General features: G+C 37.0%; 1 long non-coding RNA gene across 1 annotated transcript; it reads left to right on the top strand.

Annotated features, from left to right (window-relative positions):
• Positions 1 to 28632: 28632 nt before the first annotated feature.
• LOC112643812 (uncharacterized) lies at positions 28633 to 65318 on the top strand. Its single transcript, XR_003125914.3, has 7 exons — positions 28633 to 28690; positions 33285 to 33382; positions 57240 to 57352; positions 58729 to 58821; positions 61584 to 61710; positions 64505 to 64670; positions 65194 to 65318. It is a non-coding gene; the product is annotated as an uncharacterized LOC112643812 (long non-coding RNA).
• Positions 65319 to 72089: the final 6771 nt, after the last annotated feature.

The following is a 72089-nucleotide window of genomic DNA, read 5'->3' as shown; positions in this document are numbered from 1 at the left end:
ACTGTATCTCCACCACTCTCTCAATTTTTTTCCCAGGCATTCTGCCTTTAAGCCTGCAATTTAAAACCAAAACAAACAAACAAACAAACAAACAAAAACAAACAAAAAAACAAAGAAACAAAAGATTTTGATGACTGGACTAAAAGGCAAAAACAATTTAACTTCACATTTCCTTCAAGTTCATTTAAACAGGGTCCTTAATTTGAAAGTTCTCAGAAGAGTCTATGTAGCCAAATTTTCTATGTAGAGAACTCTGAAGGCAATGTGTCCAGAGAGTGTTCCAGGGTGAGGAGCATCCAAGGCAGCAACCTGAAGCAGGTAATGAGTCTTTCTGAGAATTCTTACAGATTTGGTAGGAAAAAAAAATCTGACTTTAAAATAAGAAGGCTTTAATTTAGAAAACTCAGATCTATTATTTAAATAATCATATGACTCGTTGAGTATCAGGTTTCCCCACTTAAGTCAAGGAAAAGAATATCTACCTCACAGAAAGGTTATGAGCTCAAGTGAGACCATCTGATAGAATGTAAAGTGTGATAAATGTCAGTAGAAGATGATAGATATGAGAGTTTCCACTCAATTGAAAAGTTGCCACTTCAAAGCAATATTGTCAGATCAGTTTTGAGGTTTCTTCCTTTCCTTTATTTTTTTTTTAATTTTTTTTTTTTTTTTCATTTATGATAGTCACAGAGAGAGAGGCGCAGAGACACAGGCAGAGGGAGAAGCAGGCTCCATGCACCGGGAGCCCGACGTGGGATTCGATCCCGGGTCTCCAGGATCGCGCCCTGGGCCAAAGGCAGGCGCTAAACCGCTGCACCACCCAGGCATCCCCTTTTCCTTTATTTTTAATTAAGTAATTCAGTGATTGTATAATAAAATATGAAGGTGGATGCCCTGCAGAGTTTAATAAAGCAACTTGGTTTTTCGTGTCCTTAATTTTTTTCAAATATGATGGAGCTGGTCCTGCAGTTTAAAAACAAAATAAGATGAAGAAACATAAACTTTTTAAAAATATATTATTTATTTATTTAAGAGAGAGAGAGCACAGAGGGAGAAGCAGACTCCTTGTAGAGCAGGGAGCCTGACATGGGGCTCGATCCCAGGACCCTGAGATCATGACCAGAGTTGAAGGGAGATGCTTAACTGACAGAGCCACCCAGGTGCCCTCAACAGTAAACTTTTGTATACTGAAAAGAGAAAATATTTAACATTAAATTTCTAAAATGTTTTCAGTATGAGAAGCTATTGCTATCCTTTAAAGTAAAAAAAACAAAGCAATATACAATCTTTACTGGATGTTTTTTAAACACTCAAAATAATCTTGAGGGGCAAACCTATGTCACTGACTCCTGTGGTTTATATATAATAGATCACGTTTACCATGTGATCCATATAAGCCACTGACTCCTGTGGTTTATATATGATATATCAGATTTATTATAAATGTGTATGCTGCTATGCAAATTAGTACACATCCTAGGCCATTTTAAAACATTAAGGTGATTTACATCATAACAGTCCAATATTTCTGTATGGACTCTTAAAAATTGAGATTTTTAATTTTAAATGATTATAAAATTAAATATGGATTTGGAATTAGCCTTTGTAAAATATTGCTGCTACTGGTTATAATTTAATTGAGATCAATTGTTTATCAGACATGGAAAACAGGATAATAGCCTGTAAAATCTATCTAATTTAAATTTATATTAGGTTTGAGCTACTTTCCACTCATGCACTGTGGAGTGTGTGTGTGTGTGTGTGTGTGTTTTGGCAAATGTAGGAGTGTTCTGTGAGAATATTTTTGTCTTCTTCAGCTTAGGCTGCTATAACGAAATACTAAAGACTCTGTGGCATTTATTGCTCACAGTTCTGAAGGGTAGGAAATCCAAGATCGAGGTGCTAGCAGATCAAATTCTTGTCCCGGTCTGTAGGTAGCCACCTTGCCACATCCTCACAAGGCAGAGAATTCTGGCTCAGGTGTTTCCTTATGCAAATACTCTACCCTCATGACCTAAGTATCTCCCCTAAGGCTCCATCTCCATACACCGTCATGTCACGGGGGCAAAATTTCAATATGTGGATTTAGGGGGGACACAATTCAGTCCACAACAATATATTCATTTACTATTTGAAAAAAAACAAAAAAACCCAGGTAAGTGAATGATCATCACTGATTCTGTCTAAATGTATTATTTACAATTCCACATAAGGGTCAGGTGATATGAAATATTACCGTAAAATATATTTGAATTAGGAATTTTTTTAACTGAAAAGCTGTTAGGGTCATATTAATAATGTTTATAACAGATTGAACATTGGGACTATGAATGTGTCTGTTACTTGAATATAAAAATGTGTTTTTGTACTCAGTATTTTTCAAAAGAGAAATAGGTGCTTACTTTTTCAGAAAGCAATAGGTCTCTTGTATATTTTCTTTTTATTAAATTATATATTTAATTTTAGCCAAAATCTGTGCTATGCTAGCATTTTCCAGAAAGGTAATACTTTTCTGTTGAAATTTTTTAGGTCTATAGTAATATATTATACTTTCCCTGCAAAGTCCTGAATGCTTTGAGTATTTTTACTTTCCTAATTTTCAAAATGAAAAATGATTTCAAAATTGATTCCCCATGAAAAAAAAATATTTTCCTTTCTCAGTATGACTTATTTCATTTAGCATAATATCCTCTAGGTCTGTCTTTACATTCTCAAATGGGAAGATGTCTTTTTATGGCTGTGTAATATTCCACTGTGCCTGTTTCTCTCTCCTTCCCCCCTCCCTCTCTACCTATGTTTGCGTGTGTGTGTTTTGTGTGTGTGCATGCCTGTGGCCACATCTTCTTTATCCATTCATCTCTTGACGGACACTTCAGCTGTTGTAAATAACGCTGCTATAAATATAAGGGTGCATATTTCTTTTTGAAGAATTGTTTTAGTTTTCTTTGGATAAATACCAATAGCAGAATTATTGGATCATATGGTAATTCTATTTTTAGTTTTTTAAGGACTCTACATACTTTTTTCCACAATGGCTATACCAATTGATATTCCCACCAACAGTGCATGAGGGTTCCTTTTTTTCTACATTCTTGTCAAAGCCTGTTTGCTCTTATGTTTTTGATTTTAGTCATTCTTACAAAAGTAAAATGATATCTCATTGTGATTTTGGTTTGCATTTCCTGATGGCTTGTGACATATAGTCATCTGTTGGCCATCTTATGTTTTTCCTATGTTTATTTTACAAAAATGTCCTCTTCCCATTTATTTATTTATTTATTTATTATTTATTTATGATAGTCACAGAGAGAGAGAGAGGCAGAGACACAGGCAGAGGGAGAAGCAGGCTCCATGCACCGGGAGCCCGATGTGGGATTCGATCCCGGGTCTCCAGGATCGCGCCCTGGGCCAAAGGCAGGCACCAAACCGCTGCGCCACCCAGGGATCCCTCCTCTGCCCATTTTTAATTAGATTACTTTTCGGCGTTGAGTTGTAGAAGTTTCGTATACATGTCAGGTATTAACCCTTTAGTGGATACATCATTTGCAAAGATTTTTCTTCCATTCAGTAAGTTGCTTTCTTAATGAGTCAGAGTGAGAAAGAGAAATACCATATGATTTCACTTGTATGTTGAATCTAAAAAACAAAATAAATGGATAAACAAACAGCAGAATCATATTTATAAGTACAGAGAACAAACTGATGGTTGCCAGAGAGGAGGTGATTAGAGGATGGGCAAAATGAGTGAAAGAGGAGTAGGAGATACAGATTTTCACTATAGAATGAGTAAGTCACAGGGAAAAGAGGCACTGCAGAAAAAATACAGTCAGTGATAGCCATGTAGTAACAATTTAACAAGGCAGTGTAACAGGGCTACACTTGTGAACATAGCATCCTGTATAAACTTGGCAAATCACTAAGTTTTACCCTTGAAACTAATGTAACATTGTGTGTCAACTATAATAAAAATTAGTTAAAAACTTTTTTAAAACTGAAGAAATTCAAAATCATTTTCCAAGGCCTTTCATACATTTAGTGAAATTCTCATACATACTCCACTTTTCTCTTTCATTTTCACTATTTATTTACTTTCTTTTAAAGATGTTATTTGTTTTTGTGACACAGAGAGAGAGCACAAGCAGGAAGAGCTGCAGAGCCAGAGGGACAGGCTGACTCCCCGCTGAGCAGGGAGCTTTTCAGGGCTGGATCCCAGGACCCCAGGATCATGTCCTGAGCTGAAGGCAGACACTTAACCGACTGACCCACCTGGACGCCTCTCATTCTTATAATTTAGGTTTAAATTTGTATCAAAGTAATATATGTATATAATACTAAAAGTCAAATAGTACTGTAAGTCTCACACAGAAAAAAAAGATAGTAGTCTCACCTATGCCCTTCTTCCTCTATTACTGACTCAAAAAAGCATTTATAGAAAAAGTCTAATCATAAGAAACACTATCATAAAATATTATTTGACACTCTCTAGAATTTTATATTTTTTCTTTTTTTGTCAAAGTATTTGTTTGACATTCTCATTAATATTCACATTAAGTCAGTCTTATTTTTCCTATCAATGCTAGAATCATAAATAAAACTTAGAATCTGCACTTTTTTATTTAAGCATAATTGACACACAATGTTACATTTATTTCACATGCGCGACTTAGTGATTTGCCAAGTTTATACATGATGTATGGTCACCACAAGTGTAGCTATCATCCGCCCTGCAATACATCACTATTACAATATCATTGACTGTATTCTTTATGCAGTGCCTCTTATTCATGTGACTTATTCATTCCATAACTGGAAACCTCCATCTCCCAGTCCCCTTTCACTCACTTTGCCTAGCCCTGACCACTGCAGGCAACCATCAGTTTGTTCTCTGTATTTATAAGTCTGATTCTGTTTTTTAATTTTAAGTTCCTAATTAAAATCACATATTCTAAGATCACTTTCTTAAAATAAGAGCTACTTTGTGATAAGGAACTCCTTTTGTTACTTAAACTAAAAAAACTCAAGTAATGCTATCTATGTCTTTTATCAATGTTGTTAATCCATAAAATGTATGTCTATCTTATCATTTTATTTCTTTGTTTACCTGGGAAATTACAAAGCAAAGTATAAATGGTCAAATCAGCAACTTAACTATTTTGAAATCATTATTACATAAGACATTTGAAGGATGCATTCTAAATAAAAATTCCACCCCTGAAGTTGAAGAAAAGCCTAAACGTAACACCTAAATAGTTTATGAACAAGTTCTGCCAAATGTTCAAAGAACAGATAATTCCCATCTTATACAAAGTATTCAAGAGCAAACAATGGAAAAATACCCAAATCATTTCCTGAGACCTAAATAACCATGGTATTGTGCCAGAAAATGAGAGCAAAAGAAAAAAAAAAAAAAAAACCCTACAATTCAATATTAGCAATAAGCATAGATGTACACTCATATTTTACCAAAATTTATAAAAAATATACTAAAAAGAAAACACTCCATGATCAAGTAGGATTTAGCTCTGTAATCCAAGATAGTTCAAATCAGACAAACATAGTATTGTAATTTTCTACATTAATAACAGAAAAAAAATGATCATTTTAGGTACAACAAACAAATAACACATTCAAAAATAATATATTTCACATCTAAGGATTATTTAGGCAGCATGGCAAAATAAGAAATTTTAAAATTGAATGAAAGAATAAAAGTTTGTGAATATTTGAATAGGACAAGAGATGAAGTTAAGTTTTTCCAAACACTAAAAAATATGTATACTTGAATCTATATGAATTAAATACTAATTGAATTGTTGTGGTGTTGACATAGAAATAAACAACAATAGAAAGGTATATAGGCTAAAAACTGAATTATGAGAATATGTTGGAATCATTAAAATTGCATTTGGTTGCATTTGACAGAAAACTCAGCTAACGCAAGATTAAATGGATTATGGTTAATATTTCAGCACTGAAAGCAGTGATTTAGTGATGCCATCAGAGACTTGCCTCTTTTAATTCTTCTGTTCCACCATTCTTCCTTGTACATCTTTGTCACGCATCGCTTCGAGATGTTTCACCTTTAAATTTACATTCCTATTCTAAGCAGGAAGATCATGGCAGGGCAAAAGCCAAAGGGGGCCTGGCTAGTTTGATCCAGAGTTAAACCTTTTGTGGAAACCCCCTTTCAGTAACTTCTGCAAACATCTTCCTGGCAAGAACTGAATCATGTGACCGTCTAGCAGCAGAGGAATCCAGGGAAGTAAATGGATAAGCCTTCCAACATCTACAGAAAATGAAGCAAAGTGCAAAAGAGATTATAGTCAGCTTTTGTGTGGCCAACCATCTGGCAAAGTTGGTAAAGTTTGGCCTTCAAATTAATGGGAGAATACTAAAAATGTGGCATTTATATAATCATCTATTCATATGTAAACATAAGGTTACAGTCACTCATCACTCCATTTAAAAATATTCCAGATGGATTTAAAGGTTCACAAAATGAAAGTATGAAAATTTAGGAGGAAAATATTGGTGTGTTTATAAGTTTAGGCTAAACAGATCTTCTAAAACAAAACATAAAATCCGTAAAAGATAAAAAATAATAGTTTATTGCTTCAAATTTTAAAGTTGCTCTATAAAAATATATTATAAATAAATTTTAAAGTAAAATGACAGATTAGGAGAAATTATTTACACATATATATCAAAGAATTTGTATGCAAAATACTTTCCAAACCCTGTCTATCTTTATGCAAAAACAATGTACTAAAGAAATAGGCTAAAGAATTGAATAATTGATTCACTAACGCATTGCTAAGAAACCCAGAAAAAGATACTCAATCTCAGCAATAATCAATAAAATGCAAAATAAATAATAGGACATATTTTTTTCTCAGCTTCCAGATTGGGTATACTAAGAAGCTTGAAGATCAGAATTTGTTATGAAGATGTGGTAAATGCTGATAAAATTCTTAAATGTTACATATTACATATATTTTAATGGGAAATTTATCCTAGCCTAGTAAAGGTTTCCTAAACAAAACATTCACATATCACACAAAGATCCAAAAATTGCAAAATACTGTATTCATTTAGGAAAAAAATGCTTGCACAGACACAAAAGATGTTTACAATGATGTACATTGCATGATTGTTTAAGGCAGCAAAAGTTGTGAATTACCTGAATTTCTACCAAGAGGGGGGTAGACATATCTAAAATATATGAAATTCTATGTGTGGAAATAGGAAAGATCTCTACCAAATGATATTTGTTGAGTGAAAATAAGCAAGAAGCAATACAATACCACTTCTATTTAAAAATTAAAATATGTCAAATCACATAGGTAGATAGGTGATTGATAGATACAGAAATATCTGTCATTGTGTCTGCATGTGTTTGCAAAGATTTGGAAAGTTATAATTCAACATGTTAAGAGTGGCTCTTTCCAGGGCAAACACTGAGATTGGGGTAGGTGATCATGTCTCATCTCAATCACTGAATTTTTGTTCAATGAAAATATCTCTACTTGCATAAAGGAGCAGATTAGAAGACACATAAAAGAAGCTGGTATGATCACAACGTAATTTTTAAGTCAGTACTTCTTCTGGCACTTTAATTTTGATAGAGAGAAAGGTGAATACCATTTCCAATGTACATTTCCACATTTGGAGACTCACCACTGCAGAGCTAGGAGATCAAAGTCCCAGCACATGAGCAGAAAGGCAAACGTGCTGCAGATATTAAACAAAATGACTTTGTTCTTAATACAAGGCTACCTCAAAACCAGAGAAGCAAGGAGATTTCTACTTGTATAACAAAAAATAAGAACTCTTCATCTTCGCATCACAAATGTTCATATGCAATGAGAATGAAAAACATAAGGGCCCATGACTTGGATCGTGGACCTACAGAATCAAGGCTATTCTAAAAATGAGGTCACTGTACAAAGCTGTTGTAACATATGTTTTACTGAACTGACATGGACACATGGAAATTGTAATATTACCCAAGGGCAACTTCAGTTGGTGTATCTCAGTGCATCTAGGAACAAGGAAAGAAAATCATGTGCGAAGGTTTCCTAGAATTGTTAAAAGGGTGGAAACAATTTTTAAAATCCTGTTAAATTCCACCTGACATTGTGAATGTGGGAATAGCAAGGAAAATGCATAACTGCCAGCACTGAATAAAATTTAAATGTCGTTACCGTACATTTGAGTGCTGTTAGTGTATAATTCTGAAAGCAGAATTTTGTAGCACTTCCTTAATTGCTCTAAGTTGATGTTAGGAAGGTTAATTTTTTTTCAAACTTATCCACAACACAAGCAAAACTAGAGAATAGTTAAAACTGCTTGAAGCTTCAGAACAGTTCATAAAATTATGAAAAATTTGAAGAGATGTCTACAAATGTTTAAAAGATCTGTTCCTAGGGTCAAAGTTGGACAAGTCCACAACACCTTCTGGAGGTGTAGTATTTGTGTGGTATTTGATAGCATTTTGTTGATTGATTGACTGGAGTATAAAGATTGGCTTTATTTCTGCCATCTTGTAGCCATAATTGACCCAAATAAGTAGTTATTTAGAAAGAAGAAAAGCCACAAAGGTTGTAAACATAGGAAAAGATGTATCACAGTATATTGGTGCACAAGAATTTCCCAGTAGCTCTTGCAGTTCTATAGAGGTGGACTAGGATTTCATGTCTGGCTGAGCAGTCATTCTCAAAAGTTAGCTTCCTCATCTTGCATTCTCCGGCTGCCTCCAGCCAAATCATTTTACACAATTTGCTGTGTCGTTCTGTAGAGAATGTTTTTTGTTCAGCCATCTTGGGATTGCTCGAAGGAATCGGCCGGGGAGCCTTTGAACACCTTCCAAATGTAACGAGACATCATAGTTCTTCACAGTGAATTCACATAAGGGAATTAACTACTTTTTGAAATTTTTAAAATCTGTGTGCAGCTTAATCACCTGTAGACATTCGAATAATCATCAAGAAATGTGTCCGTGATGTAGTCTCAAGTGTAACTAAAACATTTTCTATAGAGTGGAGAATTTGTTCTCTGAGGCAGTAGTTGGTATCATAGGCTGCATGTACAGTGTAATTAGGACCTATTTCCAATCTTGGCAGTGATGTCTCTCTCAATGGCATTTGGCCCCATTTCCTCATGAGATTATTCACTGGTTCTACCAGAAGGCTAGAAGGCCAAAGCTCCCATCTCAATATTTATTCATACTAAGTTCATATTGGTTTTGTTTTTCCTTCATCCTCTCTTCTAGAACTTTGTACTGCCAAGGTTAAGGTAATGAGTATGCTGGAAAATATGTCACTCTTGAAATTACAATGTATGAAGTCTATACTGGTTGGAGAATAAACCTATCCTTCCTTCCTTCCTTCCTTCCTTCCTTCCTTCCTTCCTTCCTTCCTTCCTTCCTTCCTTTCTTCCCTCCTTCCCTCCCTCCTTCCCTCCTTCCTTCCTTCCTTTCTTCCTTCCTCACTTCCTCTCTTTCTTCCTCCCTCCCTTATTTCCTGTTCATCTCAAGCACGAATGTTGTTCCTAATGGGCCTCCTGAAAGACGTGGTGGTTGTCATTGTCAATGCACATGATAATGACCATCTTTAATATTTTCTTTGTATGGTTCATTTCAAACTGCTTAGACAAAGATGTATCCTAAAAAAAAGGTGGGGGCTTAAGTAGCTTATATAAACTAGAATGTTTATTACTGTGCTTTTTAATAATATGACAGATATAAGAACAAATCCATAAGTGAGGAAGAACAAAGACTGCTTAGCCAAAAGAAAAAAAAATCAGTGAATATACAACTAGATATAGCATTGACTTTGTCTTGGGGTACTATTAGCAATGAAGGCAATAATTAAAGTGCGATTTGTTTATATAAAAAAAAAACTACTACTTTTCTTACATGGAATTTGGTAGGAATTTAATCAAAGCTGTACAAATATATATCCTACCTGAAAGAAAAAATCGTCTGATATTAGTCACACTTATGATGATGAGAATAATGAGAACCAAACAGGGTACACACATGGAATAGGTGCATTGTCAACACAGTCTGCTTCTTAACTAATTAGCAAATCAGCCCAAAGTGGCACATCAGCTTCAAATGAGTCTCATAGCTATTTCTCTTGGCCTTCCTGCATAATTAATCAAATTCATGATACTAGGAAAATATTAGAACATTAATCTATATAGAAAAATAATTTGGTGCTGGCTTTTCCTATTTTTATGTTGTGCCATAGTGTTGAAAGCAAAGATTCTGTAACTTGAAAAAACACGCTTGGCATGTGGGAAGACTGAGAGTCACATTTGATGTTTATATTCCTGTCGTACATAAGACTGAGGCTCACACTGAAGAAGTGAGTGGACTGGACATGCAGAGCTTGCTCTGTCACAGGCACTGAGCAGGCCATTTTGGCAAATATACTCATGAGCATGTAGGCTTCCAACACATTTCATGTGTCAAAGTGAGGCTACTGAATACACTTGGGAAGCTACAAAAATTGTTTCTGTTCAAATTTCATCAAGCATTCAAATTATATCTCTTTTTAAGTCACTGAAATATCAAAAATAGGAAATGAAAATGGTGTTAGTTATCTACTGACCTTTAAATACAGAGCAAAGAAAAACTGTCAGATAAATAATATCTCTTCTCTCACAAAAAGTAATAATAACATTCCATCTTTATTCTGGTTTAACTCTATGTGCCTATGTTTGCATTAACAAAACATATGGCAGGGGTTCCTTAATCTATAGAGAAAAGAAGAAAAAGAAAGTACAAAGGTTCCTTCTACATTTCCTTTTCTCTCATTTTCTCGGACTTACTCCGAAGTCCTTTCTACTTTCATTTAATCATGGCATAGTCATTCATTGAATCCCTGCCAGTGAGAAATGTCTTGAATAGACCCTGAGTAGACAAAGCTTTAGGAGGCACGGCATATCTTTATTCAGATCAAATCAAGCTGTCTGAGTCAACCCTGCAAATCTCTAAGCACTTCTTAGAACTGAATACATAGCAATTGTCCATTGCCTATCTAAGTTGTTTTTGGAGCCTATAATTTCAAATGGCATTCAGAAAATATCACCAGGTAAGCTGGCAAAGCAGTTTTATTGGATATGGAAATCAATACCTTCTTGTTTCACTCTTTCTGACCCAGAACAGTACCTGTTACTTGTGCAGCAGCACATCTTGGGGCAGGCCAGATTACAGTAAAACAGCAAATGATCCACATATGTGTTTTGGAAATCATTCATTTGCATGCAGCAGAAAAGCCAAAGAAAACTCATTTAAAACCTAAAGATCATTTATTCTATCTCATAACTGGAAAGATGACCACGTTCTTAACCACAATTCGGTCCAGGATTTAGACATTCTCAGAACCCATGTCATGAATTAGTTTTCTCATGCATGATTTACCCTGGACATTTAAATGGCCTTCACTGCCCTAGACTTTTCCTGAAGGGTGCATACTCTTTGAAGATTCACAATGTACTTAATGACAAGACCACTGCAGAACTAATTGCAGTCCAATGACAACAAGATACTCACATTCTTTTGAGTCAGAATAATCCCAAATGACATGAACAGATGTGGGAGGTTGGTCCCCAAAGGAAATTAGGAGTTGTGTCACCAAGAAAGATGAGAAGTGGATTTTGAGTAGCCATCAATACATGTCTCTATCAAAAAGGGATACGTGTTAGTTCTTTTACTTGAACGCACTGCACACTGTCATCTATTTATCTGGTTGTATATCCTTCCTGGTAGTTACAGGATATCCTAGAATGCAATCTGTTTGAGGGCAGAGATCATGTTTCAACTGTATCTCTCTCTTCTTTGACCATGGTGCTTGATCATGAGTGAGAGGGAAATGGTTATTTATTAAATGAACAGGTGGATGGGTGAAAAAATGAATGAATGAACAAGAATACATAAACAGAGCTTAGACAGGGATTCTGTAATAAATAGGGAACCATGGGAGGATTAAACCTGCATTTATGAAAATAGTACAACCCATCCAGTAGGGCTTTGCTTAGGCCAACTATGTTCCTCCAAACACATCCTCCAAAGGCAGCAAAAACTCTTAAGGATCTCAGACCAATTGCTCTCTAGCAATGGCCCTAGTGTTTTAGGGAAATATAAGGGAAAATTGAAATTGTTTAGTCATAGAATATTTGTAGAGTTTATTGACCTTATGACACATCCTGTGGCACTGGAGTCAGTTAAATACTGGACTAAATCTCTCTGAGAGATATTAGCTGTCACAAAAAGTAATAAAATCTCAAATTCTTATAATTTCCCCAATAATTCCCCATTGTAACACCTTCCATTATCTCTGCATAAAGACATACCTCCGATGGTGTGTTAGAGGTGGAAGGGATGGGAGCTAATGAGAAAAACATAGAAGACTACCTTCTTCTCAATTTTCACCTTTTTCCCTGAGGTAATTCTATTCTTATTTCTCTGATGATTGCCTTCTCGTTTTTTATATCCCAGTTTAGCCATTTCCAGACTCCTTGGCAGCTGATGACAAACCCCTGAAATCCTACCTAATCCTACCTAACTTAGGTATGTACCATATTGAGAGAAATATATACTCTTCCTTTCTCACATCTATAACCTTGTTAAAACCTTGTTGACAGGGATTCTGTAACCTGGCTGTAATAAAAAATTTTTAAAAAGAAAGAAACATGGCTATTCTAAACAATTAGCTGGCAATTAAAAAAAGAAAAACTATTTTAGAACTGTCAAAAACGTCTCTCTTTTTATCAGAAAATTGAGTTTGAGTAATTTTTCTGGAGTTCTTAGAATTGTTTGTAATTATTTTCAGCCCTATGTGCAATTATTTATAACAGAACTCAATGTACAAACTTAGCAATGCTCCTTAACACCCAGGGACTCAGTAACTATTTTGAATTTTTAGATATGTAGCAAGAGCTTTGTCATAGATCACCTCCTTCTTTGATGAATATAAATATGATCATATGTTCCTATCTCTATTGGGAAGTATACAGCATTTTCCTTTATATTGTATCCCAACCCTAGCTCTTTGCCCTATGTCCAGGCACCCAAATGGATCATGAGAAAGGACTCTAAGATGTTTTTTAAAATACTTATTTATTTATTTATTTATTTATTTATTGAGAGAGAGAGAGAGAGAGAGCACAAGGGGGGAGGGGCAGAGGAAGAGGGACAAGCAGACTCCCCAGTGAGCAGGAAGCCTGATGTGAAACTCCATACCAGGACCCCAGGATCATGTTCTGATTGAAGGCAGACCCTCAACCACTGAGCCACCCAGGTGGCCCTCTGAGATGTCTTTTTTTTTTTTTTTAATTAATTTATTTATTTATGATAGACAGAGAGAGAGAGGCAGAGACAAAGGAGGAGGGAGAAGCAGGCTCCATGCCAGGAGCCCGACGTGGGACTCGATCCCGGGACTCCAGGATCGCGCCCTGGGCCAAAGGCAGGCGCCAAACCGCTGAGCCACCCAGGGATCCCCTGAGATGTCTTTTATTTTTTTATTTTTTTATTTATGATAGTCACAGAGAGAGAGAGAGAGAGAGAGGCAGAGACATAGGCAGAGAGAGAAGCAGGCTCCATGCACCGGGAGCCCAACGTGGGATTCGATCCCCGGTCTCCAGGATCGCGCCCCGGGCCAAAGACAGGCGCCAAACTGCTGCACCACCCAGGGATCCCCCCCGAGATGTCTTTTAAATCACAGTTGCTGGCCAAGAACTTGCTGTAGCCTACTTAGGAAGTCCAAGATCTTTGTAGCTTATAAATTGCTAATATTTTACCTGTATTTTTTATATTAACATATCTAAGATTGCCATATTTCTGAAATTTTGTTTCAGAATTGCAATTTTAGAAAATAGCAGTGATTGTAGAAAAATCTGTATAGCCAGTTAACAATTGATTTGACAAAACAACTTTGTTTACATTTCAAGGATCAACTCTCAATTTCATGCTTAAAATCAGGCAATTTCTAATCATACTGTGATATCTAGATAAATCATTTATTCAAGTTTATGATAGCCTCTGTAATCATTTTTCCTTCAGAACATTCACATCAAATTGCTTTGCTGACACAGCATTTTCCAAAGTCAACACTAGTGCTAAATGTTCTTATTTGCCCATATTTGAAAGTCAATGTGTGTGCATTATTTTTAACAATCTCTATAGCCCATTTTTGAATCAAAATTGATCTGACAGTATTGTTGATAGCAAAAGAGAACAGTCAAGCAGATGAGGAGGGTTCCGCTGTTTATATTGCCAATAAGCTGTCATTCATTTTTCACTTGTACTAGGTTAGCAGAAAGAACTGAGAGGTACCATATTTCCTCTCATTTGTTACATCTAGCATAATGCCAAGTAAATTGTGATATTCAATAGATGTCCATAGGATACACGAAAAAGGTCTGAATGAAAGAAACATGTAGTTTATAAACCTTCATGATGTTCCTACTCTACAGATACGAGAAGTTCTCACAACATTATTCTCAATCCTTAGTTTGCATCTCGAAATTCTGAAGCTGAAGTTTGTGAGGAATCCTGTAGTTTTCATTTGAAGGACTTCAGTTCCTGTAGTTTGCATTTGAATGGTGTCAGTTTATGTCCACTTTTCAATTAGACCTAAGGAAGCACTACTAGGTTTTGAGTGTGCCTAAGTGTTTGAGAAGCCTGAAGTCATTAAGATAAAACCTAACATCAAAAAATCAGAAGCCAAGTAACTTGTGCAGAAGGAGTACACAGAAAACTTGGGGTGGTTTGGTTAGAGTATAATTAGGGGAGGGTGTGCATAAGGTAGATTTTTCTGGTTTTCAGAAATTGTAATTTTTTTGATGTGCTATTTCAATTTTTAGTAGCAAATGTGTATGTAGAGGATCTTATTAAAATTGAGACTTATTTGAAAAAAAAAATGATCAGTGTTTTCCACAAAAACTCCAGGAGATGCACTTTGAGAAACAATGACCTATAAACAAAATTATATGGTTAGAAATATTTAGTGGTCTAGAAATCTTCACATGCCACGTGAGTTACAATCAGACTGGATTGCTTTAGATCAAGATCCTAGCTCATTAATTCTGGGAACAAATGTTGACATCCATTGTAGATTAGCGGCCCCCCATGACTGGTTACTACAGTTAATGACCCCTTTTATAGAAATAAACCTAGTAATATAGAATGACCACCATAGAGGACAACCATATGCAGCTTTTTAGAGGTTGAATCAAAATTATACATGGAATAATCCAAAAAGAGGACTTAGTGTTACTTTGACTCAATACCCATCCCCCCTCTTAACTCAGAAATTGATGAGACTATTTGCCAGACAAAAACAAATGAGAAGTCTCTGAGCTGAGCTGTTTGAAGACAGCCTCTTCTTTATAACATTACGATCCCTTTTCAGTGCCTGATGCTATTTGTGTCATGCACCATCTGTATTGAATTGATCTTTTTCACATATCAGGACTGTTGGCATGAATTGCACAAAATTCTGAGTTTCTTCATTATTATTCAAATTTCATACTTTTAAGTTCAAAGTCTCGCTGACTTGTGTTTTTAATGTTCTACTTTCCCATTTGCACAGATATGGTCAATTTTCTTCTTTAGTGCCTTCTTGGTTTTGTTATAACATGCACTGGCAAAGTGCCAACGCTTCTAATTCAGTCATTCCACTCTGACTGCAGCATCTCCAAGTGTTCTGTCTCCCCAGGGTTGACAACAACAGAAATGGTTGTGGGTACCCTGGCTCTGGTGGGAAGGAATAACTAACAGCTTGAGTATGATTTAGACAAAGGTCCTTCTCACGTAGAAATACAGAAATCTGGGGCATCTCCTAAGTCAAATATCATCATTCATACTTACTGAATTTAGCAGTTTTACCATTATATTATGTTTTGCTCCAGCTTGACAAAAATACTTTTCCAACTTAAAAAGGCTCTAATGAGAAAACAGAATCCACGGTTGAATTCATTTTCACCACAAAGCCAAAGTCTGGAGTGATGTATAAGCTTATTATAAATAAATTTTATTTATCTAGAAAATTAAAAGAAACAACCATCCGAGGTGACTTCTTTTGACAAGATTGGAGGTGTGTCTGTGCGTGTATGTGTGCATCTGTGTAATTGGATTTATGCTAGGAGGCTGAAGAAAGATTGAGGCTTTAAAGAAATTATTAAAAATGAGAAAAGAAAAATGTGGTTTTTTTCTTCCTAAACATATTGGTTATCTTGAGCATTATGATCACTACAGTGTATACACTATTTTAATTAAATGTTTGCATTTATCAGTTGGATGATAAATAATCCTTTGAATGGAGTTTTAGTGATGAAGGAAATGTTGAGAGTGAACTAAGTCTGAAAAAGCAAGGAGCCCGAGGATTAAGTTATCTCTTAAATATCACATCTGGGACATCTGGCATGAGAACCCACCTTTTTTAACTTCAAGAATGGTGTCTTTCCTATCTATTTGATTTCTACAATCACAGAGAGACATACATACATGGTTTCATTTTTTCCTTTGAGTAAAAATAAACGTGTAGTAAAATAACATAGTTTTCACAGATGTTACAATACATCTGTGTAAAAAAAAAATTCTCTATGATGAGAGTTATCCAGGTATTAATTAATTCTACCTGGGAAGTTATCCAGGTATTAATTAATTCTACCTGGGAAGTTCAAAGCTACAGTTTTGCATATCAGTATATTGAAACAATCATTAGACCTCACTGAAGAAAGACAAGACAACATTGCAATAGCATGTAGGATGGTTAACTGCATTCCAACAAGCATGGAAGATTAATTCACTCCTGTTCAGTAGCTGAACTCTGAAAAGCCCCTTCAAAGAGTCTCCTTTGGGATCCCTGGGTGGCGCAGCGGTTTGGCGCCTGCCTTTGGCCCAGGGCGCGATCCTGGAGACCCGGGATCGAATCCCACGTCGGGCTCCCGGAGCGTGGAGCCTGCTTCTCCCTCTCCCTATGTCTCTGCCTCTCTCTCTCTCTCTCTCTGTGACTATCATAAAAAAAGAAAACAAAGAGTCTCCCTTTTCACACACTGTGCAGCCCCCCCTCCGCCCATAGAATCTGAGCTTGCATGTTATCTGGGCTAATAAATCAGATTGGAAGAAGTGACATTGTGTCAGTTCTAAACTAACCTTTACCTGGCCTGACCATTTACGCTCCATCCCTCCTGGAACACTGGAGTTTTGGGAGCCATGAACCACCGGGCAAGAAGCCCAGCTGCTCTGCTAGCCAAGCCATGGGGGTGACTAGAGAGAGGAACACTGTAATTTTCCCCTGTAAAACAATCACACAAAACCTCTTTGCTCTAAATAATCTCAGTGAAAAGCAGGGCAACATTTTCCACAAATGGAAGACACACAAGTGAGGAAAATCAGGAATAGAGCAATTTGATAGGTTTTAAAGGAAGTGTGCTTAACATCCTCCACGAGAAACAGAAAAAATAGTGCCTGTAAAACAAGACAACTTATGGTGAGAGTATTTACACCAGACAAATTGACGAGCTACATATAGGAGTTCTGGGGGTTAGGCAGACCTGTTGTTAAACATTTCAACACAGTACTGCTTAAAGGCCATAAATTCTTTTTTTATTTTATTGGAAAATATAGATATATTTGAAGAAATTGAATATTGTATATCATTGTATAGAACTAATTAATTAATACATATTAATAAAATGCTGGTAATTCATTTTTCTTTTTAAATTAAATGTAGAGCTCTTTTTTACTTTTTAGTAAATGTAGAGCTTCTAATAATTAATTTAAATTTAAATTTAAATAATTAATTCCAATGCTAGTGAAGAGAAAGAATGGAGAGCAATTGTATTTCAGAACCTCTCCACAAAGCCCCCCCCCCCTTTTTTTAACAGATAGAGAATCATTTAAAGGCACCATTCTATGAAGGACTGATGCATTCATTTACACATAAGTCATCTCAGTGGGACTGTACATCTCAAAATCACTGGCCAAGATTTCATCTTTCCTGGTAAGTTGTTTTTCCTCCTGAGTGATGCCATCCTTTTCGCAGTGCCCATTTTGGTTTTCTTAGGCTTTTGGGTCAAACTATAGACAAATGTTTCTTCTTTTTGTTAATACTTCCTTTCTTGGGATGACTTTAGATCTCTAGATATTTCCATAACCTAGTAACTGTTCTTTCTTTTAAAGTCATTCTGTATATGTCTGCTTTGATCTCGTTTTGATGAATGAACACTCAGGGGGAAATATAGTTTCCTTCATTTCCAACTGTGCAGAAGAATCTCAACATTTTCCCCTTATGGAATTCATAAAGCTGCAATCATAATCCAGTAATTCACATTAGTCTGTGTCTCCAAAATAAATTTTGGGTTTTGAAAAATGCATGATTTCATGTGTCCAAAAACACAGTACTACACAGAATTTTACTGTCCCAAAACCCCCCAATTCTCTGTTCTTCCCCCACCCATGTCTCCTGCTCCACCACATTCTCTTCAAGCCTCTGGACACTGCTGGCATTTTTAGAGATTTTGCCATTTCCACAAAGTCAGATAATTGGAATCAGACAGTAGGAAGCTCTTTCAAACTGGCTTTTTTTTTTTTTTTTTTTTTTTTTTTGGGAAAGCAGTATGCACTAACCTCTCTCCAGGTGTTTTCTGCCTGTTCGATCTATCAATTACTGAAGAAGAGATGGATGAAATTTCCGACAATATGCGTGGATTTTTTCAATTTATCCTTTCACCTCTCTCTGTTTTTGCCTCACTTACTTTGGCATTCTATTATTAGGTACATTCATATAAAGCAATAGTTTCTTTTCTTGATGTTTTCACCCCTTGCTCATTGTGCAGTGCCTTTCTTTTTCCTTGTTCTTAAATCTGCTTCGTCAGAAATTAATATAGCTTGCCTTCTTCTAATTAATTGCGGCATTGTGATCCATCCCTTTATTTGAATCTGTGTCTTTATGTGTGAAGCAAGTTTCTTGTAGACAACATGGAGTCAAGTATATTTTTAACCATTTGACTGTCTTTGTCATTTAATTGGTGTGTTTAAGCCATTCGTATTTAAAGTGATTATTGATATAGTTGGATTAATATCTACTACTCCTGTAAATGTTCTCTATTTGTTGCAGTTGTTCTTTATTTCTTATTTTCCCCTCTCTTTCTGCCTTTTCTGGTCTTAGTTAACCATTTCACATAATAGTATTTTTCTTTCTTCTCATAGTGTACCAATTATGCTACTTCTTAAAAAAATATTTAGTGATTACACTGGAGTACTCCAAGTAATCTAATCCAGTCTAAATCAACTTTCAAATGATACTTTAGAGGTAGCACAGCTATCTTAGAGTACTTCCAATTCTTCCTCCCATCTCTTACAGCACAGCTGTCATTCATTTCACTTATCCACATAGTGTAAGCACCCAATATATTGTTATTATTATTACTCTGGAAAAGTATTTATTAGATTCATTAAGAACAAGAAAAATAAAATATTTTATTTTACCTTCGTTTATCCCTACTCCAACACTATTCCTTTATGTAGACACAAGTTTCTAACCTATATGACTTTCCTTCAGTGAGAACTTTTAATGTTTCCCAGAGAGCATTTCTGCTGATCATGAATTCCTTCAGCTTACTTTGAGAAAGTCTTTATTTTTTCTTCATTTTGAAGGATAAATTCACTGGATGTAGAATTCTAGGCTGATACTTTTGTTTTCTTTTAACACTTTACATATTTCACTACACTCTCCTTTGGCTTGCATGGTTACTGACAAGAAATATACTGTAATTTTAATCTTGTTCCTCTAAATCCTAAGCTTTCATGGAGCCCACATGACCATTTAAGTTTCTACTATTTTGTTGTTGTTTCCAGTTTTCTTTCGGTGGACTCCTTCTATGGCAAGGAAAATATTCTCCTCATCCTCTGACCCAGAAAAATCTCTTCAGGTGAGAAAATAGTGGTATCAGCTCACTAAAGAAGGACTGCTTACACTTTGGAATTTAAATACATCTTACCTTTGATCAGAGCTTCCCAGTATCTTTAAAAGCTATAAGTTTGATAATTTTCTTTATTTTGTAGGTGCACCAGTAATGACTTGCTGCTACCTGCTACCTACTATATCACATTTAGAATTGGCAGAAGATGCACACACACGTATCTGAAGTTAAATAAAATTATATATCTATATCTGAAGGTGATTTTCCCAGTTACACATTTAATAAATGGAATAGTAAATAATTCAAAAGGCTTTGTGGAGATGACCTTTAGAAATAATACTGCTAACTCTATGCATTCAACTTGGCTTGGGAAGTCCAGCCAACATAATCTATTTAGAATATACAGTCTGCAATCAAATGGACCAGAAGGGCTAAAACTTTTAGTTACTTTGCAAAAAAAGGTATTTGTAGCATGGGGAAGAGGAGGCAGTTGCTCTGCCTCCCTTTACTGCAGTGCATGGTAATGCAACTTCCTGATCTGAGAACATTATTTTTGCCATTTAATGCAAAGGAAAGTTAATTACAAAGAATGACAAACAGCTGGATTCAGTGATGGTCTTTCTACCTTTAAACACACTTAACTTTTAATTAAACTATTTTTAAATTTTTCTTAGTAATGATATTAATACATAATAGCATCCAGGCCTGATTAGTGAAAATATTCCCATCATTTAGGGAGGAGTTGTAATTATGTTCTGGCCTCATGGCTGTCATTTAGAAAATTGCAAACACAGTTCATTAAAGGGCACTTTCATCAAGTGACTTACTTTCCATCCAAGTAGTTATTCACAGCAAAGACAGGTTTCTGATATAAGTTTACAAAGGAAACCAAAATACCCTATTATTGCATGGTCAAGCTACTTTCATATCACATTCTGAGAAGTGGTTCAGAGAATACTAAATTTCTACAATGTGAGATTGCTTCCTGCTTAAATATTAGTCAAGTGTATTTTCAGGTACACATAATTTTAATTATTATCATATTTGTGATTTTTAGAAGGCAACATTACTTCAAATAACTTATCATTTGTTACTAATATTTTCAAGCATTTTGCAAATTATGAGATGTGTATGTATATGTGTATCTCCACATACACATATATACATGCGTACATCTATATAATTGTCATTCAAAAAGGCTCACAAGAGAAAACATAGTGACTTGATAAATTAGGCAAGTATACTAGAGAGGTGAAAAGAGGAAATGACAAATAAATAGTAAGTACACATAAGACAGGAGGGATAGAATATATCAGGACCTTGTAAATAAGAATGGACTAAATGCTATTAAAATGAATTTATAAGAACTGTGCTGAAATATATTTTACAAAGTAGAATATAAGGGAAAGGGCAGGGGCACCTGCATGGCCCAGTTGGTTATATGTCCAACTCTCAAGGTCATGAATACAAGCCCTGGTTCAAGCTCCATGCTCATCAGAGTCTGCTTGAGATTCTCTCCATCTCCCTCTGCCTCTTCCCTCTCTCTCTCTCTCTTTCTCTAAATACATAATTTTTTTTTAAAAAAGGAATAGGTAATTACTTGCTAAAAGAAAAAAGGGGTGATGACTGGCAGAAATGCAAAATGAATATTAGTTCAGGATTAAAAACACTTGAAGACAATGACATTTTAAAAGCAAATTACTAAAAATTCAAAGAAAACTTGAAAAATAAAATTATACTGGGATATTTCAATATATATCAATCCATTCTTTTAGACACAAAAAAGTAAAAAATAAATGAAATTAGCAATCATCCTAATGTGTACATAGGGAATGTTCATTGAAGATAGGGAATATGGTATAACATCCATGGAACAATTAGAACAATTAGAAAAACATTTATATATTTACACACCTTCCCCAAATAACCCCACACTAAAACATAAGAATAGTACTGGCTATCTACTGTATCTTATAACCCTATACATAATAAAAATTAACAATAAAATGTGACAAATATATAAAGATATGTTTAAAAGAATGTTCGTGGCAACATTTTTATAGTGCACTAAACTGAAAACAAATGAATTTTTATCAATGAAGAAATGTTTGAATAAACTAAGCAATAGCCATACCATGAAAAATAAAAAAAAAAATAATCAGCTATAGGAAATAGTACATGAGATGGATTCTAATTGAAAGGATTGCCTTAATTTATTGTTGAGCTAAAAATTAAAGTATGGTATATCCCTAAGTTTTATCTGTGTTGTAGCTTGTGACAGGAATTCCTTACTTTTTAAGGCTTAATAATGTTTCATGTATGTATATACGTTATGTTTATCCATTCATCTGTTGATAAACGCTTGGGTTGCTTCCACCACTTGGCTATTGTGAACGATGCTGCTATGAACGTGGGTGTGCAAATATCTCCTCAAGATTATGCTTTCAATTATTTTTGACATATACCCAGAGGTGGAGTTACTCAATCGTATGGTAATTCTATTTTTGAATTTCTGAGGAAATGCCATATTGTTTTTCATTTCAGTTATACCATTTTACATTCCCACCAACATGGCACAAATGTTCCAATTTATCCAGATCCTCACCGTGGTCTTTTTTTCTAGATAATAGCCATTCTAAAGGGTGTGAGGTGATATTTCAGTGTGATTTTGATGTGCATTTCCTTAATAATTAGTGATGATGGACAACTTTTCATATTATTATTGGCCATCTGTATATCATCTTTGGAGAAATGTCTGTTCAAGTTCTTTGCCCATTTTGTATAAAGTTATTTGCATTTTTTGTTGAGTTGTAATTTTTCATATATTTGAGATATTGACTTCTAATCAGATACATGATTTTCAAATACTTTCTTCATTCTATAGGTTGCCTTTTCATTCTGTTGAGTGTGTCCTTTTGTACACACACAGGAATTTCTTTTTTTAAAGATTTTATTATTATTTATTTATTCATGAGAAACAGAGAGACACAGGCAGAGGGAGAAGCAGGCTCCATGCAGGGAGCCAACGTGGGACTTGATCTTGGGTCTCCAGGATCATGCCCTGGGGCAAAGGTGGCGCTAAATGGTTGAGCTACCCAGGCTGCCCTATATGCAGGAATTTCTAAGTGATGTCCCATTGATCTATTTTTGCTTTTGTTTACTGTGCTTTTGATGTCGTATCCAAGAAATCATTCCCAAACCAATGTCATGAGGCTTTTTCCTGTTTTATTCTAAGAACTTCATGGATTTAGGTCTCATGAGTTAAAATTTTATATGGTATAAGGCTTGGGTACCACTTTATTTGTTTTGCATGAGGGTATCCCGTTTTCTCAAGACCATTTGTTGAAGAGACTGTTCTTTCCCCATTGAATGGCCTTGGCACCCTCATTAAAGATGGTTCAACACTACATGTAAGGATTTAGCTCTTGGCCTTCTATATGATTCCACTACATGAACTCTCTAATGTATTCAAATTTATAGAATCAGAAAGTGAAATGGTGGATGCCAGGGGCTGGACAAAGGAGGAAATGAGGACTTACTATTTAATGAGCAAGCATAGAGTTTTAGTATTGCAAGATGAAAAATCTCTGTTATGTTGCATAACAATGTAATTATACTTAACACTACTGAACTGTACACTTAAAATGGTTAGAATGGTAAATTTTATTATGTGTCTTTGTCACAATTAGAAATAAAAAGAAAACAATAACAAAAATAAAATGCAGAGAAGTACATACAATATGATTTTTTATTTTATAAATGTTAGTAACCTAACATTTACTGTGTGTGCATGCATATATGTGTATTACATGTGGGTAAACTGGAAGTAATAAGAAATAGTTGAGACAGAACTAGAGAAAGAGAGATTAATAAGAGAGAGAGAGAGAATATGAGTTTGAACTTGAATATAAGTATGGAATGCTCTATACCTGATTATTTTTTTAAAGATTTTATTTATTTATTCATGAGAGACACACAGAGAGAGGCAGAGACATAGGAAGAAGGAGAAGCAGGCTCCATGCTGGGAGCCCAATGTGAGCCTCAATCCCGGGACTCCAGGATCTCACCCTGAGCTGAAGGCAGACGCTTAATCGCTGAACCACCCAGGAGTCCCTCTACACCTGATTATTAACACAAGGAAACATACACAAGGATATTCACTACACCATTGTAAGTGGAAAGAGTTCTGGAATCACTTAAACTTTCATTAATAGAGAACAATTATATAAAAATGTGTGCACATTGTAAAAATGAATTCGATCTATAATATGACAACATGATATATCTCAAAAATGTATTGATGAGTGAAAAAGCAAGTTATCAAATAAGAACAATGAATATAGCATAATACCATGTGATCATCTGAATGACTACTCTCTTTTCAAATTTTATCAGATATTTTTACTGTCTTGGTTCCAGTCTTGTTTACGAATTCTTTGGATCATCTTGTAAGATGAGAACGGTACCATGATTGACTTAAGCCAACTGAAAGTCAAGTAATGTCAGGGCATGGTGTGCTGATGCCTATTTCTCTGAGTTCGTGGAGAGATAAGTGGTGGAATTCAGTCATCAACAGGGAACATGGCTGTGTGCCCAGATTCATTTTTTGAAGAGAAAATTTATTACAGCGTCTCTTATATTAAATACATTTTATTAATTTGATTTTTTGGTCTTACTGTTTTTATAAAGGTATCCTGTTTTATAACGGTGTAAGTGTGAGGAGTTTAGTCTCTTTTTATATTAACACATATTTATTTAATACGATAATCAAAAATATTGCTACACTGGATGTCAATGAGGCCATTTCCCTTAACATAGGCACATAGATTATTTGATGACACTAATAAGAAGTTATAAATTTATTACACATTTAACTCAAAGGCAGCCAGTGAATTAAATGCTTGTCAATCACTGACCTCCACCTCTGAAACCAATAATACATTATATGTTCATTAATTGAATTTAAATAAAAGTCAAAAATAAATAAATAAGTGCTTTATTGTCTCATTTAAACTAACCATACCTCTCCGTTTTTCCAGTGGAAGAGCTAAAGCTTGCAGAGGTTGCGTTGGATGGGAGAGAATTGGTCAGAAGACATATTTGCACAAGGTTTGGGACCTGAGATTGCTCCTAAAGTTTACTGTTTATTTTTTTTTAAGTTTACTATTTTTAATATAGTATATTATCTAACTGATGAAAATAGGGATTTTCTACACACAAGGAGGCAGAGGAGATGGAGGAGAGGAAGGGAATGTGTGTGGTTGGTAATTGTGGTTGGTGGTGGTCCTTGAGTTAGCTAAATGAACCTGGGGAAGAGAGAACTCCTATCAGGCCTCTCTTTGTGATATTGACAGTGAGGGCAAACATTATATTATATCCTATATCGGAAAACACATGAAAATGGGAGAGCCCCATTATTTTGCTTTTAATGTTGTGAAGAATTGCCCACTTATTAGTAATCCAGTGTCAGATGCGATCATTGCTGTAATTGAAGAGGAAGTCACAGGGAACTGTAGATAAGAAACACTCAAGGCCCTTTGAGGAAATTGGAGAAAGCTTTTCACAAGGAATTGTGATTGAGACTGTTCTTAAGGATGGGGCTTGCCAGGAGCTGGGGAGTGGGGGAAATGAGATCTCTCTTTGCTTCTGACTCTGTACATAGATATTCTGATATTTATTTCTTGTTATTCAGGTAATGCCCCTGCCTAATTATAGCATCACTCTTTATTCTCCACGTAAATACATTTTGCTACCAATTTAAGCTGAAAAGTATCAGGGATTCAATAAATAGTTGCAAAATATTAGAATATATATATATTCCTTTCATTGGGAGATCATCTGACACTTGAAAAGATAGTAGGACTACTTGCATTTGATGAAAGTGGAATGTAGTCACTTTATTATTTTACAAACCCCCTTAGATGTTGGAGTATCTAGTACCAAGCAAAGTATTTCTTATTTCTCCTTCTGAAAAACACCCTGACTTGTTTGTTCTCCTTTGTCACCTTCCTTCTGATGCCTTTATCTACTTCCTAGCAAAACTATACCTCTCAACTCTAACAAGGCAATGGGATCCCATATTTTAAGAGAGGATTATGGTTTTATGGCTCTAGAATCTTTCTTGCTGTAGTGTGCTACTTACTTTCAGTTTAAATCCCTAACAGAGCCAACTTTGATCAGTGACATTTGTAGGACTGGTGAAGCGTTTAGTTAAAAGAAATTGTTTGCTTTATCAAGTGTTTAAGGACTTCTAATGTCAACATTTTCAGGAATACTAAAAATAACAGAAAGTCATTATTTGGGTTTATCATTCTAATACAAGTCACGGCTATAAAATTATATGACTGCAATTTTAGGAAACAACTTGCATGTACAAATGAGTCTTATTTACCTCTAAGAGGTCACATCAAGAGGATACGTACTTATTCAAACACTCCACAAAACCTTTTCTTAAAACCTTTTGCTTTGGAATTAGTCAACTGAGCCGTCACTGATACTTACCAATCTCTTTAATTATCTTGAGTTGACTCTCTCTCTTATTCTCTCTAGCAGCTGTTCTAAACTCTTTCCATTTTCTCCTGCCTCTCTAAGGCACTTCGCTGGTTCACTTTCAAATGACTTTTCTTCTTATTTAAAAAAAAAAAAAAAACACTTCACGTGCAATTTCTTTTACCCTCTCTCTGCTTCACTAAAATACCTCTAGTAATTCTTAACCTGTTGAGTCATGAGCCACACTGAGACTCTAAGAAAAATCTTTTTAGAAAAATTTTGTGTATAATGTCAATCCATAATGTTAAAGCCAGCTGCTCTAGGATCCCCTCTGTCATGCCCTCCTTCTGTGCTTTCTGAAAGAATTAAATGCTATTGGAATTTTAAAGCCAAATCTTTCTATGCCATTGGACTCAGTCCTTCACCCTTGAAAATCGAGATATCCATACTAAACCCATGATCTTCATACACAAACACACCCCCTTCTGATCCTGCCTTTGTCTTCATTACTGAGATTTTGATGTCCCTGAAATGCTATGCCTCCCTCATTTCCTGAGTTCCTGCACTGCCTTCTACATTTCATTGTTCAATGACAGTACAGCATCTACCAGCTGACCCAAAGTTACAACTTAGGAGACATCCAAACTCCTCCTTTTCCTCCATCTTAAACATCTAGTGAATAACTAAGTCCATTTAACATCATCCAGACATCTTGCCCTTCGCAAACCACATGGCTGTCCCTTCACTGAGGTTCTCACCATTTCTCTTCTGGACTTTGCTGAGAGCTCAATAAGTGGGCTCCATATTTCCATGGAGTTACCTCCTTGAAATGTATAATTTACTGAAGCACAACTCAGCCTCAAATACTCCAGTGTATCTCCATCACCACAAGGACAAAATCTGAACAACCTAGTTGATTCACCCACATATTAAACCACTCAAGATCTGACCCTTGCCAAGTTTTCAGACCACTTTAATATAAACTTTTCTCACTTTTTAGAGATGATATAATTGACATATAATAGAATGCACATTTTTAGAAACATTTTTATGAGTCTTGGCAAATGATGCATTCGTATAACCATCCTAATGAAGAGACAGAATGTTTCCATCATTCCAGAAAGTTCCCTTGTGTCTCTTTCTAATTAATTCCTATCTCACCAGCCAATATCACCCTCACCCCAGGACAACTGTTGTTCTGATTTCTATTACTGCAGATTAGACTTGTTATTTTCTAGAACTTTGTATATTTGTGTCTGGCTTTTTTCCCTGACAAAGTACCAGGAAAGGAGAGACCAGCAGGAACCTAGTGGAGTGATCAACATCTGATCCCTACCTGGGCACAAATAAGCCCCACCAGCCACAGCAGCAGTGGATAGGGACCACCCTACCTAGGTGAGTGGTGGCTTTATCTACAAAGAGTGTCAACCTGGACAGGGATCTATAATCACAGTTCCACATTCAGTGGCATGGGTGGCTTATCTGCTAGCACTCATAGCACCAGCTAGCTTGATATCCCCAGGCCCTACACCCAATAATAAAAAACAATGCAAGACCAGAATCTCCTTGACCTGTCTAGCAACAGAAAGCAAACCAGAATCCCCCCACCCAATGTACCTGGAGAGATTGACATGGGAGCCTCAGAGGCACCAGAGGAATGATGCATAACAGAATAATATTGCAAGGCCTTTGAAAATGAAATCATTACTGGATTCAAACCCTAAAGAGTATGTCAAGACCTATAAGCTAACCCTGAATAGAGGGACTCTTGCTAAAATGACAGATTTAAATAGATCAACAGTCCCCAAGCATCACATTCAGAATGTCCAGAAAACAAGAGAAAAGCAAACGTCATACCCAGAACCAGGAAAAGCACAATGCCAACAAAAAAAGACAACTGATGCCTAAGTCAGAAAGACATCAGATGTTAGAGTCACTGACTGGGTTTTAAAGTAGTCATCATGAAAAGGCTTCAACCAACTATTATGAATTATTTTAAAACAAATGAAGAAGTGGAAAAACCTTCACAGTTAAATAAAGTTACAAAAAAGGCCAAAATTTCTGACCCAATAGCCTCTGAATGTAAAGGTGTCCTCTCATTTATCTGGGGGTGAGAGCTCTGTGACTGAGGGGCTAAGGTTCTGGGCCTTGGGAATCATATCCTCCTTGTGATGCAAGGAGTGTTGGGTAGCAGTGTTGGGTGAGCCACCGGGGTTGTCTCATCAGTGAGTGAGGACTTGTGTCCAGGGGCCAGCTGTCTTTCCAGGTAAGAAGTTGGTACCTTTCAGTCCTTATTGTGTGAACAGTGACCTGATCATTGGGGGAAAAGGCTTGGCCTCCAGTCCTATGCCATCCCCTTTTAACAATGGAAATTTCTTGGACTTTTCCCACATCATGACTCATTGGAGATGAGCACATCAGATCTGAGGGTCTTACCCTGTGGTGAGACAAAGTGTTTGCAGCTGGGCCGAATGACATACAAAAATTGCACTCAAAATGGAAAAGCCTTCAGGAGTGGAGGAAGTCCTGAAGTCCAAATGGCTAAAGGCCAGTGAGATACCAGACAAGTGTCATTGCCAAAGGCTCTAATCAGATTTCAAATTGGTCATAGCCACTTACAGCTCCGCATGAAATCTTAGGAAGATAGAGCTTATTGTGAAGTCATAGGTAGCTTCATTCGGATGTCCAAGCTTTGTGACCTTGTTTTTCTAAGTCTTTAAATGCTCTTTTGTCAAAGTCCTGATATGTTAATAATTTTAGAATGAGCCCTAATATATGTAAATTTATTTTCTTAGAGATCTGCCGACATAACTTCAAGGTATTGGTTAAATTATCGATTGTCACTAATGCTAGTTAATTAATGCATCTAATTTTAAACTAATCTTCCTGAAATCCTGGAATTGTTTTCTTCACCAGGTTCCTAATTTTTAAAGGTGGGATTATTTCAGTTATAATATGAGACAGTGGTAACTACATTTGTTCAGAAAGTACTCTTCTCTGTTTCCATCATTTCTCAGTCCTAATCAAGACAAAAATTAGGGGAAAAAATAGCCTTTGTGTTTTTATTGTATCTCACTTAGTTATAAGTATGACCGAAGTCAGAAATATGAGTCTAACAAAACTTATCGGAATTCCAAATGTCTAACAATAAGTTTCATTATTTTTTTTTACCATCTTACCTCCCTATGTAAAAATCTGCTTGGAAAAACTATTTATAAAATATTTTGTGATTTTTTTCTTCTTAAATTATGAAAACAAATTTTATCTTTATCATTTTCATGAGATTAGACAAGTTTGAGTTTCCTAACTTTAAATAAGTTACATGTCAAAAAGTTTTTTTTCAACTGGGCATTCTAAAATTTAATTAGAGTCCATTTTTCCTTTGAATTATCTTAACTAGATGTCATGTTTAAAAATTCTAATTAAACACCTAAGAAGTTATTTCAGTTACTTAAAACTGCCAGCCCCAAAGTATGACCTTATCTGATATCTAAGAGACCATATTAGGGTTTAAAATAAAATGTATACTGTCCTTGTTGTGCAAATAAAGGTCAGCATTATGAGCATTTATGTTATCTCACCTGTATGAAAGTAAAAAGTACAATCAGGGTAAGTGGTTTCAAAAGCTCAGAAAGCAAAATGATGCTGTTTGTTGCCCAAGTTTACTGGGATTGCATATTCTGTGATGCAATTAAGAGCTATTGCAGAGATTTTGAAAGAAAATGATAGAGGTAACATTTTTAAAACCTCAGTAACATATTAAGCTCTTTGTCGTTTACATCTCTCTGCAATGAATCAAAATATCTCAGAATTAGAATGGAACTTAATGATTTTGTAATCTAGTGGTTCTCAAGATTCACTGTGTGCATATAAATCTCTTCAGTGGTAAAAAAAAAAAAAAAAAAAACACACACACACACATATTGTTGAATCTCACACCTGGGGTTTCTTTATCAGTAGGGCTGGGTTGGGGCCCAAGTTCTGCATTTAACAAGTTTCAGGTGATATTGCTACTGGGTGGCCCAGGAAATACCCTAAGAAGAGTTATTCTTGAGAATTAAGTGTGAAGATATCCATTAGTTCTCAGATAAACACCAGGCTCCTAGAGCCCTCAATAAATTCTATCGAGCTAGTAGAAGTAGTCAAAGTAAAAGTGTAAGAGAAGAAACAGAAGCAGCAGCACGAGAAGGAAGAGCATGAATCCCTTGCCTTGATACTGAAGAAAAAGTAGAACCTCTCTTTTGTACAACTTTTCTCTGAACAAATTGGTTTTGTCATTGGTATTTTCTACAATAAGAGGAATGACTTCTCACTTTCCATGCTATGGCTTCCGAATCTCTCTTAACCATCCACAAAAAAAGGGTTATGGACTAGGAGAAAAGGAAAAATTTGAGTTTCTCATATCTTAATGAATTTTTTTTTAATGTACTAAAAGTAAAGTGGGATAATGAGGAAAATGGGAGGGTGAAGTTGGAGAGCCATATTTTTTAGACCAATATTATGTAACTGGCAGAGGATTGGGTGATGACAAGATCCAGGAAATGAACAGAGCATGAATTCCAGGAAGGCATGAGCTATGTTTTCTTAACTTATTGCTACTTAACAGCATTAGTTCATAGAATGACTGAATTCAGGTAACCAAATTGGATTGGAATTGCTAAACATCGAATTCTGTGGGGTTAAATGGGAGAATATTTGTGTGCTGACTGAGCCAGGTGATTGCCACATGAAGAGAAGTGACCAGAAATATGGTGATTAGACCCTAAAAGACAGGCTAAATGGAAGTGCAACCTGATGATGACATCATGAAATGGGAAGACTAGATGAGCCATGGTCTAAGAGAGAAATCATACAAGTAAATCAATAAGTACAACTGTGAAGTCTCACATTAGATGTAAGAAGACAGTGTTGTGAGATGAAGTGCCACCACCACCACCACATCCAGTGCTTAGAACACTTACACCACCACCAACTCCCCCTTCCCCCGTCCATATTCCTATTTTAGAATTTGTGTTTGACCAGTGACATAACGGAGGATAAGAACTTTTTGGCTGAGACAGGAAAATATTTTCAAACTCAGTTACTTTCTCTCTAGTCACACAGGAAAAGCAACATGAGGAGCAGGATAATGATAATAAATGAGATAAATAGGGGTGCCTGGGTGGCTCAGTGGTTGAGTGTCTGCCTTTGACTCAGGTCCTGATCCCAGAGTCCTGGGATCGAGTGCTGCATTGGACTCTCCCCATGGAGCCTGCCTCTCCCTCTATCTCTGTGTCTTTCAATAAATAAATAAAATCTTAAAAAATAAAATAAAATAAAATAAATGAGATTAGTATTATCTACCAAATGATATATAAATTAAAATGAAAAGAAGACAATTAAATATCCTGCATTGCTGTAGACTGGATATTTGTATCCCCCCAAAATCCATATACCCAAGCCGAATGCCCAGTGTGATGGTATTAGGAGGTAAGGACTTTGAGAAATGATTAGGTCATGACAGAATTAGTGTCCTTTTAAAAGAAACCCCAGAGAGCTCCCTTGCTATGTAAGGTAAGGACACAGAGAAGAGGGTGTCTGTGAACCAGGAATTGGACTTTCACCAGACACCAGATCTGTTGGCTCCTTGGTCTTGGACTGCCAGCCTCCAGAACTGTGAGAAATAAATTTCTGTTGTTTATAAGCCAACTGGCCTATGAACTAAAACAAGCATACTCTTCGAAGTAAAATTCTTTAACATCCTTTAATTCTTTAGCATTTTAAATTTGTTTACCTAAAACATAAAGAGCTGACAGGGCAGTGTTGTAAATCAACCTACATCAATATTTATTGAGTAAATGCTTCACAGAAGGCTCTTTTCTCATTGAGCTGATCAAGAATTAAAATGTATCACATCATAAAAATGAAATAAATTGCTCTAATCTAAAATGTAGCTCTTAAATTTTCCTACCAGCCATTTGAAAAGCTAAACTATCTACTTTGGGAGAGTATGAAGCCAGAATTTTAAGTGTCATCTCATGAACTCAAGTTGGATTTGTAAAGAAATTTTTAAAATCTTTAAAAAAATTTTATTTCATTGATTGTTACTTAAAGAACAATAAAATATCACTGCTTTTCATTGCTAATGTATTTCATTGTGATGCAGGGAGGTCCTCTGCTAGGAAAATCTCAATCTCTTCTTGAGATGGTTGATCAAAGACGTAATTAGCCCTAGATTCAGATGTGCTTTGAGTGAGAAGTAATCAAAAATGACGTGAGAAATTAGGCTAAAATTAACTCAGAAGAAACATAAAATACAAATTGCTGCAAGTCCTCTTTTAAATTTTAATGATATTTCTTCAAAATGGTTCAAATCTTATAAATTCAAGCAAGACCAGTAGGAAAGCCTGACATATGTAGAACTATACTTGAATTTAAATCAGAAAAGGAATCACTAAACTCTAAATGTTGAACAAAACAATGACAAGATGATAGACACTATTGTAGGAGGAGGTGGAAAAGGACAATTCATACTTCTGAGCCCTTGAAATTGCTTTCACAAACAGTATGTCATTTAATATTCACAAAGTATCCTGAGTAGAGAGATAAGGGACAGATAAGGTAAGGGACATATAACAGTTTCTCATTTTATAGATCAAATACATGACTGACTGATTCAGTGATTGGTTGCAGTATTGACAATGCTATTTATTGCCAGAGAAATGACTACATACTCTTCTCATTGTATAATGCTCCTAGGATTTATTTATCTTTGTGACAATAAGGTAACACTGAGCACTTATAATGGGCTAAAACTCTGCTTTAGACACAACACACAGCCAAGTATGAGTGTGATTCCATACTGAGTATTTGTCCACCAGGTTTTACACAAGACCCCAAGGAAGCCAACATAACAAGGAAAATTAGAGATTCTCTTTCATTGGGATTCCAGTCTACTAAGGTGACGGGCATCGAACAAGTAAGTATTCCAATATACTACTTAATATATGTGTGTATTTTTAAATAATGCATATATAACTCTAGACCTGTCTTTCACTAGTAGTGTGCCTGGGCCAAATCTCCAAACCTCTTGTTTTAATGTGCTCACCTGCACAATGGGATTAATAATAATGTCCACAACTGTTGCAAAGATTAAATGGAAAAATCTATTATATTGTTATATATTATCCTGAATACCTAGCAATTTTTCAACAAATGTTGTTACCATTTGATGATAACGATTATTACTCTAGTTATAAAAATAAAATACTGTTCTTGCTTAAATAAGATGAATTTAAAGTTGTACATGCACAGTTGTTACAGATGAAAATACACATTTATTCAAGTGCAAATTAGAGTTTTATATAAATTTCTCTTTGGACTGTGTTTCTTGAATACTGGCGTGTCTCTAAGAATCACCAGCAAACCATTAAATTATATTTAGATGAACTTAAGATATGAAGTAAGTTTATTTGACATATGCAGTTGATTTTCATTAGTCATGAACACTGAATTAGTGAATCTTGAACCATCACTCCCAAGGGAAATGTAAGGTTTCGTTCCTGAGAGCTTCTGCTCATTTTCTCTATAAATCAATATATAAACTTGTTTTATATATGTTCTTGTTTAAAGACACCTTTATAATAGATATTGTTGGTTCATGAAGGTTGAGCTCCTGATAAAAAACACTATAACTCATGCCTGAAGCAAGCTTCTCTGATATGTGCATTTTCTTTACGAGTGACAAGCCAGGCTTCTTAGCTTGGGGACACTAGACGGCACTTCAGCAGAACATTTGGGTGCCATTTTAAGTGCATATCACCAACCAGAAGCACAAAAATGAGAAAAAGTAAAGCTAAATAAACCAAGAAAAGGACATGTGTTTACAGTGTAAGAGCTGAAGCAAGAGGCAGGGTGTAGCTGTGTGCACTCCCTGATATGAAGGTATGTGTTGGGTGACTCAAATTTTTTACCACTCTACACCTGCCCAAAAATGATCATAAAAGCACCACCAGTACTGATTTGGGGGCTACGAATAAATTTTCTCAAGGAAGCAATTTCACAAATACAGAATCTGTGAAATGAGGATCAGCTGTACTTTGTTGGTACCATTTTTTCTCTGAGTGAAGCTTGGAAAAATTTAGAACAGGTTTGAATAACACCCAGTGACACTAAGTGACTGAAGGATTCTTGCTCCCAGAGGGACTGTATAAAAAGTCAATGCTAACAGAAAAATACTATGTACATAAAGAACAGTTTTTATTGTATTTGAACTATGACTCCTTAAACTGGGGTTGATGGCCATAATCACCTGGTTAGCTTCTTAAAAATGATTGTTACAAGTCTCATACCCATTCTGCTGGAGTATATCTTTAAGGACAGTGGGAAAAGAGAAATTTTATTTTTAAAAACACAGGCAGTTGTAGGGATTTGGGGGGGGTCATAATTACAAAAGCATCTCAATAGCTCTAGCTCATAAAACATTATGGTCCTCAATAAATATATTAATTATAATTATATGTGGCCAAACAATGTCTCCCTGGTCTTTTTAGAGTACTGAATTAATTGTTCAGTACTTAATAACAGATCTGAGCCTATTATTGCAGTCCACCATGATAACCCATATTATGTTGTTTTACAGGATTATTTAGAGTTAAAATAATCCTATAGCAGTTCATTCATCTTTAACAAAAAGGAAAACATTTTAACAGAGAGAGCAAAACAAAAGTACTGTTTCTTGAGACTTGATGCTTCCATTTGATCAATTGATGCATCATTGGATATGTATGCATTTCAGAATATCTCTCTGCGGCATATACATATGTTAGCTTAAAAACAAGCCTTATTTAAAACATTGTACTATTCAAACCTGAGTTTTACCTCTTATTTTCTCATTTTACTGTGTAAGCAATTGTTTTTTCTTTTTCTCTCTTCATTCTTTCTTTTCTTTCTTCATTTCTTTTTCTATCTAGGAGATAAATTCTTTGGTGGCAGAATGAATCATTCTGGCATAATGCAGAAAATTAAAATGTGCATGTATGCACGTGTGAGCTTACATATGAGCCTCTGTTTATAATACAAGCAAATATATAACACCACCTTAAAATTTAGTATTGATATGTTTATTAAACTTGATATTAAAGCTTTTTTTTTTTTTTTTTTTGCCTGACGGGACTAATGTGAAATCTTAGAATTGTAGGTCAGATTGGCTTTGTAGGAGTGATTTATAGTCAAGCAAAAATATCTCTGTGGTTACATTCTTTCTGTGTATCAACATTGAATAAGAACGTTCTCACTAAAACTTGCCTCCAAATGCAGTGTGACTAATTTGGCCTCTGTGTGTAGCTTAAAGTAGAATCTACTGTGTTCACTGGCATCTTGTCCCTGGAGGAGATGATAGATAGCATTCTGCCAAAACATTATATTATGACCCCCATGCTTTTGTAAATGTTCCACAGCTGATAGAAAACAGAATCAAGCATCAATGAAGCATTTGCAATGCAATGATTCTCTAAGGTGGTGGTTTTAGCATTCATTTTTGTCCGTGAAATCTGTCCTTTGTTGATATGAAAGGATGTCTATCTTTGAAACTCAGCTTGCATTCAAATAAGAATATAAAAACAATTAAGCACTGGGCTCTATCATCCTGCCACCCGCTTCTCCTGCATGGCTAAAATATTGAACATCTTGAACTGCACGGTGCCTGGAGATGGGCCATGTGGCTTGGATACACTCAGCAAATCTGGGGCCTGCCAATTATTATAACTACTGCATTCTGTCCCAGCAATTCCGATTCCTCCTAGGGAAGGTTATTCTTGCTTAGGACACAATAAGCCATAAACCATAACTGAAAGAATTGAGACTTGCCCCAGAACTCAAAATAAGGTTCACCAACACTCCTGAATGACGCATGGTATCTGTCTCCACAGAGCAAGACACACAAACAGAAATGTGTAAATAACAAAAATATGTGTCATAACTATAATAGTAGCAGGAAGCAGCATTCACCATTCCTAGAATTTGATGATCACTGGCCATATGCCAGGATCATGGGGCAGAGTTTTACTTTTTTTCCCCATTTAATCATCACAGAGCCCCTTTGTGGTAGATACCATTATCTTTGTTTCTATCAAAAGACAGAAGCAATATTTGATGTATGTACAAAGAACTATGAGCACTAAAGAAAGATTGGCTAACAAGAAAGAGGAATTTATCACTCAGAACATTCTCATAAAAATTTCCACTATTTATACAGTGCCTGTACACACACTATCTTAGATTTATTCTCCTGTAGATTATTACTTTTACAGATTAAAAAAAAATGAGGTGCAATGAGGTTAGGTGTTACCCCAAACACATATAATCTACAAGACAGAGTTCAAACCCTGATGTTCTGATGTAGAACCCTCTGCTCTTTCCTTAGTCCCTGGTCTCTCCCAAGTCCCTTCTTTGTAAATCCTCAACCTGTAAAATTTCTTTCAAGGCTGTTTTGCAAAATGAGAGACTATTACTGACTCAGAGAAGTTGACTTGCTTAGTCAGAGCTTTCTAGAAGCATTACCTTGAAGACAAATTGAAGGATCCTTCTATGGCATGATCTTTGAAAATCACCTGCTAACCCCAAAGGTTACTCAATCCCCAACTTTCCTTTTCTCTACCTGTGCAGAAGTATAATTTCCATGAATAGAATAATGGGGTTTACTCCTTGATTATAGGAACATTTGGATCAAACTATAACAATGAATCAGGTGACCATAAAGCTTATAATGGTTAGGCTTGACACATAATGAAAGAAGAAGAAAAAGAGTGGGAGGGGGAAAAGGGATAGGAGAGTCTTGGCCTGAATTGATTTAACTGAAAGTAGGAACTACTACCAGTATTTCTTAGAAAGGAAAAAACTCTAGGTCTTAAGGAAGAAATTTCTTCCAGGAGGAAAATATTTCAAACTCTTTAGAAGTTTCGTAGAGGAAAATATCACTTTCAACGTCTAAATGTCACTTTCAACTTCCAAAGTATGCTACAAGGGGGAAAAAATGGCTTTTGCTTGAATTATCTTTCTATCTTATTCATGTTCGTGTATTCACACTATTATTAGAAGCAACAATTTCTGAAAAATATATTTGTATCCAGTAACCTTTTATTTATACCTTCTCCATTCATTAGTTCCTTGCTTTCTATAATTGAAAATCCAAACCATCTGTCAACACAATTCAACACCTTAACTTTTTGTTGCCACACCCTTACTGACTTCTACGCAGAGTTTGTACATGGGCCAGATGCTATCAGAGTTTCAAATGAGAAACATCAGAGGAAGTGGTATAAGGGCATCATGATCAGTAGCCATTACTTAAATATAAAAAGTGGTGAAAGTATGTTCGCAAAGAGCTCCATCCTACAAGATCATTCTTTGGATGATTAGTGATCGGAGTGAGCAATCAAACACAATCATTAAAACTGTGTTAAAAGAGAAATAGTGAAAACTATTTCTGAGTCTGAGATAAGAAGATAACGTTATACTATGTGATGTTTGTAAGCGTGTTTGTGTGTGTGTGTGTGTGCGCGCGCATAGGTACATATTCCATGCTAGGAGAATGGCCATGAGATCCTCAGCAGCATGGTGTCTATGTGTACTTGAGATAAAAGTCATAGCTACTCAAGAATGTACTCGGTCTTTTAAGAGGAACAAGGTCATAATACATGCAACTTCTCCAAGACAACAAGTGTTTTGATATTAGAAAATTCATCTCTGATATCATTACTACAAAAGCTTAAAAAGTGGTACTACTCCTTTCTCTTCCCTATCATTTGACATGTGGCCTTGTTATAAAGGTCAGCCAATATTTTGCTGCCATTCCGGACTCCATATAGCATGAAAATTTATAAATATTACACGTGTTAGAAAAACATACACAGTCTGCAGGGTGGTAGTTTTCCATATATGTTCATTCAGATGATCAAATTCACTAATTTTATTGTTTCAAATGTCTGTGTTCTCACTGAAAGCTTCTCTCCACTGGTTTTCTCAGTTTGGATGTGTGGTAATATCTCCAACCACAGTTTAAGAGTGGTTTATTTTTCCCTTGTTGTCCTATAAATTTTTACTTTTTATATTTTGAGACTATATGATTAGAAGAATAAGGTATTAAAACTGCTTTATATTTCTGGTGAAGATGTATCTTTTTTCATTACATAGTGACATATTTTTATGTCTCGTAATCTTTTTGCCTTAAAGCCAATTTTATCAGCTAGTGATATATCTACACTAGCTTTCTTGCTTAGCATTTTCTTGGCATGTCTTGTTTTACCACTTTACTTTTAGCCTCTGTGTATCCTTGTGTTTTAGAGAGATCACTTATAAATAATTTATAGCAAGTTTTCTAAAGCCAGTATATGCCACTTGTTTTGTGTATCTTGTCTCTCTCCTTCCTTACCTTCTTTCACATCTTTTAAAAAATTACTATATTTGTACTTATTCACTCTCTTGTTTGAAAGTTATACATGCTTGTTTCTATTACATAAGCTATAGACTGCTATTCGACTTATCAAAATTTAATGTTAACCGATATCTGTACCTTTCCCAAGATAATACAAGAAACTGAAAACACTAATCGATTTATCTCCTTCTAACTTACCTACTACTAGTGCGATGTATTTTATTTTATTTACTTTTTAAAAATCTCATTTATTTATTTATTTACTTAGAGCCCAAACAGGTTGAGGGGCAGAAGGAGAGGGTGAGAGAATCCTAAGCTGAGGGCAGAGCCTGACACACGGCTCCATCCCAGGACCCTGAGATCATGATCTGAGCCAAAATTAAGAGTTGGATGCTCAACAGATTGAGCCACCCAGGCACCCCTGGGGTGTGTATTTTAATTCAATATTTGTTAAATACCACAAAGTGTTATTTCATGCGGTTAAATTACTTTAGACTTATCCATCTGTCACTTTCTTTTTAATTTTTTTGTTTTTTCAGCCAGAGTTATTACCAAATCAAATTTCATCCATCTGAAGTAGACTTTTTAGTATTGGCTTCAGAGCAAAGTTCCCATCTATTCTTATTCACCCTTGGACTTTCATGAAAATAATACTGGATATTCTTTCATCTCTATGTCCCTCATCCCAGCTTCCTTAATTTTTCATTATTTTGTCTTTTCCTTTGTTCCCTGGGAAATTCCTTTTGATCTAGCTTATGTCTCACTAATTCTTTTTTCAGCCATGTTTAATAAGTTTTTAAACTCCTTTATGGAGTTTTCATCAGAAATTTGCATTCCTTCTTCAGTTTTATTTGAAATTTATTTAATCTGCATTGTCTCCTTTTATAATTTTCTACTTATATATATTCAAAATCACATTTAATTTCTCTTAACACACTCTTTGTAAATCTATTTCTTTATTTTTGCTGATCCTCACTCAATGATTCTTATGTGTCTAGTTAGTTTTTCCTGTGTCAGACAAAATTACAAAAGAAATATTTGTGGAAATAATGTGAGGCTCTACTTTGTATTTTGAATTTGCTATTATTGATTCCTTAGGGATATTATTTCAGGACAACTCTAAGCCCTGTTCAAGATTTGAGGTTTTCCAAAGACTTTCCAAGGTGCACAAAACAATGCTCAAAACCCTGTAAAACATTCAACTCCAGTTTGCCCTTACCCAAAGCATGTACCTTGGGGTGTCATATGGAAAGGCGGGAGTGCTGCTTATTAGCTTTTCCACTTGGATGGGACCCAAGATTTCACTCACCATCTTCCCAACTAAACCACCAAACACCTCTACTCACAGGCCAGTGCCCTCAGCAAAGTTGCTTTGAGTTCTCATTTTACCTGTGTGGCTCTCCTCTTCTTGACATCTTTTGGTGCTTCTTCCTCCCTTTCTTATTAGCTTATAGAAACTTTTAGAAGTTTACTGTGTTTCATATAGAGTTGCACCTGTTTTTAGTTTTCCCAGCTCACCATTGGTTGAAGCAGACATTCATTATATTTCTGACACATGACTTTTTTAGGTAAATCTTTTTTTTTTTCTTAAATTTAACAAATACTTTTTAAGAGAAGTATGATCTGCAAACAAACATGACAAGGTTCACCTTTAGGTATTCTGTTTCAAAAGGTTTAGAGTCAAGACTGGACGTTTGCAATTTTAAAAGAAATTCCCAGGTGATTCTGACATGAGCTCCCCGACCCCCAAACCCACCACCAACTGGTAATTTGAGAACCCCTAATTCAAATTATACATTCTTCACAAAGACTTCAATGTTTTCAAATATAATAATACTTGATATATTATTCACACCCCTCATCCACAGCAATGGCTCACAGCTACAAGTACAAATAATAGGAACTTCGGGTAAGTGGATTCATAGTTTGAAAAGGCCCTGAGAAGATTACAATGTCTTCCCCACTCAATCTTTCTTCAAATATAAGCATCATTCATACCTGTCTATTGCTGCAGACTGCTCTTTGTAGGTTGACTATATTTTTAGGAAACAACAAGACAATAATAATGCTATTTCTTGTCTGCAAAGACAACTGGCTGACTTGGCTCTTCAGTATTCTTAGAGTATCATATTTATAACTCTGTCCTTTTTTATTTCAAATGGTGATATGTTCATACAGAAGACAGAGAGGAGATCTTTAAAAGACCTTGTTTCCCCCCAGCCAATTTCATGTTCCACTTGAACACAACTTCACAGAATAAATGGGAAAAGTGGGCAGTTTCTGTGATTTTCTCCTTTTGATGGTTTTAAGCTGGGGTTAGAGGCACACACATCAGACAGTCATTTCACAAAGGAGACACTGAATACCCCCAGATCACATTTAACTAAAGCACGGACATTTATAACAGATCTGCAATCATCTGTCAATAGCAGAACATTATAGCAAAGTGAGCCAAAGACAATGACAGGAAATGATCTTGGGAACATCTCGCTCCTGCACTTTTTCCTTACTCACATAACCATTTCAGGAGAAGAGGTTTTGTTTGGCTGAGCCACATCCTGAAAGACCCTAAGTCTCCTGTAGGAAAGCAAGCTGAAGAGGGAGAAACAGAGATTATATCCCAAAGTAGCAGTGGACAGATGATGAGCTGAAAATTACATTTCTGTCCTCTCCTAGCACTTCTCAGTACCTCATATTATGATGTGTGCACCATCTTTGACAAAGTGTCCCCACTCTGAGGGAAGAACTCACTAATGTTCTTTTCAGCAGTCAGCACCTACACAATAGGACGTTGATTTGGCTAGTCATCATATTCACCCATTCTGTTAAGAACAATATATTACTTACAATAATATTGATAATGGCTCCAAATGTACCTCACTTTTCAGAAATGTGGCAAGACCAAGAGTTTCATATCATTTTCTTCTCAAAGAAGTCAATGTGATAAGATGTACTTAATGTGACATAATTCTCAAAGTTTTGAAATGTATTTTTTCAATTCAGGGAGATGATCTTTAAGAACATCTACAGATATATTTCAAGTTTATGTATCCCTGATACAGGCAAAAACAAAAACTACAACTAAAACAGTTGTACTTGAAGAAGCAGATTAGAAAGACGGTTTTACCAAAACTTCACTAAAGAATTCATTTAAATAGCAACTTCTTTTAGTGTAATTAACATCAGATAGAATGGGGATCCCTGGGTGGCACAGCGGTTTGGTGCCTGCCTTTGGCCCAGGGTGCGATCCTGGAGACCCGGGATCGAATCCCACATCGGGCTCCCGGTGCATGGAGCCTGCTTCTCCCTCTGCCTGTGTCTCTGCGCCTCTCTCTCTCTGTGCCTATCATAAATAAATAAAAATTAAAAAAAATAAAAAAAAAAACATCAGATAGAATGGTGACAAAGACATGGCTTCCTGAAAAAGACAGGATGAGGTTATTATGAGCTGATTTATGGGATTTGCAGGAAGACCATGGGAATCCGTCCATGGGGACCATCAAACTGGATGGTCAACCTGGCAATAAATGATCTTTCGGTGTATTGACTATTAGTCAGGAGAAATTGAGGAGATACTTACAGTTTAAATAGCCCCAAAGGAGTTTAAAAAACTGCTGTCCAACTGATGCGCTGGCTGTTGCTGCCTTACCTCTGGGTGGGAGGACTTTCTAGTTAATCTGGCCAGTAACCTCAGGTTCACCACACTGTAATGATTAGTACTGAATTTTTTTTTCCTGAGTGGGCAGGATATTCCAACTTCTATCAGGCAATAGTCACAGAGATATACACTTACACTGAGCCTTAAAAAGAGGGAAATGCATGGTGGCTATGGACAGACACTGGAAGAGCCATTAGAGCTTTGGCTGGTTTGACTAGAGAATGACATGTTGGGGTACTTAACACCTTTCAAGAAAGAATGGCAATACCCAAGCCATTCTGTAGTTTATCTCAAATCCTAGTGCTCAGTGTGATGGCATTAGGAAATGGGGCCTTTGAGAAGTAATTACCTCATGAAGAAAGTGCCTTCATGAATGGGATTCATGCTGTCTTGCCCCTTCTGCCATATGAGTTTATGTGGAGAAAATGGTTGAACCAGAAAAGACAAAATCAAGAGATTGAAAAATCAAGCCACAGACTGGGAAAAAGTATTTGCGAAAGACACATGTTATTAAGAACTGCTACCCAAAATATACAAAGAATTCTTAAAACTCAACAATAAGAAGATAAATAACCTGACTAAAAAGTGAGCCAAACATAACAGACCCCTCATCAAGGAAGACAGACAGATGGCAAATAGCATATGAAAATATGCTCCACATCATATGTCATCAGGGAAATGCAAATTAAAAGAACAATGAGATAGCACTACACACCTATTAGACGTTCAAAACCCAGAACATTGACAACACCAAATGCTGTTGAGGATGTGGAGCAACAGAAATTCTCATTCGTTGCTGGTGGGGATGCAAAATGGTATAACCATTCTGGAAGAGTTTGATGCTTTCTTACAAAACTGAATATACTCTTATCATATGATCCAACAATAATGCTTCCTGGTATTTACCTAAGGAGCTGAAAATTTGTATCCACATAAAAACCTGCATGTAGATGTTTATAGCAGCTTTATTCATGATTGCCAAAATGTAGAAGCAACAACGATATCCTTCAGTAGATGAATGGATAAATAAATTATCATACATACTGACAATGGAATATTATTCAGTGCTAAACAAATGAGCTAGTAAGCCGTAAGACACATGGAAGTATCTTTAAATGGATATTCCTACATGAAAGGAGCCACTTGAAGAGGCTACATGACATGCCATGACATATGGTACATGTGTATGACATTCTGGAAAATACAAAAGTATGGAGACAGTGAAAAGATCAGTGCTAGCCAAAGGTTGGATATCAAAGAGGGATGAATAGGCAGAGAACAAAGGATTTTTAGGGTGGAAAAAGCACTCTGTATATTATCAGGATATTTATTTACATGTCATTATACATTTTGCCCAAATCCATAGAATATGCAACAGTGAAAGTGAGCCCTAAGGTAAGCTACGGATTCAGGGTGATCATGATTTGGCATTGTAGATTCAGTTGCAGCAAATGTCTTACCTAGTGAATGATGTTGATCACAGGGGAGACTGTGCATGTGTGGAGCAGGAGATACAAGGAAGTCACTGTACTTTCCTCTCAATTTTGCTATGAATTCTGAAACTGCTTTAAAGAAAGAAAGCCTTGTGAAATGAAATCTTTCCATAATTTTGCCCTATTAATCTTTAACATTTTGCAACAAATTTCATATAACCCTACATGAGGGTAAATGTAAGGTAAGAAACACTGTGTCATGTTAATTCTAATGTTCTAACAGAGTAAAAGTCAATATGTGCTTTTCATGTCAGAACTGTCCTTGTGCTGACAAGTTTAACACTGCTTTTTTCATCTTATTTGCTCAGCTACGGTTGCTTTTTCCAAGTGAATACCAACACAGAATTTGAGCAAAGCCAGGAGGCATGAACTTCTCAATTTAAGAAATAAAATTAACTCTTCTGTATACTAAGCACTACTTACTTAATTCACTAGGATAGTTTTATGAATTAAACAAAACATAGGTAAAAATGCATCCAAATGTGCAGCATGATGTCAGTTTCTTGGTTATACTTACAATTTCAAGGCTGGTAAATAAAAACTATTCACACCAGAAGAAAAGTTGAGGACATATTCTTGAGTTTCAATCTATCCAGATTTTAACATGAATCAGGCCCTTAGGGATATCAGCTTGTTGTTGAAAATTACTAATCATGTATCCATTTGCCCTCATGTTCAATAAGGAGAAAAGCATTATAAACCTGATGAAAAATATGTATGATCAAATGTCCTTTTTATTAAATATTCTATCAAGTGTGGTAAAACTGTCAGTAGTAATGGATGGTAAATATACCAACTCACCACAGGCTATATATAGGAGGAGGCCCTGAATTTGGCACCATGGCAGGATGGTTCTTCTCGTGGACAAAGGGAAAGATAGAATCTCTGCTTCAATTTCAGAAAAAACTATAGTAGAAAGATATAATTTCTAGCGTACCTATGGCAGTTGCCCCAAGCAATCCAACATTTTGCAACTAATGTCACGTACCCAACACAAGGGTAAATGTGGAGTAAGAAGCAGTGGGGTTACAGTAGAGGATACCAGAATATGGTGTGCCTCAGTGAAGGTAGCCAGATTTGGCAAATAGAAGCATGTGACATAGAATTTCAGATTAATTTTTGGTATATGTATGTCCAAATATTTCAAGGATAGCCCACCCAGTGTTTGGGTCATAGTTCCACCATATGTAATTCTGAAATTTAAAGTTAACCAGATTTCCTTTATTTTATCTGACCACCCTAAACTCAATGAACTCAGAGTATTAATGTAGCAGAGCCGAGAAGAAAGATAATTCTTTGACGAAAGTTTGGAACATTGGATCAAATGATCACAGGACAACTGAAGCAAAACCATGTATAAAATTAATTATACATTGACACCTATGAGCACAGAATATAATCAAGTTTTAGGAGAGCACATTGCAGTTAAACTTCTGAAGTTTATATTCTATGTTCCACCACTGGATTATTTTTCAATTTCTACAATGTTCTTATGTGACTATCGAGCTTTGTGTATAGACAGCAAAATGACTTGTTAGCATAATTTTATTCTATAAAAGATCTAAGATAACCCATTTGAAGCCAGAAATATACCAAGAGGTCCACTTCTGTCTGGCCCAGGCGAGGGTCTTGAGTTCTGAAGCTACATTAGAGGAGTGATCTTGTGCCATTACATCAATTCTGAAGCAGTCTAAGATTTCATTCAGTTTTATCAGAACTTTACATGATCCTGGGGCTGGGTGTCTAGCAGAGTTTTCAGGATTTGTTATAGATGAGCCTGCTAAGCAGTTCTCATAAACAAGAGAATTGAGGAAAAGATGAAATACTACAAAATAAAGATATGGGTTATAAAATGGATCACCCTTAGTGTTCTTTCTGAAGTGTAAATACAATATTGTGATTCCTTTTTCTTTAAACTTTCAAGTTTCTAAAGTGTGTGTGTGTGTGTGTGTGTATTAATGGAATTTTTGAAGGTAGATGTTCCAAGTAGGAATAAGAGTTACATCTGAAACTTACATTCCTGCAACATCAAAGGATCCCACTCAGACAGCCAAAGCAGCCAGAACTAAGAAAGAAAAGAAAAGCATGTTAATTTTGATTTCCTAAAGCCTGAAGAACCTAACAGAAGAACTTAAAACATGGTGTTTTATAGCTAAGACAATGAGCATAGCTTTTACTTCTTAATCTTTAAGATGTATGAGTTTTTAAAATGTTTTCTAACCAGTGTTCATCTACATATAAATTTGGAGAAAACATACCAATATATGTTTTTTCTATATACAGGTTTTCTTCAGTGTTTTAATAAGGGTAGCATTATTGTTAAAGAATGTGGAAATTAATTGCCATAGATAGAACTGAGGTTGGAAAAAAGTTTAAACAGATATAATTATTTTGTCACAAAGGCATTTCTTAGTTTTTCACCATTGATTGTTAGTGCAACATCTTCTGAGAGGCCCTAACCTATTTTTTAAGGGTTTTTTTTTTAAGATTTTATTTATTTATTTAAGAGAAAGCAAGAGAGAGAGAGAGAGCACAAGTGGGGGTTGGGGGCACAGAGGGAGAGGCAGGCTCCCCAGTGAGCAGGGAGCCCAATGCAGGACTCCATCCCAGGATCCTGGGACCACAACTTGAGCCCAAGGCAGATGCTTAACCAACAGATCCACCCAGGCACCCTAGCCTGAACTATTAAGAGCACTTTTTGAATTGGAAACAAATGTAGTAAGACTTTGATTAAAGAAAAATGAATAGATATTTCACCAAAGAATATATACAAATGGCCAACAGGTATATGAAAAAGTTCTCAACTTCACTAATCATCTGGAAAATACAAATCAAACCAAAGTGAGATATCATCCACACCTGTTAAAATGGCTATTATCAGAAAGACAAAAGATAACATATGTCGGGGTGCCTAGGTGGCTCAGTTAGTTAGGCCTCCAACTCTTGATTTTGGCTCAGGTCATATCTCAGGGTCATGAGATCAAGCCCCAATTTGGGCTCTGTGCTCAGAACAGTTAGCTTGTCCCTCTCCCCTAGCCCCCACTTGCACTCTTTCTCTATCTCAAATAAATAAAATCTTAAAAAAAAAAGATAACAAGTGTCGGTGAGAATATGGAGAAGGAATTCTTGTGCACTGTTGGTGGAAATGTAAATTGGTGCAGCTACTATGGAAAACAGTGTTGCAGTTTCTCAAAAAATTACACATAGAACTACTATATCTTCCTGCAATCCCACTTCTGGGTATATATCCAAAGGGAATGAAACAAAGGAAATGAAATCAAGATCTTTTTTTAAATTTAAATTCAAGTTGTTATCATATAGCATAGTACTTGTTTCAGGACTAGAATTTAGTGATTCATCACTTACATACAATACTGGGTGCTCATCCCAACAAGTACCCTCTTTAATACCCGTCACCCATTTAGCCCATTCCCCCCATCCACCTCTCCTCCAGCAACCCTCAGTTTATTCTAACTATAAAGTCTCTTATAATTTATCTGCAATCAAGATCTTGACAAGCTGTGTTCTATTCATTGCAGTATTATTCACTATAGCCAAAATATGGAAACAACCTAAAAGCCCATCAATAGATGTCTGGATAAGGAATATATATTTATAAATTTAATAAATTTTCATTATATATAGTGGAATATTATTCAACCTTAGAAAAAAAAGAAGGAAATCCTACCATTGGTAATAACATGGATGAAACTGGAAGACAGGATGCCAATTGACAAGCCAGGCACAGAAAGATAAATGATGCATAATCACCCTTGTATGTAGATCTAAAGCATTGAATTGAATTCATAAAAGCAGAGAGTTGAATGGTAGTGGCCTGGAGCAGGGGGTGGGGGAAATGAGGAGATGTTGGTTAAAGGGTACAACATTTTTAGTTATGCAAAATAAATGAATTCTGGAGATGGAAACTCTACCATGGCAACAAGTTAACAATACTGTATCATATACTTGAAACTTGGTTAGATCTGAAGTGTTCTCACCATGGAAGGAAGAAATGGAGGGAAGGAGGGAGGGAGGAAGGAAGGAAGGGAGAAAGGAAGGGAGGAAAGGAGGGTGAAAATAGTAGTGTGAAATGATGGATATGTTAATTAGGTTGGCTAGTGGTGAAAACTTTAGAATGTATACATAGTTCATTCAAAACATTATATTATACAAGTTAAATAGATACAATTTTTATTTGTCAATTACACCTCACTAAAGCTGGGGAAAAGTAAATGTACTGAGTTTTGAAGTGCAATTTGAATTTAAATAAATTCAATAACACTAAATGTTGGGATGACAGCACTTCCTCAGAAATACATTACTAAGCGTGAAACTATATTTTCTTAACTTGATATATATATATATATATATATCTGATATATATATAAAATCTGTTGTCATCTTATCTATTCTAGTTAGACTGTGGAACCAAAGAAGACAGGACATTTCTTGCACCCCTATGTTCACAGTGAGATGTTTATGCGTTATTTTTAATCTTTGGATAATTATTCATTTGACTTTTGAAGTAACAGCTTAGGTAAATTTTTAGTTAACATACAACTTTCATTTTACTGGCAAACAATTATGAATTCTAATCAGGAGTCTCCCTTTAAAATAAATTGTGTCTACAAGATAACTTGAATGCATATTGTATGAGGTAGAAAATACTTAGCAGCATATTTATGGAAAAATACATGTGGCATACATCCAATTAGTTATTCTTTTATTGAAAAGATGTTCTTTATGTCTTAAAAGCAACTAGCTTATGAAAGATGAATATTCTTTGCTAAGAAGTATGATTGTTTTAATCTTAAGTAAATAAAGGTGTCACTTCCTATCTGGTGGGGGAATCAGAATATAGAAATTAAAAGATTTTTGTCCCCTTGCATAAGAAATAGGACAGCTATAAGTTTTCTCTGAAATCACACCTTTCATTCAGAGCATCAATTTCAGAGATATTTGAGCTTTCTGCAAATGAAAATTTGCAGCCGGGCTGGAAAGTGGGTGCTTTTTGATTAACAACAACTCCTGCTGAATTTCCGTCTGTTTCATTTTTTAAGTAGAGTGGTATTGTCTTTTTCCCCCTTTTTCATCCCATTCTGACCCATTTATTACTAGAGTATTTCTGAGAAATTCAATCCCCCCCCCACCATCTTTTTTATCATCTTATAATAATGTTGGTTAGTGGGATTAAATAAAAACTGCCTCTTTTTTATTTTTTCTTATTCCCCCAGTAAAAGTTTCTACTTTAGTAGATTACATGGCAAATGACAACTCATGCCATTGGGAAGGATTTAACTACATCAGGGTAGTATTTTGCAATAAACTTTATAGGAAAAATTGCATTCAGAAGCATAATACAGTAACCTCCTGACTGCTTTTTTTAACCCGTTTTTTCAAGAATTTTTTTTTTTTAATTTGAGAAAGTTATTTAGGTGCTGTATGCTACATTTCAGTGAAATCAGCTATCAGTTTTCTGTTTAGCTAGGTATTTGCATACCCAGTCTCACTCCCTGGAGGATATGGCACCTAAAACTAGGGCATAAGAGAGTAGAATTAACTTTTACTCATGATGGTAATGTTGGCTCAGATGCCTGGCCTGAGGCTATACCTAGAAATGCAGTTTTATACAAATATCCATCAAACTCAGAATTAATCGGGGCTTTTCAGCCCCTACACATTGTCACACAATAGAGAGTATCTATGAACGATGAATGGATAATTTAACAAATATGACAAAATATTAATATCTTTATGTTTTGAATGGAAAATTCAGGGTGTCATATTATTAATGCATTCACTGGGTGAACTTCTGTTGAATTCCAACTTTGTATAAGGCACTGCTCTGGGTGCTCAGACAAATCACTGTCACTGGCAGCAAGGAGTTTATATTATCTTAAGTAACATACCTTGCTTCAAAAACTGGTTATCTGGGAACTGTGGCCCCTGACTCACTTTTCCCCCCATAATAACTTCCAATTTATCCATTTTAGTGTGGGTTAGCAAAACTGCTAATAAATGAGATTAAGTGATTTTACTGTGAGTGGCCTAGAATTGCCAATTTTTCTTCTACTTTCTACTCTAGGCCTTGCTAATTGGGCATTACTAATGTAAAGATCAGAGGATGTATCTGACTCGATTAGAATGAAATTAGAAGTTTGGAGTAGGAACAGCCATTCTTCCCTACTATGGGCCCACTAGCTAATTTTATAAAGAGGGAAAAAGGAAAGAGTGAATTAGCCATTAGGTGGAGATATGAGGGTGTATGCTTTGCAGTCCCAGTAGGAGCCCATCATTAATGCCATAAAGCATCATAATTTATGTCAACTTTCTCAGATCCCCAGATTATACCTATAATGTGTACTTACCACAATTAAAATTGTCACCATTATTTTTCCAATAAAACTGAGTTAAAACCTGGAAAGAGTAGCTATTTAAAATAGAAAATGTATTAGTAATGTGATTTCAACAAAAATTGGAAACAATGGTTATGTTTATTTACATAGCTATTTAGGTTATGTTTTAATAGTTGGTAATTATGCCATAATTATACTTCCATCATTTTATTCATAATAATGTCACCTTAATTCTGAACCTCATAAATCCTTATAAATGTATACCTTAATGAAATATGAAATACATTTCTTATCTTGTAAATGGTTAAGAAAAGAAGACATGGATGTATAAAACATATAAAAATCTTTAAAGGTCAAAAACAGGAAGACATATATTTTAGTATAATAATTTACCTATATTCCTCAGCTACCTAGCTCTAAATTTATTTCCACGCTGAGACACAAATCTTAGGAATAAATATGTTAAGCTCTGGCTTGGGTGACTTTTGGCACATTGTTCGGTTATAGGTTAGATGGGTCTATGGATGGAATATGCCATGGGGAGCCACTGGATCACCAATAAATTTGGTTAAAAGTTTGGGGCATATGGATAAAGCTATTTTTTTTTCAAAAAAGTAAAAGTACACTTTAGTTTTAAGAAGGAGGATTTTGTCTAAGTCCCTCATGTATCTTAATTTTTTTTTCATTTATTCTAATCAATATAGAACACAAAATGCTCATTCTACAATTTGTCAACTTTATTCTTAAGATTCATGGATTTGGAAAAGCATGGAAAATGACAGAGTTCAACAATATTTATTGATGTTTGGCTCTATGTAGCCTTGAGAGTCTACTTCTGCCAAGGACATACAAAAATAGGGAGATGGTAAGAAATCTTCATTGTTCTTATTCTTATCAAAACATTGAGTTAGAGCAACCAAATAGCTTAGAATTCAAGGGAAGACAGATGACCACCAAGAGACATAGGATCCACGAACTGGATTATGCAAAGGTCAATGCTTGGAAGTTATGGTCAGCACACGAGTGGGATAGAATACACCTAAATTTTCGATAAATTCTGATAGACTGAGCATGGACTAGAGAGGCATCATCAGAAACATGGAAACCCCCAAGCCCCAGAGGAATCCCACCTGCTGTTAGACTCCATGGAGGCTCAGGGAAACCACTGTGGGCAGGGCGGCCAAATGGAAAGGGCCTCTGTATTAGTGCAGGAATCGGCCACTGTGGTAAAGGCACGTGACTACTTTCCCTGCCTATTCTTTTCCCTCTTAAGTAAAGGCCTTAAGATGCTAAGAAAGGAAGAGCAAATCCCAGGGCTCCAAGATTAGCAGCAGGAGGGAATAAAGCCCCACTAACTTTCTTCTATTAAGAAAAAAGAGAAAGCCTCTTGACCAGAGATCACAAGTAAAATGGTCTGGCTGGAGGAAGAACACTTTTCACATGAGGAAAGCAGGGAAGGATCATGAAATCACACCTCCTAACTGCAGGAGGGTCAGAAAGATTCTAGTACCCAGAATTCTAGAGCAATTCAGTAGGGGGAGAGCTGCCCTGAACAAGATCCCTCAGAGGTAGCAGGAGGAGAGGAGAGGCCAGGGTGCTGAGGAAGCCTGGAGTTGAAATGCTGTAGCTTCCTGACCTGAAGCTGGATCCTACAAAAGAGACTCCCCCAGAAGTCCTCACATGGAAGATGGGTAGGAACACAGAGGAGAGAAACCCTTTCGTAGTGCAGACATGTGGAAAATGCTACCAGTTGTGGGGAGACCAGCAACACTAGACAAACTGTCAGGGCCACAGCCTACTGGCCTAAGCACAGCCCAGTGGCAGCCCCCCGTTTGGGGAACCTGAAGATGACAATGCGCTAAGCACAACCACAAAACCACTACCAATGCTAACAGCCTTGAAGATGAAGAAGCATGCTCATTTCTGGGCATTTCCGTTTCCCTCAGTCACTGATGTTCTTTATGTGACATTCAATATTCAGTCAACATTTATGAGACAAAATCCTGCAAAAAGCAAGGGAAAAAAACTAATTGTTAAAACAAAACCATGAACTGACCCAGCTATAGAAGTGACCTAGATGTTAAAATTTTCAGACTGGGCAGTAGGAGTATTGTAAGTATGTAAAATAATCTAATGGAACAGATGGACAATATACAGAACAGATGAAGAATTTCAGTAGAGAAGTAGAAATTACATGAAAATGTGGAACAAAATACCAGGGATAAAGAATTTCCTTGACAGTTTCATCAGCGGACTTGACCCAGCTGAGTAAGTTACCCTGATCAGTAAACTTACAATGAAATCAAGAAAAATACCCAAAACCAGACCCAAAGAGGGGAAAAAAAAAAAAAAAAACTAAACTAAAAAAAAAAAAAAACAAAACAAGGACCAGAAAAACCAAGAGTGTTGCCACAATATCGAAAAGTCTGATGTATGTGCACATGTAAGTCCCAGAAGGAGAAGAGCAAGAAAATGTGCAGGAAACATATTGAAAAGATAGTGGCACTGAAATGTCAAATATAGAGAAAAATGTCAAGCCATAAATCCAAAGTAGCTCAGAGACCTGCTCAAGCAGGATAACCCCATACAAATAAATAAATAAAAACTAAGAACCAAAATTTAAAAAATGATAAAAAAAAAAATCTTTTGGTTCTGTTTCTCAGGAGAATCCCAATGATACAACATTTCAATTAGACACAATTCAAGTCTCAAAGCATATTTGCTGGAATGATCACAAAGTATCAAATACACACTATGGGCCTGGGGCATGTATGCATTTGATTTGTGAATCCATATATAAGAAATGGTTTTAATCTCAGTTTGTGAGATGCAGAACATCGTGGTGGATAGCACGGGCTCTATAGACGGATTTATGCATTTAAATCACAGCTCCAACATGTCACTTGTGTGACCCTGAGCAAGTTCCCTGATTTATCTGTACCTCCTTCTCTTCTGTAAAATGGGATAACATGAGAACTCATTGCCTACGGTTGTTAAATTAAATTAGTTAAAATATTAAGTCCTTTGAATGATGCCTGTCACATGGAAAATGCTAAAACTTGTTAACTAGATATTATGATAATTTATTATGATATTTGTTTAGTAAGGACCGTTGAATTACCTTTTTCTCCATTTGAATACATTTACATAACACGGCATACATCTGGGAGTGATTATATAACATTTGATCAACTCTGTCCAATAAGTGAAAAATAAAGAGTGATGCTCCAGTTTATAGTAGCTTCTAATCCGGGAAAAGAATACACATCCAGAAGATAAACCCTCTGTAAGAGTATTTGTACCTTCCTGCAGATGGTTTACTCGTCCATGATACCAATCAGGCACAAAGTAATCAACGTGGCTCTAATGCTCCCTTCTGACTTTTAAGTTTTGTTTTGTTGGTTTTTTGCTCACTTCGGAAGTAATTACTTTCAATAATTACTCTGATTTTATTTCATCTCAACAGTCTTTCAGGGCTGTTTTAAAATTGGGTCCAGTTCCAGTTTTACAGTGCCCTATAATGCACTAAGAAATATACTTCTTCTTAAGAAATTACTGTGTTCTTTAAAGGTGCACATTTATAATTATAAATATATGATGTGAAAAGATTCTTCTGAGAATAATTCTACAGTGACTATAAAGTAAGGAGTGATGGATTAGAAAAAGTCCTTGGAACTTTCAAAACCTGACCTTTACACCTGGCCCTCATATACACCGACCTGTCCTTAGAGGAGTACATTCGTTTTATTCTCACATCCTGATATATATGACACCCATACTAATATTTGTAAGTTAATATTTTCAAAAATCTTGTAATGAGCTAAAGCCCATAAGGGCATTCAATAACTTATAAACCACAATTAAAGGTAATATCTTCTTTTGAATCACACTCTATAACAAACACTTATTTTTAATGTGGTTTAGGCTTATGTGACAACAGAAAGTGCCAGATTGCAAAGCCCTGTTTAAGCAAAGTACCTGAGTGTTAGTTTTACAGCTTCACAGAATTTCAAGTTTGGACATTATTTCATTAAAGCAGAAGGGCCAGTTCTGAAGTCCTTACTTTGTCTTCATAAAGAAAACTGATGGGTTTAGCCCCAATTGTAATATGAAAAGTCCTAAATTCATTTATTTTTACCAGTAAGTGGTACTTTCATTTAGGGAAGTTTCAGAAGTAGTTTACATTCATTTGTCAGTCTTGTTGCTGGATACATTCTCTGATTTAGATGCCCCTGCCACCATTTGTTCTCTGGTGGATAATAGATAGGGAGAGAGATTGATTACAAAGTTGTAATTCAATCCATACATCGTGATGATGTTTATGATATTATCAGTACCTTGAGATTAAATTACAGCTTGCCATCCATCTTCCCTCTCTTTGCCCATTCGCCTTCCTAATATATAAGAAAAAAAAAACTCAAAGTTTTATAAGCACATACCAAAATGAAAAGAAAGAAATATATTCAAAAGTTTCTGAAATGATGTAGTGTTGTTATGGGTAATTAAACCACTTTTTCTTTAAGGAAACAAACTGATAAATTAGTGGAAACATACACATAAAAACACTAGAGCAGTCATTAGAGTGATTTACTCTCATTAAATTTTTAAGCTCTATTGGAACAGTACTAAGACATATACCAGTAATAACTTTTAACAACTCAGTGTAGCATTCTCTGCACAGGAGAAAAATGGGTGGCAATGAATACTTTGGAGCTTCTGCAACCGTGTCCCTCCATGTTGAGCATCTAGAACCATGGAGGCACCATAAATCTCTCCTTGGTCCCTCAGGGCTCTTTTGCAGATGATGAAGCCCAGGCCAAGAACAGTCCAAGAACTTGGAAATTGGACAAGATTATCTTAAATCTTCTAGTCATTCTGTTACGGTGTACAGAGACCAACCTGGCTGATGTCCCGTAGTCTTTGGTAGAAGAGCATTCCTCAAAATGTAATGTGCATAAGAATTATCAGAGGTCCTTGTTCAACATCGACCCCCAGCTCCAGAGATGGTCTTGGGACTCTGTATATTTAACAAGTATATTAGCAAGTAATTCCATCATGCCGGGGTCTGAGAAACCTGCCTCTGGAAGTGGAGTGCTTAATCTAAGTATCACACTCAAGGACTCAAGGGTTGAATCAGTTTTGAAACCTCTCCCCATTAGTAACTGAAAAAAGTATGACAGAGGGTAATGAAAATGTACCTGTCTTCTGAATCTAAGTATTGTTTTTGAAGTGCTCAAAAGTGTTTCTAAAGATGAAAAATGGTTTCTCTTTTGCTGAATCAAATACATCTAAATAGCTGACTTATTTTCCCACACTCTTTGGAATGTGTCTCTGTGTTCACTTTTGACATTACAACTACTTGAAATAGCTGTCTTCATTTGCATTTCTTTTTATTGTTTTAAATTTAAAAAATGGAATCATCTTTTTATCTCTGCATTTACATTATATCCTTATTATTTACTGCTAATACAATCTGGTTGCATTTAAAAATCCAAAATCCTTGTCATTGGAAGTTCTCTATCAGGGTAGTTTATCAGACTGATTTCTAAGTTAAATCTCTCAAAAGTCTATATATTTAATGCTGACTATGTTCACATCTCTGTTTATGTTCTATAGGTGAGCCCAAAATGATATATAAAAATATGTACTTGGCCTTGTCTCAGTTATCCAGAAATGAGAGAAAAACAGAGTAAGCTCTCGAAAGTTCTCAAGAGCAAGTTCAAGAACAAGAGACAGAACAGTGTAACTTAATAGTGAGCCATGGTGGCAGATGAGACAGGATTGACAAGTGGAAATCCCAGTCTTTGTGCTGGGGGAAACTAGGAAGATGGGGGTGGGGGGTTGACTCAAAAAAGCAGCAAATGTAGAGGAATTGTCTTAGTGTGGAATGCTGAATGTGTGGAGAAGGGAAGTTAAGCTCTGTTACACTTCCAGTGTGAGTAGTAACATTGAAGTTATGGTCCTCAAAATACAGGTTAAGATGTGTCCATCAGAATATTGTTAGTAGTTGAAACGATGAAAATGAGCACCATTTCCCTTATTTAGAAGTAAAAGAGGGCGAGACAACAGAACCAAGGGTATGTTCCCACACAGAAGGAAAAGTTATTCAAATCTCCATGCCCCAAAAGAAATAAATTTCAAAAACAGGAGAATCTATGACCAAGTAATAGACTTAAAACATAACAAAAGAGATCCATACCTAATTCATCAGCGCACCCATCCCTCAAACAAAATGTCTTACTCCTCTAAGAGAGGAGTCACAAAATTTTTTCATTAAGCAAAATATGAACTGCAAACTAGAATAACATTAAAGAAATGCATGGGAGTTCTCTTTCCTAATAGGTTTACGAAATAGTCGTTACCCATACAGCTAAATAACATCTTTTTTAAAAAAATGATTTACTTATTTAATTTCTACTGGAAAATCTTGGCCTCAGGAAATGAGTGCAAACAATGTTTGATATGGTCAGGTTTCCTAGGAAGAGGAGTACAGTGGCAGCCATGGTGTGGAGGCATTGGCCTCAAGACTTCTCTAGTTATTGCTGAGAACATTCATTCCATGTTTTAGACTCTTATATTTCTGAATTATTATTATTATTTTTTATTTATTTTTTATTTTTTTATTTTTTTTTATATTTCTGAATTATTAAAGCAACATTTGTTTTACAAATGGTGAGCTCCAGAAAAACCTATATTGTACAGATAAACAAGACGCATGCTTGTACATGACCAAGTTGTCCAAGGACCTTCCTGTTCAGAACATGAGGTGGAATTCCCTGAATTGATTGACAACTTATTGGGCATCTAAGCCCGGATTTTGTGTCTCATCAACAATACCTTACTAAGTGATGTAAGATGTAACCAACACACTGTTATTTTTACATTTTGCTCTTTAGTTGACTGTGGCTTCCATCTGAGTGGATATGTAATCTGTCTAAAGAGACTAGAAAGAAGATTAACCAACCTCTTCACCACATACTAAGGTCCTTCTCCCTCCCATCTTTGGATGGTAAGATTTTTTTTTTTTTTTTAATCACGACCTACCTCATCTTGAATGAATCAGAGCCACATTTGTTAAGGAGCTAATCTTTCAACATAAAGCAAGATAGCTCTGCATTTTAAGGACAGATGGTAATGCCAGAAGACATGTGGGCACTCCAGCTCACCTTTTATTCTTGGCCAGATAACTTTATCTGTGCCTCAGTCACATCCTTGGTAAACTCTGGATAATGACAGTATCTGCTTGTACTATTGCCATGAAGATTAATTTAGTTAATACACATAAAGTGTTTACTCCATAGTAATTGCTATTAGGTTTTAGCTACTATTATTTTTAGCCTCTACCCCTCAAATGTGATTCTGTATAGTGGTGCCCTAAAGAACAAGCTCACCTCTTTCATGTGACCTCCCTTCATATTTGGAGACTGCTCTCATGTACCCCCCTTGGACTTTTGTTCTGCAAGCATGGTGCCCACAGTCTTCTAACTAATTCTCAAATGCCATGGTCCTGAGACCTGTAATCCCAGTTAGTCTCTTACTGCTCATGTCTATACTCTGTAAATTAACTTTGTGATGTGAAAATCACAGAGCTGCATAAGATCATTAGCTTACTACTTCTTCTTAAAATATTCCTGCAGAACTATGTATTTCACAAATTGAGGTTGAAATAATCTAGAGAGTTAGAGGAAATGGAAACAGGTGGGGAGGGCAGAGAGAACTGGGTCCAGACTCAGCCTCTAAATTCAGGGACTAGGGGATCCCTGGGTGGCGCAGCAGGTTTAGCGCCTGCCTTTGGCCCAGGGCACGATCCTGGAGACCCGGGATCGAATCCCACGTGAGGCTCCCGGTGCATGGAACCTGCTTCTCCCTCTGCCTATGTCTCTGCCTCTCTCTCTCTCTCTGTGACTATCATAAATAAATAAAAATTTAAAAAAATAAATAAATAAAATCAGGGACTAGTTGACCAGGTGTATGACCTTGGGGAATTTGCTCATGGAGAAAATGAGAGGATGATAAACACCACTGTTCCTTCAAACGTGTAAATAGGGAAAATACCATCCTTCCGTCACAATTGTTGAAAAGCTTCAAGGCATATTTGTCTTGTTTAAAATAAATTCCTCATTCCCAGTCAGTCTCTACAGAACATTTGCTTTTCTCAATAATATTGATCATGATATGATTTTATTGAATTCACTTATTCACTGCTTTAGATTACTCCTCCACCCCAATCAAGATCGTTTTTCCCCAGAAGGACAGGGACTCCATTTATCTTTGTCACCATTAGCTTTTCAATACCTGATACATACTAGGTGCCCAATAAATAAGTGTTGACCAAATGAATGTTTGGCACATGATAGTCATACAATTAATGGTTCTTCGTTTCAGGATGAACTTATGGAAGCATGAAAAGTATCTATTAAACAATGTCTCAGAGGAATTAATCAAAAGTTTTACAGAAAGTTGTGCAGCCTCTGAAAGGTTGGTGTAAGACAGATATGCTGAAGTACTTGATAGTTAAGGTCTTGCAGAAGGTGATTTAGAATGCTAATTATCCCACAAACCCTGTTCTTTATTTCTCTCTCTGAGCGAGTGAGTCCTGATATTGAGCTGAACACAGGACTTCAAAATAAACCCTTTATCTTCCAGTTCTCTTTGCAACTATACATATAGGGCCACATAAAGCAGTTCTGGATATAATAAGAAAAATGACGTGTTGGGGTGCCTGGGTGGCTCAGTCATTTGAGTGTCCGACTGATGATCTCAGGGGCCTGGGATGGAGCCCAATGATGGGCTCCATGCCTAGCAGGGAGCCTACTTTAATATTTTTTTCCCTCCCTGTATCCCTCCCCTCGCTTGCCCCATCTCACTCTCTATCTGTGTCTAAAATCAATCAATCAATCAATCAATCTTTAGAAAAGTGATATGTAGGAATTCTTGGAAGTGTGACCTTGTCAGTACCCTTTGTTCTCCATGAAAACCAGAATGGAGGTATGTGATGAGCCATCCTGAGTCACGTGGATAAGGGCAACATGCTAGGAGGAAACCGCCTGGAGAGAAAGAGCCTATATTGTTGACTCCTGACAACTTTGTAGATCTGAGCCGCCACATCAGCTTGAGAAATAGCCATCTTTCTTTCTCTCCAAGGTAATTATTTGTGGTCTCCATCATAGTCAGACAAATTTATATCCTGAATATAAATGCACACCATCAGTGCTTTAAATATAGATCTTTGCCCTTCTACTCATCATATGAGCTCTTAAAAACAGGGTTAGTGATAAATTGTCAACCTTATATGGTTACATTCTCTTTTTATTACGTATATACTGATTACCTTCTGTGAAGACAAGTATTAGAGGATTTTTTTTCTTAAGGATGGAGATATAGTGGGTTGAATAGTGTTCCCCAAAATTCTTAGTCACTCAGGACCTCAGAATGTAACATTATTTGGAAATAGGACTTTGCAAATGTAATTAGTTGAAGATCTCAAGACGAAATCATCCTAGATTTAAGGCAGGTACCAATGGCCAATGTCCTTATTAGAAAAGGAGGAGCTTACCCATACAGTCACACAAGAAAGGCCATGGGAAAACAGAGGCAAAGATTGGAAGGATGCTGCTGCCATGAGCCAAGGAGCCACCAGAAGCTGGAAGAAACAAGAGGATATTCTCCTCTAGATCCTTCAGAGGAAGTGTGGCTATGCCACCACCTTGATTGTAGACTTCTGGCTTCCAGGACTATGAAAGAATACATATATGTTGTTTTAAGCCACTAGTTTTGGGGGGGAATTTGTTAAGCTATAACCGGGAACTAATACAGATGTTAAATTAGATTTTCTCTTCAGCTCTAACTTTTGGGCTGTCAGTGGGCCCCAGCAAAAAAAAAAAAAAAAAAAAAAAAAGAATGGCACACTCAAAGGGTTTAACTGAAGGAAGTTAGGATTAGGAGAATTGAGGGCCCATGATGCACTAGCAACAGAGAAACGATGCCACCCCTAGGACTGAAGACATAGGGAGAATGTGCATTTCTGGAGAAACTGTCAGGGAGATAATGTAGCAGTCAGCCTCTGGAGGCATAGAGCAGGATAGTAAGGGGCACAGAATGGATCTGGGCATGAGCTGCAATAGACAATAATAAGCAGAGTTTCCATGAGTTGATTTGGCAGGATATACAGCCATTCCAAAGGATAAACTAGATAGCGAAGCCTCAAGGGAGAATACATTTAGTAAAACTTAGGTTTACCATGAAGCTTGGCAAAGAAGAGGCACCACGAATCTACTTACACAGATGATCTAACTCTAGTTGTAACACTATGCCAATTATAATTACATGAAGTCAGAATATATGTCATCTCAAATTTTGTAGGTACTGAACAGTAGGTTATCAGGCACACGGCATATGAATGTGACTGCCAGGTAAATAGATTTATGATACATGTGAGGAAGATTTGATAGTCCCAGTGTGTACACTAGGTAAAAGTGTTTGAATGCATGGCTGAATGAATAGAGATTTCTCAGAGTTGCGCTACAAACTCCAGGTATTAGGAAGATACCAAGCCCAGCGTGCCCCTGGCCAATCTGATCTGCTGGAACAATGCTCTGTATTTTCGTATAAGAACGGTTTTCAAAGCACAGAGAGACATTATACATGCACAATTTTCAGAGACTCAGACTTTGAATTTTTCAACAAAATGTAATGAAATGGGCAAGAGCCCTGCTAAAGGTGAAATCCCTTATCATGCAATGCCTTTCACCTGAGAAATAATTTAGCTCTATTTTCAAGCAACCTCTCCTTCCAGATGATCAGTGAAGCGATATGTGCTCTGTAGGTTTAAACGGGGAGAATATTAATAGAATGTATCATATGTCGAATTTGAGTGGGAAATAACAGTGAAGAGAAATTGAGGTGGAAAAGGATTAGAAACCTGGTAAAATATTGGAAGGAGGAAAGAGGGCAACACACTCACTCATTTCACCAGATTGATAAAAAACAAACGGAGTCATCAGATGGATTCAGACGAGCCTCTTTCGGCCCTGGCGCCATAGAGAACGGGGAAATGATGGCAACATTTAAAAGTAGCAGCTTCTCCTTCCTCTCCCCGGGGGCGTTCATATCGGAGCCCAGGACAATTAGAGCAGAACGTTTAGCAAAAACCCCTAGAGTTGAATACTTTACTGAGAAGCTCTGTGGTTTGTGAAAGAATTCTGAATTTGAGGAGGTCTCTCACCATTTCCTATGATCAGGTCATTCACCGAGTTAAATATGTTTTGGGCACCCCCTTGGACGCTAAGCACTGTGAGAAGTGGAGGGTGAAACGGAACGCACAGCTCCTTCCTTCCCTCAAGGATCTCTAGCGTGTGAATGGAAAGGGTAAGTGGAACGTTTATTAGATGTGGTTTACATGTGATAATCACATCTTCGGGGTGATATAGAAACACAGGGGCCTAGCTCAGCTTTAGGGAACCCGGACATATTTCCAAAAAGAGGTGACACTAGAGGTGGATGCATCGATTTGTGGAGGTTGAGCAAACTGAGGAGGGAAGGAGGCTGCATCCGGTGAGGAAATCAGCACGAACGAAGAAAAGAGCAGGAAGGGGCTGGTGCTTACAGGCAGCTCCAATAGGTGTGTTGAGCAGGAGTGAGGGCGTAGCTTGTGGAGGGGCGTGGCCACGGCAGGGGGCGTGGCCATGGGAAATGGGCTGCCCATACTCCGGAGCAGTTTAGTAAGGGGCAGGGGCGTGACAAGGGGTGTGGCCGCAGGTGAGGGCGTGGCCCGGCAGGGGCGTGTCCGTGACGAGGGGCAGGGCTGTCCGTGAAGGCGTGGCTTGGCAAGGGGCCGTGGCCGTGGTAAATAGCCTGACCATAGTCCAGAGCAGTTTGGTAAGGGTGTGACTGCAGGTGAGGGCGAGGCTTGGTGAGGGGGCGTGGCTATGGTAAATAGGTCTGACCTTAATCCAGAGCATCATAAGAGGCGTGGCCGCAGGTGAGGGCGTGGCGTGGTGAGGGGCGTGGCTGTAGTGAGTGGGTGAGGCTACCAAGTGACAAAGGTGTTTCTAGAGGATGAAAGAACAGGAGGCTAACAGTAGTTGGCATATGGAATAGGTAATGGAATCTCTGAGCTAGGAAGAGTCTTAACTGAGGTGAGGCTGGAGACTTTGTAGGTGACGAATCTCTCCAGCCTCAGTGTAACACAGGAATTGAAACAAGGACCAGTGAGGAAGGAAAGAAACTGGAAAACTAGTGAATAATCAAGAAAAGGGATCCAATGGCATGGACTAGAACAGGAGCAGTAGGGAAGGGGGAGAAGAAGACAGATCATGACAGATGCAACGTCAAAGAGCAGAGTCGCTCGGCTGCCTCGGGAGCCCGCTCCCAGAGCCACCTGTGCCCTTTAGTCATCCCTCAGGAGTTCCACTTCTGGAATCTTAGCTCCATTAAATTGCATAAATTTATACATAAATTATGAATCCTCAAAATCTCTCTCATTACATCTTTTGTTTGACTTTATCGAGATTACCTACACTTTTGCCTTGTCCTCAAACCCCGCTCTTTGGAGCTCCTTTTAGTGTGCCTCCAAGGCAGGTATAGTGCATCTCTCTCCAGGGCCCTCCTGACCATCTGTCAGCACACTGCATCAGCCCAATAGACTCACCTGCCTTCTCTCTTAAAAAATGGAAGGGGATGCATAGTGTTGGAGAAAGTAATCCTTTTTCTTTTTTTAAGATTTTTATTTATTATTCATGAGACATACAGAGAGAGAGGCAGAGACACAGGCAGAGGGAGAAGCAGGCTCCATGCAGGAAGCCCAACGTGGGACGTATTTCCCTGATGGCCAGCGATGTGGAGCATTTTCTCATGTGCTTGTTGGCCATGTCTATGTCTTCCTCTGTGAGATTTCTGTTCATGTCTTTTGCCCAATTCATGACTGGATTGTTTCTTTGCTGTAGAGCACTGGGTGTTATGCTAAATGTTGGCAAATTGAACTCCAATAATAGAAAAAAAAAAGAAAAACCGTCTCCTGACTTCCGATGTCTGAGTAAACACCTACCTCCAATCCCCATCCCCCAGAGTTAGCTCAGGAACTCCATCAACACAAGGGCTGCACCCATCTTGGTGATGAGTATTCACCCGAGGCAGAAGGCCAGGAACCAAGCTCAGATGGGTGTCCCTTCCTCTTGCCTCTTCTATTGGCTTGCTTAGTAAGTCCTGTTGAAGACTGTAAATCAAAGGAATTGGCGTTTTAGTTTTTCATTAGATTGCTGTGAATGTAGGTTGCAACTTCTAGGAGAAAAGGAGCAGGCCTTAGTGTCATTGGGAAGTTCATTTAAATTCAAAAGGTCATTCTTTAGCTATAAAACAAGAGGATGGAAGTAAAATGATCTCTGAGATTCCCTTCAGTTTAGATATGTTATAATTAACCATCCTTGAGTGCAATCATTTCAAAAACATATATTTTCAGGTGTTTTTTTTTTTTCAAAAAGACAGGTCTTCAAGGTTTAACACCACAGATGCCTCATTATCCAAATACCTCCACACTTAAAATTCAATCCCACTTTCTGTCATAAAGAAATTATGTTTTGATTAAATTTTCTGAACCAGAAATATATGTTAAAAAATACAGAGGAGGATAAGAAATATAAACCTAAAACTCCCAAGCCAGAATAAGCCCAAACAAAAAGTACTTAGCAAACATGAATAGAACAAAACAAAAATAAACTGGCTGAATTAAGACAAATGTATGGGAATTATTACATTTGTGTAAAATAAAATGCAATTATGAAAAATATTCTGAAAGTTTTTTTTTAACTTAAGTAGAATGAAACCCATACATTCTTGCGCAATGACTGAACTGTATTGAGTGGTGAGTCATATGTACAAGGACATAAAGGTTAATCAAAAAGCCTGAAGTTATATTCTACACAATGATTTCCTGGAATGCAATTATTTGCTCATTATGTAATCTCCTTTCCAGCAATGATATTCAAATGCGCATACTTTATTTTAAACAAGAGCTGCGTTTTCCAAGGCAGAACACAATTGGCATTGCAAGCTAGATGTGTGTATATATAATTAAAATCACCTCATGAATTTCAAGCTCTCCAATACAGTTATTTGTATTTTTTTTCCTAACCATCTCTCACATATATTTATTCCCAATGTTCAGGTTGGCTGTAAAACTTGAGAGCTTGGAAATGCAGTATCCTGTGGCTGCTGAATCACGGACCATTCCTCTGTGAAACCCTAACACAGATACTTACCCCTCAGAATTATTTTGAAGACTGAATGGTATAGCATGTGCAAAGTTCATACCACTGGCCTGGAATAGAAAGGTAATTATAGAAGATGTAGCTGTGAGGATGGGGAGGTGGAGGTAGGGTTGTGGCACCCTGGAACCAGATGGTGACACCCATGGCAATAAAGAAAGGAGGGCAGCAGGAGGAGTCGATGAGGAGCAGGGGGAGGATGGCCAGGAGGGGAGGACAGGAGGAAAAGGGGAAAGAAAGAGTTGTGTCTCACCTACCTCTAGGTTAGCTAGTTAGTCAGCTGTTACCTAGAACCATAAGTGTGGAATTCAGGACCAGGTGAAAATAACCAAGTTTGTAAGTGAAGGAAAAACACTGATATAAGTAGAAATGAAAAGTGTGACTTGTCAACAAAAAGGAAAAAATACTTCATCCAGCGAAATTGTCCTGAGACTAATCAATCAGTTAATCTTTGAATCACAAGATAAAACATACACAAGGTTTTATTTCAGATTCTTTATAAAGCTAAGCCATAGGTATTTGTTATTAAGACGCATGACTGGTAAAAGGAAGAAATAATATACGCCTGCCTTTTGTGTCTTAAAAATAGTTGCAGCCAGAGCAAAGCCCTGGGATGACAGGAAGAAAATGAAGTTACATTTTTCACACCTTCTGATTAACTTTCAATGCCTCCCAAGCCCCAACAACTGGAAACGAAGAATTTCGTGTTGAGCTAAATATTTAGAAATAAAAAATCTAATAATTGTTAGAGGACACAAATCAGAGCTGTATTCCTTCTGCAGCCTAATGCAGTACATTCAACAAAAGGTTAGAAAGCAATAATGAGCATGAATTCTTCTTTTTAAATCTTGCTCCCATTGCCAAGAATGTTTCCATAGTTCAGTACCTGCACTGTGTGTGTGTGTGTGTGTGTGTGTGTGAGCATGTGTGAGTGTGTAGTGTAATCTCCATGTCAGAATATTTAGCATCCGATTGTTTGGATTCAAGCCCCCTAATTTATTAGCTGGAGCCTTCTGGAAATCAACTACTTTGAACTCAGATTACTAGTAGTAAAACTGGGATGGCAGTAATGCCGACCTCACAGAAATTCTATACATGTCTGCGGTGTATTAGGCACTCCATTAATGATAGCTTTGTTATTATTTGTACATACACTTGTATAATAAAGACACTTTTGGGCAGCCCTGGTGGTTCAGCGGTTTAGCGCCACCTTCAGGCCAGGGTCTGATCCTGGAGACCAGGGATCAAGTCCCACGTCAGGCTCCCTGCAATGGAGCCTGCTTCTCCTCTGCTTGTGTCTCTGCCTCTCTCTCTTTCTCTGTGTCTCTCATGAATAAATAAATAAAATCTTTAAAAAAAATAAAGACACTTTTAACTCATTAACTCGTAGATCATAAATGTTCAACAGAAGAAAATACCAGAAGAGAATAAACAGCACACGCATATATATTTAAAATGTACAAACCTATAAATACATATATAAAATGCATGATACTTATATAAAACATAATAATAAATATTCTTGGGATTACAGATAATCCCTGAAACCCACAAGTCTCCTCCAAATTACAGAACACACACAGTGATGTGTATGCAGTTGAAGATAGACCGGTGTTCTCTTCCTCTGATGCGTACTACTGACTAGGTTGCCACATATGAGAACACGGGCAAAACCCTACTTACACTCACAACGGATGGAAAGCTCATCTTTTTCTCTTATTTCACGGAGAGCTGGGCACGCACTAGGAATGCCCTGCGTGGTAGTCAGGACTTCACAGGGCTGATGCACCCAGGTCTCCAAGCACCCATGATGATGGTATCCTAAAACTCTGTGGGGCCTGCAGGAACTGTCTGGTCCAGCTGCCACCTCAACACTGGCCGGGTTGCAGGGAACATCACTATGAGATACCAACATTCCCTCTCCTGGTTTCTAGCCTAGTGCTACCGACCCACACACCTCTAACCTCTCATAACCCAACCTTCAAATTGGGATCTGAACTTTACAGTGGTTTTTGTTGTTGTTGTTGTTGTTGTTTTTAAGCACCTGAGTATTGGAGAAAAAAGAGCTTGTCTTCCTCATTGTCTGCCATATTATTGCCAGAATTTCTGATGGAATTGGATGGTGGAAACATCATGGGCTGATTGGCATGCATTTACATCTAAGAAGGTCACACCAAAGTATGGTACCTTTAATTATAGAAACAGATCCTCAGAAACCTTCTTCATTTCTTTCCAAATTTCAGATTGAAAAATGTACTGAGGAAAGGGTGCTTATTCCAATTAAGTGTATATTGTGGACAGAATAACTAATGAGCAGGATGTCAGTGGGTACATCTATGGATCTTCATGAATACCTATTTCTATTTTCTATTCAGCCATTTGTCTTCACAAGAAAACTGCTTCTTTGGTCGTTCTCAGCATATTACTTTACGCAAGAAAAGCACAAACCTAAGTCCCAAACGTTTAGAAAACTGATTTAACTTGTTACTAAAAGTTTTTTTTTTTTTAAACAAAAGCACATCCTAAGCAAGGGATGTGCATTCATCAAAACACAGCCTCTGAGATCAAACTCCCCAGTTCCTACACCTGCTTTGTCACCTGAGCACTTCACTCTCTGTGCACTGGTTTCCTGACTGTGGGACCAGGGTCCTAAAGGTTCCTGCCTCATTATGCGCTGTAAGTGCTGAGTGAATTAGTTTAAAACTGTTCTCGCATGTCGATTGTGCTGGCAACAGGCTTCACTTGGATCAAAATGCACAGAGCTGCTCACATAAAAGCAAGCTTTACTGCATATAAATTATATTTTAGTAAACCTGACTTTAAAAATGGTTCCTGACACACCGTAGTAACTGTGTACATTCAAATTACTATCATCATCCTTACACGATTCAGGAAAAGTCTTCTGCTATGGACTGAATCTTCACCCCCCTAAATTTATGTCCAAACCTAACCTCCAAGGTGATGGTATTAGGAGATGGGGTCTTTGGGAGGCAATTAGAATTAGATGGGGTCAAGTGGAGCCTCTATCAATAGGATTAGAACCCTTCTAAGTGTCTGGAGAGTTCTCCGTCTCCCCTTCCTCTCTCTCCCCTGTCCCTCTCTCCTCTTTCCCAGCTTCCTTTCTCTCTCTCCCCCTCCCTCTCCCCCCCATCCCCTCTTCCCCCACTTTGCCCTCTACCAAGTGAGCAGCACCATGAAGACACCATCTGCAATCAGGAGAGCCCTCACCAGAAACCAACCACACTGACACCCTGACCGACTTCCTGCCTCCAGAACTGTGAGAAAATAAATGTGTGTTGTTCAAATGTGTGTTGCTCACATCTGGTGGTATGTGGTGCTTTGTTGTGGCAGCCCTGGTGGACTGAGGCAGCTTCTTAAAAGTTCTCTCTGCATTCCTTTTCCATAAACTGCATGTCTTAGGATCAGCCAACTATGCCCTCCCCTCTCTTCTGACTCCTGTCCTGCTTTCTTTCCTTTGCCCCATCCTCCTAGAGTGCTTCTGTTCTTTGTCCCTCCCCTCCCTAACTCACTGCCACCTCCCTCCCCGGGGCAGCGGTATGGATGCAGGGAAGGAGGCTGAGGGGGCCTGTATTTGGCAGGCATACCCTGGACTCCCATGTGTGTGAGGTGTGTAGACATGTGTGTCAAGCCATTTACACCAAAGTAATGAAACATTAATTCAAACTACAATGGACAAAGAGGGGAGGGTTTTCAGAAGGGTCCTTTGTGATCTCACAGGGACACAGGCTGTGGCTGGGACCTGGGGTACTTCTTCTGTGGGCTCTGAGTTCTTGCCAGTCAATCCCCTCCCACCAGCTTTTCACCCCCAAGCCTCCCAGGACACCTGCTACAGAAGGCTGTGCCATATAGTTGAAGAGAGCTGAAGTAAACATGTATGGATATGACTCTCAAATCAAGTACAATGGAAATAAATAATTATGATTGTGTTTCTTTAATTTCCTCACACATTTTTATTTTCTTATTTTTTCAATAAATTTTTATTTATTTACTTTTTTAAGATTTTATTTTTAAATATTTCCTACACCCAGCATGAGGCTGGATGATCAAGACTCACAGGCATTCCACAGACCGAGCCGGCTAGATGCCCTTTCCAAGTACTTTCCTCCTAACATGGATTCCTTTTCCTTTCTTCTCCTATTTTAAATTTATTTTGTCACTCTCTCCAGCTTCTTGTTTCCTTGCCTCCCTTCATGGATCGATGTTTTTGCTTTGAAAGGACTTCCTTTTGGAAGCCTGGGTAGCTCAGGTGTTTGAGCATCTGCCTTCTGCTCTGGTCAAGATCTCAGGGTCCTGGGAGGGAACCCCACATCGGCTCCCTGATCAGTGGGGAGTCTGCTTCCTGCTCCCCTTGCTTGTGCTCTCTCTGTCTCTTTCAAATAAATAAATGAAATATTTAAGAAAAAAAAAAGGACTCCCTCTCTATATTCTTTTCTGCTTCAAGAATTGTCTAATTTAGTAATTCTGTTTTCTAAATCATTCAATTATTCAAAATAATTTGAAACAATCCACTTTCTTAGTGTTGAGATAGTGCATGAAGAATATGATTGTTTTGAAAAGACATTTAACCTCTCAGCTAATTTTCTTCAACTTCTATTTCTCCTAATTCCTCTCCTTTTGTGCAGGATGATTTTTCACAGTTATTTCCTATACAAAAACCACAGAATAAGCTTGTTAAACAATATATTTTTGATCCTTATATGATCACAATGTCAAACATGGCTTTTTTGTTTGTTTGTTTGAAGTATAATTAACATACAGTGTTAATACAATAGCCTAGATAGGGAAGCAGCCTGAATGTCCATCCACTGATGAATGGATGCAGAGGATGTGGTACATGATGGAATATTACACAGCCATCAAAAATAATGAAATCTTATCATTCATGACAACATGCATGGACCTGGAGAATGTCATGCTAAGTGAAATAAGTTAGAGGAAGATTTCACTCATCTGTGGAGTTTAAAGAAACAAAATGAATGAACAAACAAAGGGGAAAAAAAAGAGACAAGGCATGGCCTTTTTTCAATTTTCTAGAGAATAATGAGATTGTGTTTAAAGTTCCCTGCAGGGCTTTCTGGTCTTCCTTTCTCATTTCCTGCACTGTTTTTTACAGCCTTGGATATACAATGCTTGTCAATAATTGCCAAATTCCAGCTCTCTCTTAGAAGTAACATTACATGAAAAATATAATTTCACATGAAACACTTAATGAGAATAAACACCAATGAAAAGTCAAGGTTAACAGTTCAGAAGTTGCAATGATATATCCCTTCTTAGAGAACCATTATGATCCAGGGGCACATAAGCTCTTTGTACTGGAAATAGCAGTCCTTAATCTATGGCATGTGGGATGCAACTCCAAGAACACTGCATAGAGCCTCTTGTTCACTGTTTTAATTGCCGTCAGAAGAAATGAATACAATAGAGATCAATGAGTTAATCATGAAACTATGATAAATAAGAAAGCATCCTACTCAACAGCAAAGAGTCTGTAGGAAGAAGGACAATCAGATGAGTGCATAAACTTTTTTATTATAGAGGCACTGAAACAGTCACCACCTCATCACAATAAATTGCCAGTGCTCATTTTTAACAAAACCTCATCGAAAAAAGTGTTCCTTTATCCATTTCCAAATATGCTGGTACAAATACAGAGGTAAATCAGTTCCAGTTTCTATTGGGGAAGTTGGTCTAAAGGAGTGTTCTCTCTTTTGATTTCAGCTATCACTTCTTCCCAGTCTAAAAATATGCTCAGGGACACCTGGGTGGCTCAGTGGTTGAGCATCTGCCTTTAGTTCAGGGTGTGATCCTGGAGTCCCGGGATCGAGTCCCACATGGGGCTTCCTGCATGGACCTTGCTGCTCCCTTTGCCTCCCTCTCTCTCTGTGTCTTTCATGAATAAATAAATAAATCTTTAAAAATAAAATAAAATAAATAAAACATACTCAGCCTCATCCTAAAACAAAAAGTCCTCTCTTGCCCTACACTCCTTTCTGTCTCTTGTTCATTTGTTCATTCAAGAAGTATCTACTGAGCACCTTCACTATTCCAGCCACTGTTTTAACACAGAGGAGTGTCTACAGCCCTGTGGGATCAACACAAGTACCTGTCCTCACGGGGCTCACATCTGTTCTCTTCCCACTCAAAAAGCAGTCTTTGCACCTTCTCTTTCTTTTTGAAATAATCTCATTAATATCTGACTTACCCCACCTTATGTATTGTTTGTAACAAGTTTTTTGAAATATAACTTATATAGTATACTTCACCCAGTTGAAGTATACAACGCAATGGGTTTTAGTATACTGACAGAGTTGTGCAGCCATCCCCACAATTGATTTTAGAGCACACGTAGATTCCTCAGGGCAGCCGACTACCCCATCAGGAGTTTGGGGGCTCAGGCCATCGGGCAACATAGCAAAGGGATCAGAAGTGTGTTCCTGGGGACTCAGCAGAGCCTGATTCCAGCTGTCCCACATCCTTGCCCCGAAACCTTGGGCAAGCGGCTCATCCTTTGCACACCTTAGCTTTCTCATCTGTAACAGACAGATCATGCTTCCTGGCCTCAGCCTTCGCCGTGAGGATTAAGCTGTGGAATTTGGGGGGCCTTGTCTGACACAGAACAAGTGCTCAGTTAATCAGGACAATAGGATGCCCCAGGACTGGCCAGTTCCCTGGGTTGACAGTTCTGCAAGTACAGAAGGGACAGCTCTTTTGCGAAGGTTGTGTCTCCAGTGCCTGGCACGGTGCCTGGCACAGAGCAGGAGCTCATTAAGTCCTACCCACAATGAGGACTGAAGGAGCAAACAGAAAGTCGGTGGCTGTCCCCCCGCAATGCCACCGCACTGCTCTGCCCGTTGTCATTTATGTCTGTGTGGTGGAGGGCTTCCTTTCCTGCTCCTATGTCACACGTTTTCTATTTCCACAAGTATTAAAAGTGTTTCCGGAAAAAAAAAAAAAAAAAAGGCTGCTTGCAAGACCAAATTAGGGTGGAGACCAAGCCTGGGGGTGGGAAAACCAGTTATGAAACATAACCCTAGGAAGGATGATGGCATGCACGTGATCGTGTCTGAAGACTGAAGAGAAGTGTCCAGGATTTGAGAGAATTAGGAAGTAGAACTAATAGTTAACTGACAAAGCCAATGGGCTTCCCTGAAGCGTTAGCCCTGTTCATGTCTTCCTTCTTAATAGCTTCTTCCTGTGCTTTGGGGTTGTTCTACTCAGGTGGATGTCTCCTATCTCTGTGAGCACATGTATTCTTCATTAGAAAGAATGAACTTCAACTCATTGCTTCTCTCACTTTATGTCAACTTCTGGACTATCTGACACCTAATCACTCCAGATGCTAATGACTATTAAATTTTCTATCTCCATATATATTATATAAGAGAAAGGGAGCTTCTTGGGTAGAAACAAGAAAGACTTGAGGGCTAGGGGATTTCTCCGTCTCTCCAAGGTTCTCATAAT

The sequence above is a fragment of the Canis lupus genome, chromosome 1, assembly GCF_003254725.2.
Source record: "Canis lupus dingo isolate Sandy chromosome 1, ASM325472v2, whole genome shotgun sequence".
NCBI classification, from domain to species: domain Eukaryota; kingdom Metazoa; phylum Chordata; class Mammalia; order Carnivora; family Canidae; genus Canis; species Canis lupus.
The sequence above is the reverse complement of the archived record's forward strand: the minus strand, read 5'-3'. Positions and strand labels throughout refer to the sequence as shown.